At 40.1% G+C, this 60948-nt stretch overlaps 5 protein-coding genes, 1 long non-coding RNA gene and 1 pseudogene across 9 annotated transcripts in view; 6 read left to right on the plus strand and 1 right to left on the minus strand.

Annotated features, from left to right (window-relative positions):
• stox1 (storkhead box 1) overlaps positions 1-10106 on the plus strand; it is a 14716-nt gene extending 4610 nt beyond the window's left edge. Inside the window, exons 2-4 of the mRNA XM_055170843.2 lie at positions 6216-6368; positions 7215-9417; positions 9634-10106. Coding sequence (XP_055026818.2) covers positions 6216-6368; positions 7215-9417; positions 9634-9787 — 2510 coding nt within the window. The 3' untranslated portion in view covers positions 9788-10106. The remainder of the gene's footprint in view (positions 1-6215; positions 6369-7214; positions 9418-9633) is intronic.
• Positions 10107-13765: 3659 nt separating this feature from the next.
• Positions 13766-19071, plus strand: LOC129415785 (uncharacterized). Of its 3 annotated transcripts, none has more exons than XM_055169924.2 (2): positions 13766-13942; positions 15616-19071. In XM_055169924.2, exon 2 carries the CDS (start codon positions 15759-15761, stop codon positions 17325-17327), a length of 1569 nt encoding a protein of 522 aa, XP_055025899.1. In that variant the 5' UTR covers positions 13766-13942; positions 15616-15758; the 3' UTR covers positions 17328-19071. The 3 variants fall into 3 exon arrangements, with proteins under 3 accessions (XP_055025899.1, XP_055025901.1, XP_055025900.1); XM_055169926.2 differs by lacking the exon at positions 13766-13942 and adding an exon at positions 14210-14367; XM_055169925.2 differs by lacking the exon at positions 13766-13942 and adding an exon at positions 14502-14766.
• Positions 19072-19216: 145 nt separating this feature from the next.
• LOC129415784 (toll-like receptor 4) lies at positions 19217-25161 on the plus strand. Of its 2 annotated transcripts, XM_055169923.2 has the most exons (3): positions 19217-20303; positions 20437-20603; positions 20677-25161. In XM_055169923.2, exons 1-3 carry the CDS (start codon positions 20241-20243, stop codon positions 22889-22891), a joined length of 2445 nt encoding a protein of 814 aa, XP_055025898.2. In that variant the 5' UTR covers positions 19217-20240; the 3' UTR covers positions 22892-25161. The 2 variants fall into 2 exon arrangements, with proteins under 2 accessions (XP_055025898.2, XP_055025897.2); XM_055169922.2 differs by lacking the exon at positions 19217-20303 and having other exon boundaries at positions 20341-20603.
• A 6510-nt stretch (positions 25162-31671) lies between these two features.
• LOC129416861 (toll-like receptor 4) lies at positions 31672-35784 on the plus strand. Its single transcript, XM_055171288.2, has 3 exons — positions 31672-31856; positions 31951-32117; positions 32188-35784. Exons 1-3 carry the CDS (start codon positions 31788-31790, stop codon positions 34403-34405), a joined length of 2454 nt encoding a protein of 817 aa, XP_055027263.2. The 5' UTR covers positions 31672-31787; the 3' UTR covers positions 34406-35784.
• Positions 35785-40056: 4272 nt separating this feature from the next.
• On the minus strand, positions 40057-40560 carry LOC141368862 (uncharacterized). Its single transcript, XR_012372290.1, has 3 exons — positions 40427-40560; positions 40276-40334; positions 40057-40193 (listed from the first exon to the last, which is right to left on the minus strand). It is a non-coding gene; the product is annotated as an uncharacterized lncRNA (long non-coding RNA).
• Positions 40561-47808: 7248 nt separating this feature from the next.
• LOC129416700 (toll-like receptor 4) lies at positions 47809-52473 on the plus strand. Its single transcript, XM_055171063.2, has 3 exons — positions 47809-49782; positions 49896-50062; positions 50136-52473. The coding sequence occupies exons 1-3, from the start codon at positions 49684-49686 to the stop codon at positions 51460-51462; spliced, it is 1593 nt and encodes a 530-aa protein (XP_055027038.2). The 5' UTR covers positions 47809-49683; the 3' UTR covers positions 51463-52473.
• A 187-nt stretch (positions 52474-52660) lies between these two features.
• LOC129416701 (toll-like receptor 4) lies at positions 52661-57646 on the plus strand (annotated as a pseudogene).
• Positions 57647-60948: the final 3302 nt, after the last annotated feature.

Genomic DNA, 60948 nt, shown 5'->3' on the forward strand with positions numbered 1-60948 from the left:
TGACAGGATAGCATGATAGATGGGCTCTTGTACTCCCCCAACTCCCTCTCATAGAGCTTCTTTCTTTCTTGCTGTCTGCTGAGGTTAATTTTAGCTGTCTGTGTGACTTCATTTACTTCAAATCCAAATGTTCATGCTGTCCAAGCACTGCACATATACTCATTTTCAGCCTGACCATTCATAGTTTGTTATATATTTATCTATGTGCACGAGTGGTCTGGAGATATGTCTCTCAATGTTTTTCCTTCCAAGATATTGTACACCTTGATGTAAGCATTGTCCATGTATTTTAAGAATCGAATGTCTTTTAAAAGCATACTAGACATACCTTTCCCATTACATAGGAAGTCAACTTTTGATGAAATTTGAGCTGGATGACATATTTATGGAGATCACAGCCAGGTGGAGATGTAAGCCAGTAAAAACAAATCAAAAGGTTATCCCGCACTCCAACTGTTAAGAAATGCACTAGCTGTGTTTGTTGTGGACAATGCTCATCTCATATTTTTATTCAGTCCCATTGCTAAGTAAAATAACATCCTATCCAAAGATGAGGCAATAGGTGTAGTCTCTCTTGTAAACATGCCCTGAGTGGGAAATCACAGTTAGATACTAAATCCATTTCCATGCTCCTGCTTTACTTTATTCAAGATACTGTAACAAAGCATTTAACATAAAATCTTATGAAGTTTCTCCCAGTGTGTGAAGATGACAAACCCAAGTCTGAACTCAGTCGGAGGCAACGGTTCCCATCTGTTGGAAATTACCAGCATGGGTCATAATTAGTGGTGCAAGAACGCTATAGACTGTGGTTTTAATAACTTCTGGTTGTAAGTACCGCATCTGAAATGCCTAACACCTCACAAAGCCAATCAGGAAATCAAATCTTTTTCATTTCTTGAGAGGCCTTGAAAACTTCATAGTAGACATAATGTGGACTGTCACGCTGACTGAAAAGAGGACACTCATTTGGCAAAAACATGTCTCAAAATCCTAAATTCCTTCACTTGTATTTTCGGTGAAATACATAGCCTGTAGATAATTTTCGACATTTCTATTCCAAATATTTATTTTCATAATATAGGCTATTCATTACAGTTGCTGTATATAACAGAGGCCTACATTTACTCTTCGTATGGCCGGGAACATAGCCTATTTGCATCAGTTTCAAAAGAACTTCAGTGTACTTCAGCCTGGAAACCTGAGACGTCCTGCCAATTGATAATGACCTTCTTTTGTGTGATCTGATACAACATGCTATACACAGAAAATGACTCTCTACAGTGCAACAGGACAGTTTTAGTACACATAAAATATTGGTTTAGAATTTTATATAATATAATAAGTACATGAGTCAATAGAGTGTAAAAGTCGCACATTCATTGGCAATATTGTCAACATTGTAAAATGGTCCTTAAAATCAGACTAGCAAAGCAGAAAGTTCCTTCATCATCCCTTTGCGAAAGGATCAGTAGAAGAGATTTATTTTCTTTGTTCACTTTAGGACACAGTTTTAGTGTCAGATTTCAAACCTACACCTACATTGTGCAGCTTGAATGGTTGTTTGTGAGAGGTGTGTTGTTAACTACTGTGCACACATGTGGGTGGTACTGGCTGAAAGGGTTAAATGTTTAGAGCGATTTATGGATCTTTATTATGTGACATGGTTAAAAGCATATGAAGACATCTTAGAAGGTGTGCTGCTCAGGAACCGTGACAGTATTTTAACTGAAGAAAATATTTAAATGAGTTCATCCATAACATGCAAGCAATGAGAAAACAAGTACTTAAGAACACAATAGCCTACTTTAAAAAACATTGAAGCATGTATTTAATCTCTTTTCATGATCTTTTTGAAAACAGTTAACCATGTATGTTCAGTCTTTTATGGGAAAGTGTGTTTTAGGTGATGTTATGTGGGAGCTTTGCAAATAAAAATTTGAAAATTATATAGGTTGTATTTCCAAATACTGCCAGTGTCAAGCCTTTAACATCTGTTAGTGGATGTGTGTTTTTGTGCAAAATTTCTGTTTCAGGTCCTTCCAATTTTCTCAAGTCATGAACTTGAATGCCAGAAAAGCGCTGTTTTATTAGATAGTTGACCTCTTGACCTTGTGATGTCATCCAGACATATTCTTTATTGCTGTGCAAAGACCAATTCACACCACCAAGGTTTCCAAATAATTGCCCATTCAAAACGTGCAGTATAGTGGGTAATGGGGTAACATTAGAACATATGTTAACCATTTCTTGGTTAAAATCTGTTTAACCCCAAGCAACCCTTGTATAATGAAGGCCTTTCTGCAGTGTTGAGAATGAGATATTTATCTTTCAAACTTAAAAATTAGGATTTTCATCTCTTTATTTTGTTAGTCAAATAATATAAGCTCTTGATATTCAACTGATCAATTGTATCAAAATTCCAGCACATGAAAAAATTAGTGCTAAATAGCACTAAAAGCTCGTAATCATAGGGGAACCATTTTTATTGCTATACCACCTACTATAAAGCACCTATAAAGAACCATACAAGGCTGATATAGTCCCACTATAACACCAGATATGGTTCTATATAGCACAATATGGTTGTACACAGGTGCTATACATGTACTACATAGGTGCTGCTATATATAGCACTTAAAATGGTTCCTCTATGATTACAAGCCAGTGAAACAATTTTAGTGCTATTTAGCACCGTTTGTTTTTAGAGTCTATACAATATTAATTAATGTTTTTCAAGACAATTTGTCATATGTTTGAAAGCATAACACCCTGTATTAATCTTAAAATTACACTCAAAATTCCTTGTTGCACTTTAATTTTTACATTTAATCAATTTGAAATCACAACTATTTTTTTACTTTCTTGACTTGCACTATAAATTATAAAAGTAAAGTTAAAAAAGTTAAAATTCAACTTTTTTTATAATTTATAGCAACTCCTCACTAGTTTTTTTTTAAGTGGTGAAACTGAAACATTTAATTGCAACAAGGATTTTTCTACAGTGTATGATTTATTTTCATTTCTCTTTATTTTGTAAGTCAAACTATATAAGCTCTTAGCATTTAACTGTATAAACGTTAATCAAAAGTATACAATATTAATTCATGTATTGCTATGTAAACGCATTTCAATGCATAGACACCCTGCACAGAATTCTTTAGGGTCAGGAAGTTGCCTACATGTGTGGTTTTATCAGGCTATCCTTCACTTTCTCCTTCCCACTCTCTTTAAAAGAATCACAGCCTACTTTGTGTTTATATTTTGGCTACTCACAATGTTTCAGAGATGATAATATAGGTCAGGAGTGCTCAGATCTACGTCCCTGAAGAATCTGGTTTCAACCACCTTCCACAACACCTGCCTTTAATTTTCAAGTGAAAAGACTGTGATTAGCTGGTCTAGAGTCTTTTATTGGGGGTTTTATTGGGATTGTTACTTTGCAAGTAGATCTTTAGAAGATAGACTGAAATATGTATAATGTGATATAATTCACCTTACCACATGAAGGTCTTGTTTTTATAGAACATGGACATGAATCAATGAAAAAGCCTCTTTCACAGTTTCTGTTTGTGTATTTGGGTTGCTTGAATCAACAGTGCACTTAAACGTTAATTACTTCTGTGGTTTCCTTGTGTGTGGTTTGACACCCAGGTTATTTTTTAACAGAGACTAAAACAATAAATAAGCGGTTTTTGGTTAACCTGTCTATCTAGTGCTTTTTCAGTACTTAGTTTAGTGACCACCTGTACATTACCATTTTATAAGCTGTTCCTAAAAACATTTGATAAAATTCAACAGTCAAGTTGAAGTAGCTCATTGTAATGTATAAAACAGCACCAGCCAAGTTATTGTAACAGGTCCCCCCTTTTTAGCTATTTTAAAGAAAAATAATTTCAGTGTGTTGGATACTTAAAAGGCTTAATACTTATAATAAATATACATTGATAATCTGTTGCTGGTATTGTTGCTGCTTGCATGTTAAATGCTGTGATATTTATTATTTTGCTGTTGCGAGGTTTGCAGTCTTTGTTTGTCAGTTCAGTATGAAATCTTATCTGATGTTCATGTCTGTTTGTTTGCTCTGACTTTTCCTTAAAGTTTTGCTTAAATGTCACCCGCCCAGTTGTCTTTGTATTTGTTTTAAGTTGCATGTGACTTAAAATCTCTTACTAAATCTTCCTTACCACTGTTTGCAAAGTGACATGGTTGCCATGGTAACTGCTAAGGCATTCATGTGACAAAAGTTTTAAAGTCGTCCGAACAGCTTCATGATACAATGGGCTCTGAGTGTTTCCCTGGAGAGTAAAAGGACATGTGTCCTTAGTAACAACCACATGAATTAAAGCTGATTGTTGTGCAAAACGTTTCCCGCTCTCTCTGAAAAGACGCTATATCAAGCACAATTACACCAAGAAACCTTTTTGTTCTTAAATACAAGAATTTTGTGGGCATAGATTATGTAATTCAATAATGCAATTACAAACATCTTTTCTGTTGCTTAAAGTCTCAAGAAAAACTTAAGGCTCTGTGTACATAAGTGCATTTTTTCGCACAGCGAAAAGTTTGAGAACCACTGGTTTAACAGAATAAAATAACTTTCACTTTTAAAACAACGGTCTGTCATATTAAAGCTGTCTGTCACATTAAATGTCCTTTTTTGTGGCAAAAAAGTTTATTACTTATCTGCTTGTGTGCTTGTTTTGGGTGTGTGTGTCATAAAACACACGATGTACTTAAAAAAAGATAATTTAACAGCTAAAAATCCATGTTATAATTTACACGGTCATAGCAGCTGGTCATTGTCATCTTTCCTTAGCGTAATGGTCATGTGATTATAGCATGTAGTGTGTATGCCAGGCATAACCATAGCAAAAGTAAATGAAAATGCATCTAAACGCAGTCAGAGTATGTGCTGTTCTCACACTTTGACTACTTTCCTGAAATTAAAGGAGAACAAGAGACTTATCTTGTGTATTCATCAGGTTTTCCCCTCACACCCCTCAGAAACCATGAGGTCAAAAACCTTTGAGAGGATTTCCCGTCTAAAACCTTAGACAGGATGTTTTCTCCCACGGAAAACAGTGTCAAAAGAGAAAATTGAGAGGAAAAGAAAGCATGTATTTAGCATACATTATCTCTGTTGCCAACAGAGTCAGACATTTAATGGGAATGAAGAAAAATGCGAACCCTGGAGCAAAATTGACTTCAATATGATAGATAGACCGTACCTCTTTTTTTACAACCTAGTCATATATAACAGTAATTGTTTTGGTTTTTACTTTTTAAGTTAGTGGGGATGGACACACACTCCCACCAGGGAAAGGTCCTAACATTAGTTACAGATGAACTCAGTATGAAGTTTTACAGAGGCTTCGCCTAATTAATCAATAACAGAATGGAAAGTCAAAAATGGCAGGTGTCCAAGATTTAATGTAGCCATCCCTAGTTAATAATCAAGACTTTGCAAGCGTGACATGCATTACAGGGATTGATATTAATGCTTAACTAGAAAAAAAACTAGATGAGTGAAATTTCAAAGATGGGAATGGGATGGGAATAGATTTAAATGTAAATTCAGAGCAGGAAAGATTAATAGGAAAAGACTTTCTGAATGAGGCACAGATGTGGCACAGATGTATTTACCCAGGAATCACAGGATGCCTCGTCAAATTTTGCATAAAAATTAACTGAAGCTGTATTGTTACATGTTTGAGACAAATTAACAATCAATGATCTGAAGCATTGAGAGGCTTTGTTTTCCATTATCTCCCACAGACCAACCAAAATATCCAAGCATTAAACTTTACTTTTAAAACGTTCCTGTCTTTACAAGGATCAAATAAAATTCCTTAGGCAAATTTACCATTTTTATTACAGTTTCAATTGCATATTTTTTCTCTTGGTGTGTAACTTGACATACTCCACCTGTAATTATTCTCCCATCTACTTCTGACTGAAGTTTCCCTCTCTTGGGATTTTATGGATTGTTGTATCTTTCATCAATCTCATTGCTTTAGGGGACATTCGTATATGTTGGTAGTAAAGAAGCAGACTTCAGACTCTTTAGTGCAGTAGACTAACAATTCGCTTCTTGTTAATGTCATGTTTGAAGTTTTCCATCACACCATTTGTTTCCCATCCAAGTGTATTTTTGTTTACTTGACTGGAAATTAAAGTAAGATCTAATCTTTTTATGTATATTGTTTCCACAGGTGATCTCTCTCCAGTGCAAATGTCACCGATCTCCCAGTCTCAGTTCATCCCGCTGTCTGAAATATTGTGCTCTGTCATATCAGACATGAATGCCACCCATGTGGTTGTAAACCAGGAGGCGTTAATCAACCATATGACGAAAGCACACCCAGGTAACATGGTATATATTTGTATTTTGCATGTTGTGCCTTCCTATTAGGGGTGTCACGATTCTCCAAATCCTCGACTTGATAACATTTTCGATTCGCGATTTGATTCGATTTGCGATTTTTACATTTTTTTTGAAAGCATGAAAAAAAATGCTATGCTTTTAGACTAGACTTTTATGAAATATAATATCTGACCTTGAACCTGGAGATGCCCTGCCATGTTAGTCGTGCTGCCAGTGGAAAAATATGGTACACACACATACCTGATAAAACAAAACTTCCTGTCAGATGAACATCTGTCAGTACTTTGCACCTTAAAAACGCGCTTTTATTACCTTAGGCGCTTGCTGTTTTTTTGTTTCCCATGTAAAGAGCAGCTTGCGTGGTGTCTCCTGCATCTGCCATGCTATCTTTTGACTAGCTGTAGCTAGCTAAGTTAGAGGAGGTTGACTCACAGCACTCAACACCTGTTTTTTCCCGCTTGGCAAGCCGACCGGACGTCACATGGGGGCGTGGCAGCATCAACGATTCCATTTTTAATTCAAGGTTGTGACTTAATTTCGATCGATTTCGATTTAAAATCGAAATCGTGACACCCTTACTTCCTATGTGTTTGAAAACCATACTTGATAACATTTGTAATTGAAATGATTTTGGAAATATGTAAACCAGTCTATGAAAACCCAGCTGAAGTCATTTTTTGTTGTTTACTGTTTTCTAAATAAGATCCTTCATATAATGTAAAGAACATTATGTGAAAATATAACCTTGATATCTTGGCAATGTCAAATATTAAAATCAGTGAGGAACTACACTATATTGACCCCAACATTTCCATATTATTCCCAGGAATGACCATTCCTACTCAAGACATTCTCTACAATGCTCTGGGAAATCTTATTAAAGAGCGGAAGATTTATCACACGGGCGAGGGCTACTTTGTTGTCACTCCTCAAACGTACTTCATCACCAACAACATGGTAAAAGAAAGGAACTGGTGGAGTACTGCTGACAATGACCTGCCCTCACCTCCTCCTATCACGTACCTGGTGAGCAACGAGAGTTGCATGGACACCTCTACTGAGGTGCCTGGCGTGGCCCATTGTAAATCCTGCAGCTGCTTCTCTTCTCCAACCAATGTACCTCCATCTCTCCAAGACCATCAATCCACCAGCATTAGCGAGTGCACGGGCAAAAGCCTCAAGTTGCCAAAAGAGCACAAGCCCGCAGTTCAACACCAGTCCACTTCTACAGCAGCAGATTACCAGGCCAGCGAGATCAGCAAATCCACCGCCGCCGCTTGTCGTAAGGACAAAGAAAAAGCTGGGCGCAAATTCGGCCTCAACCTGTTTCGACGAAACACGGGGAAGAAAGAGAACAAGCTTAAGAAGGAATATGCCACGTTCTCCGGACAATTTCCACCCGAGGAATGGCCTGTCAGAGATGAAGATGATCTGAATAACCTCCCCAGAGACCTGGAACACGCCATCATCAAACGGATCAACCCGGAGCTGACCGTGGACAATTTAGTAAAGCACACGGTTCTTATGAAGAAGCTTGAGGAGAAAGCCGAGTGGAGAGAGAGGGCCGTCGACAAGGGCATTTCCACCGAAGCCCTCGTAACTAAGCAGAGGCATCAAACCTCAAAGACCGCAGGGAGGAAGTCTGTCCATAGACCTACTCGCAGTAAGAGAAGAGGACCTTCGTCTAAAGAGAAACAGAAAGGAAAGAACAAGACTCGGCAATGTGATGAAGATGTAGATACGGACGATCAAATTCTGCCTGAAGTGGTTTTGGAGGAACCTGGCAACCACGAAGAAAGCATGATTCCAAAATGTGTTTACAAAAAACAGATAGACAACCCATTTTTAATGTTGCCAGGGAGAGACATGGAACCGAATACGGGTCATAAAGACCAAAGGAGGAAAATCACTGGGCGGCGAGAAAGATCAGGTCACAGGTCAAAATCTTGGGATCCTCATCGGGCCCAAGCAGTCACTGCCGGTGTGGAGAAATCCCACACGATAATGGATGCAACCTGTGAACAGCTTCACGAAAGAGCGCTGACTGTGAACTCCAGCCTGGATGGTAAACCAATGAAAGAGCTTTGTGGAGATTACAGCTCTGTCTACCCTCAGAGCAGCACTTTGAGGATAGAGGACAAAATCAAGCTGCGAGAAAATAAAGTCAGAAGCAAAGAGTGCAGAAATAGCAGAGTAAGAGAAGTTCAACATAATGCTTTTCAATGTGACCCAAAGAACGCGTGTGACGCGACAGAAGCACCTCTCTCCTGGCCCGATCCCACAATTCATCGTAGACTTTCCCTACATCTACATAACAGCAAGGAAGCGTCACATCACCGTCCTGATCTGCTGTCTTCGCACCAGCAATCTGGCAACATAACAAGCGGCCAACACCTGTCCAACATCCAGAACCTAGACAGAAACACAAGCCAGACTGAGAGTGAGGCGTACAGTGATGAAGAGCATCACATTTATCAGAAGGCAGATGAAGATGGTGTCTGTAGCGCCTTTAACGTGATTGAGGAACGCGTGCACGAGACTGGCACATCCCGCTGCCGGCAGCCTGTGTGTTTGGATGGAGAATGGGATGTCAATTTCATGGAGGGCCACATAGCAAATGCTCATCAAAAACCCGTCAGTACCACACAAAGGCAGCATGAATATAGGTGGCAGTCTCTTCTTCAGAAAGATGCCAGCCCCAGACAAGACCCCCAGGGTCTGGGGAAAAGACTTCACGAAACAGATCTTGTAGAAGGTGAACCATCTGAAGCCCTGGAAAGCAGCATTTTTGACTACTGTCACACAAGCGAAGTGGACTCTGATTCTGAGACCATACATAAGTCTGCGGATGAAGCTGAGGGCCACTGGATCTGTCGCGCAGAATTGAAGGACTGCCATAAGAGCACAATAAAGACATCAGAGGATGCTAGCAACATTCACAATACAACGCTCCACCCAACTGGGGCCTGCGCAGGAGAAACCACAGAGAGTCAAAGTAACCCAGCGGATAGTGGAATTGACTCTCCAAGGTTAGTTGGATGGTTTGATGTCTGATATAAGATTGGTTTACTACATATAAAGTGTATGTGTACGTGACATTTTTCAAAAGCGCAAAGGAAATTTTTTACGTCATATTTGTCATGTAAATGCCTAAGGTTCAATGTTTCCTGCATTTAAACAATCAGCTGTATTTATATAAAAATTCTGATTTCATTATGTAGATTTTGTTTTTCACTGATTTGTAGGACACATATGAGTTTAACCTCCAGTAATTCAGCCATACTCAAAGGACTGAAGCATCGTGGTTTCCTGCAGAACTATGAGAAGCTCCACTCCAAGAGTAACAACATTCATTCTCAGAGCTCTCTGCTTAAACTTACACCCGTCATGAATGTTTAAAAAATAAATCGGGTCAGAACATGGGAGCGGTTATAAAATGTATAAAATGTACAGAATTATTTTCAACAAATGTAAATTTTCCCTAAATACTACTTATATAAATGTAGGTTGATTTTATAGACTGTCTGCATCACCATCTTACATTTAAACTGATTTGACCTATTGGTTTATTGATTTATTTCTGTAAACATGTTTTTTGTAAACGGGTCTTTGGTTGTTAGGAGAACATGACAAGAGATTATTTGATGAAGTTAATCCTCTACATTATTTCTGTGTAAATAGGTTATGGGCACAAATAAAAGTATGTTGAAGAAATGCCTTCATTGTTTTTGGTTTCATTAACATCAACCTGTAAGAAACAAATACTTAGGACTTTAAATAAGCAAATAAGATATATGAGGAGGGGTTAAAAAACTAACAGGCAAACAGAATTTATTCTGCAAACAGAATTTATTTATTCTGAGCTCATTTAAACAATAATATAGACAAATATGAACGAAATATTTCAATTTTTTATATATATGCATTATGTATTCTGCAAATGCTTTTATCCAACTTAAAGTGCATTACAAGCTCCACCTTTTTCAGTATGTGTTCTCTCCCATAAGGCAAAATTATATATTTAAATAATAAAATATATTTGCTGAAATATATTTTGGAATATACTTACAAAAATATCTTTCACCAATATATTTTTGGCATTCTTTGTATATTTTGACATATATTTTAAAAATAAATATATTTTAAAGCATTTATATATATTTAGCCCTTCATATTTTAAATGTATTCATGTCTCATTGAAAGAAAATCTTTAAATATATATTTAAATTACGGCTGAAAAAAAAAGATTAATCTCTTACAAAATAAAAGTTATTTTTTGCATAATATATGTGTGTGTGTGTGTACTGTGTGTAATTATTGTGTATATTTAACCACACACATATACATAAATTCATGTCAGATTTTTTTATTTATATATACATTTTTTAAATGTATATATAATATAGAATATATAAAAATGTAAATATATATACACATGTAAATGTTCCTTAAATACATACATAAATGTGTGTGTATTTATATGTACATAATAATTACACACAGCACACACTCATATATTATGCCAAAAATCACTTTTATTTTGTATGCGATTAATCGCAATTAATCTTTTCCCAGCCCTGATTTAAATATATTAAATATATTTTCAATTTCAAAAATATAGTTTATAAAATTAATTTATATTTAGCATATATTTAAAATATATTTTGGGCAATAATTTTTTTTGTCATATGGATTTTAAAACTAGAAATGTATTTGCTTGCCCTTGAAATACATAAAAGTCTTATGCCACTACCACCAGACTTGTTGTTTTAGAAGTTTTAATGTCCATCCATATTTATTTTTCAATCTATTTTATTAAAATACAAACAGAAATTCAGTAAATATGTACCAAAAAACAAACAAACATTTTCAAGACCTCTCTTGGACACATTTTGAGTGTTTTTGAGCAGAATTAAATTAAAAGATTATATATATATATATATATATATATAATTTAATTTATTTAAATTAGGATTTAATTTAATTTGTGTTTAAGAGATCTTGCAGTTTCCTGCTATTGCTTATATATAGATCAGTGAGTTTACCCTAAAAACTTCACACATCACATTTTTATACAGTTTTTAATACTATATACACATTTCCTGTATTTTCTGGATGTATTCTATTTATGTTTTTCTTTCTGCAAAGTGTATTTAACATATATTTAAAACATATTTTTAACCAGAGAATGACTTTGCCATTGATAGTCATGAAAAATTCATCATGAGTTAAAGGGCCTAAAGCTGATCCTGCATTTAAACTTACAATAGCAAGCAAATGTACAGTAGCCATATAATACCCTTACTATTATAAAGAAAGATATTTCGAAACCAGATTTATAATAAGACAATGAGTACAGATATAGTTACGCGAAAGACCTCTGAGCGGTAGCACACACATTATGATTCCAGCAACTTGAACCAGGGACAGAGGTGAGTAGCTCTGCAGGTTTAAACAGGAGCTCAACAGATGGTCTTGCTGAATGACAGGTATTAAATGATGGCTGACTGTGTCATGTTTCATTCAGAGACTGCACTGATGGAGAACAAAGAGCAAAGCCTTCCATGTGTTCAGAAAAGACAGCACAGGAATACTGTAGGCTACAAACCACAACTGTTCTTTACAAAGTTAATGACTTGGAAAGGTTTCTGTACAATGTATCCTGTTTGGTTTATACTGTAATATTGCAGTCTGATCTTTTGACTCGGACAAAATGTTCTAGTTCAAAACTTTTTATAGAGAACAACTTAAATACAAAAAGATTAATGCGTTTCTTTTCAACAAATCTACTTGATTGAAGTGCTTTCACTTTTTTTTTTTTACACAGAAATGGTCATTAGAAGTTTTTTTCAGTTTTTTGACTTATTTTAAGGGTTCAGCGCACCCTGGTGGTAATAAAGCTTTAGACCTCACTATTACTAAAATAGATCGGCCACCACACGAGTGCAGAGTTTAGCTCTAATCCAAAGCCGTGTTGCTTTGGATTAGCAGTGTTGGAACTAAATACTGCAGAATTTAAAATAATCCTTTTGAAGTCCCCACCTGGGCAAACAACATTAAAAGGCAAGCTTAAATACACTATTATTTTTAGAACAACCATGCCTTTGTATAAAATGCCCTTCAAAACTATAAAATCTGTTAATATGTAAATATATTACAGAATGTGTATGTAAATATTAGCATATATGGCAGCATACATGTCACTTCACATGAAAAGGATACAAAAAAGGCCTGAAACTCTTAGAATATGTTTGCTACCATTCTACCCAAATATTAAATGTGTCAAAATATTAAAAATTTAGTATTTGTGATACAACCAAACCCCTTGTAGTAATAGGGTTGCATGCAGAATGTAGGACACTTGAAAATAAAAATGAATAATTTACAAATTGATCATTTTGGACCAGGATATACTTGAAAAAGCTAGTAAATAATTTTACTCAGAAAATGCACCTTTCAGTTTACTTTTACTTATAAATTTTAAGATAAATAAGCTTTTATAACAGTTCCTTTTATAGCATTTATAGCATTTTGTTATAGAAAATTTCAAGTAAATCCTACTCAAAAATTTTTCACTGCACCAATTGTTTACTACAATGAATGAATGATCAGTTTAACAAATAAAAAATATTAAAAATGTCATTATATTTTGACTTTGTATTATTAGTAAGTTATAATGTTGTGATACAGGCCACATTCTCTATTTAATGTTCCACTTTTCATGCTTGTTTATTGTTACGTTACAATTTACAATCTAACATACCCCAAAACCAGTTACTTTTGCTATGATGCTTTAAAAACCTTTCAGTATTTAAGACATTCATGCATTAAAATATTCACCATATCACAGCTTATATATATATATAACAATCAGTTAAATCCTTTTCAACAGGAGGTCTGTGGTGGTACTACAGAGGGTCCTCCAATTATTGTTTAATGCCAAAAATAAATATTTTGAAACACTTCAGACAAAAATAAACCTATTAATAATCAACTGAAAATATTTTTAACAAAGAGAATAAAGTTCTCATATTAAGATCTTAACAGTATATGAACTTGCACATCAAGAATAATTATTTTAAAATTTTTGCAATATACGTAAAATTTGTAAAATCATGTGTATGGTATGCATGTTTGTACAGGCCAGAATTAAAATGATCAAGTAAGTTACCAAAATACCTGCTCCTCCTTTTCATTGTTCTGAACAAAGCTAAAGAAACCATTTCTCTCATTCCTTCATTCTTTCAGTAAATATTAATACAATTTGAAAGGTAAGATTGTTTGTAGGCCTGAGCTGAAGATGCCTTACGCCGGGTCACCAGGGAGTGCTCGTTTACCCATTTCTTCTACGCTTTTCTTTTTGGCGCATGCGCTCAAACATACTTGGCGCCAGATGATCCGTGGCGCCGTCCTGCAACGTACGTACGCACGCAGAAGAGTGACAGAGTGCAAACCGCAGCCAGGCAGCGCAGACACAAGAGCAGGAAGATCTTTAGGCCGCTGAATGCACCGAGACTCCTAGCAGCGCAAAAGATACAACAAAAAAGGAAAGAGGTCGGGCATTTTTTTTGTTAAAATTGCGTATATATGTACTCACGAACGCCTAATGTTTGTGTCCGGGGGATTATCCTTGCTATTATAGCAAGCTAATTAGCGTGCTATATTTGTGTCAGGGTTGTTATGTAACTAGCATAACACAATCATTTCTAAAGTATACTGTGTTTCGTATAAATCTGGGAAGCTGTTTTAACGAGATGCGCTGTGGACGTCACAAAGTCCGGAGGTTCGTTATAGATAGAAATGGCTTCAGCTAGTGTTTGCGACCGAGTCAGCTAAGCACGACAACAGGCCAGTGTTGTTTCACGCAGCTAAAAATCTGCTAAGACTATAGCATGATACGCGCCGCTTATAGCATCCAAACGCTCGTGACAAGTATAGTAGGATGACTTACAACCACAAATGATGTTGAATACTTTAAGGTTTGTTTTTATTTCGACGCCACAAAACAAAAACGCGTTACATGTTATGTAAGAAGGGGGGCGCCTTTCCCGGGCTTTCGCGAACTGCGCCCGTCTGCGGTTAGCCATTTTAATTAGCCAATAACTAAAGCAGTTGGTCTTGTCGCGTTCCAAACGCTGAACAGTCACGATTTTCACCCAAATAAACGAGTGAACTTAATATATGAGCGAATTATTTGCGTTTCATCGCGTCGAGTGTCGCCTCGGCGCGTGCTTACATGGCTCTGAGGGGCGGAAGCTACTCGCGGCGGCCATTTTAGAGCTAGTTAGCTGTACAACCACTGGTGCACAAGATGCCCACCGTCGTACTTTACCGACGCTGTTGTGTCAGCCTTTATATAACGTGACACCACCCGAAAGGTGATTACTAATAATAAATACGCAGTAAAGTTTTGAATTAAAGGCAAACCGCCAGTGTTGTGTTTATGATCCAGCTCGACTGCCTGTTAGCCAGCTAGTTAGCAGATAATGCATGCTCAAGGAAGCTAACTAGCAGCTATTTAGCCAGCTAACCTAGCCAAATCTGACAGATTGGCTGTCTGGATAAGAAAGTTGTAAATATTGATCTAGTTGGTTTTTATTTAGAGGATTTGTAAAGAGGTTAGTAGTAGTTGTTGCGTAGTTCCTTTGGCAATGGATGTCATTGTTGAAATACTTGAGGAATTGAAAAGTAAGATCTGTTCAGTTATGTATACATAGCCTGGCAAGTTAGCCAAATAAATTCAGTCCATGGGCTAACCTTAGCCATTTTTAGCCACACAGATTTGTGCTAACTTAGCTTTGCATGTAAACAAACGTGTGGCTGAGCAAGAAACTTAATTTTACAAATTAAAACCATATTTTTACAGCTCTGGTATTCCAGTGCTTGATCTATACAGCTCTTTATGTCATGAAGGGATTTGCTGTATCTTGTGAACTTATTCAGTTATTGCACAGCTTATGTTTAAACTTGACCAAACATTAACGTGTGAACTGTCTGGATAGTTGAAACTATGATTATTTGATGCATTAAGTAGAAGTAGCCATATGTAAGTGTTAAATTATTTTATGTAGTGTTTACTGCCTTTTTTCTGTATGCTTAATGCATGGTTTAAAGTTTAAATCTTTCACAAACATGACTAATGAACATTTTGAAGGATAGATGTTTTTATCTGAAATGTTGCCTTTTTATTACGCAGAGACATTTAAACATTTCATGTCTTTCAACAGGCAGGACTCATCCTGACTCGAAACCGGCCGAGCCTGAACCGAGCAACTCTTCAAGATTCTTTGCAAGAAAGCGGTGCTCTTTGAGCAACGCTAAGTTTCACTTAAACGGAAAAACGGAAGTCGTCAGGCTGGAGTGCGTCCTGATGGCCGAGTCAGAGACTGACTGTGACACACCAGGTCTCGATACGTTGGGATCTGAGTGTGTCATAGCCCATACGCAAGTCGGTGACTTGCATTATGGGGCAGAAACTGAGATTATGACTCAAGAGGACAAACGACTTGACTTGGAAGCTATTCATGGCGATTTAGGAGCGGTTACGTGCGTGGACGTGGTAACGGAGACGGACCACGACTACATTAAATCCGAAATACACCACGATCACCATCAGTACTTCAGCACTGCTGAAATTAAAGGCGAGCATTTGCTCGGCGAGGTGCTGTTGAAGACCGAGATCGGTGGAGATCATATCGTAAAGGTGGAGTCGGACCATGGAGGAGAGCTTACGGTGGAGTCGGAGAACGGCATTATTATTCACGAAGCCCAGGGCCTGCAGTGCAGTGAATGCGGTGAGATTTTTGGGAGCATGACTGATCTCCACGAACATTTCGAAATCCATAAAGCCACCCACCCATACATTTGCGTCCACTGCGGGGAGAGCTTTGCTATTGAGGCAAGCCTCAGAAGTCACATGAAGATCCACATGAAACTTGATAAAAGTTATACCACTGGTCTTGAGATGGTCGGTAAGGGTGTCATCGATGCATTCAGCTTGAAACCACACCAGATGATGCACTCTCCCGAAAAGCCACACAGATGCTCGGAGTGCGGTAAAAGCTTCGCGGCTGCCATCACTCTCCGAGAGCACATGAAAATGCATTCTGAGGACAAACCCTACAAATGCACCCAGTGTAGAAAAAGCTTCATGCGCAGACGCCACCTTAAGAAACATCAAGAGATGCATGCCCGCGACAAGCCGTTTACCTGCGTTCAGTGCGGGAAAGGTTTTGCCACAGCTTCGAATCTCAAACAGCACCAGAAGACCCACGTCGGCGACAAGCCAAACAGATGCGCCCAGTGCGGTAAATGTTTCGCGTCTGCGTCCACGTTACGAGAGCATATGAGAATTCACTCAGGAGAGAAGCCCTACAAGTGCAACCAATGTAGGAAGAGCTTCGTAAGAAAACGCCATCTCAAAAAGCACCAGCTGGTTCACCAGGGTGGAAAGCCCTACCGGTGCTCTCAATGCGACAAGGGTTTCAACCATTCCTCTTCCTTGTCAAGACATCACAAGGTCCATCTGGAGGCAAAGATGTATGCTCAGGGTGATAAGGATTTCCCCTTCGATGCTCAAATAAAGAGAGAAATGCATGCAGGTGAAAAGCCATACAGCTGCAACCATTGTGAGAAGAGCTTCAATCACTCCTCATCGTTGTCCAGACACCAGAGAACTCATTCGGATGGCAAGTCGTACACCTGCGCTCAATGCGGGAAGCGGTTCAATCATTCTTCCTCTCTTGCGAGGCACCAACGGGTTCATTTGGAGAAGACTACGTATAGTGCAATGTCACCAGGAAAGGGATTCCCTCACACTACCATCTTGAAACAGAGAATCCTTCAGAGTGAAAAACCATACAGGTGCGCTCAGTGCGGAAAGGGTTTCAATCATTCATCCTCTCTGTCGAGGCATCACCGAATTCATCTTACACAGTAAAATCGTATCCCTTTCCATGTGTGATGTTTTAGTGCTTATAGCACCCTTGATTCAAGAGAGCATGATGATGATGATGATGATAAAGGGTATGGTAAAAGATGCAAGAAAATGCAAACAGACTGGCTCTAAATGAACTCTTTATTCTGAATTTGTCCTTTTAACTTTTCAAGAGCAATGATTGACACTGAAAACATGGAGAAACCCCATTTGTACAGATTGACTCGATACACCAGAATGTTCCAAAATGAAAAATGTATGATTAAAACCTTAGACGAAATTTGAGAATCATTCATTACTGACTTGTGTTAGTCATGTCGTGTGGCTTCTGGACGCTTTCGTGAATTTAGGTCTGGCACAGTCTTGAACGGAGTATTAGGTCAAGTCGGTTTTGAATGGCAGATAATTGAGTGAATAGCAACTAGCCACTCCCCTAGTCCGTATCATTACCTGTCTCTGTATCATTATTGGTTCAAGAATCTGATATCACCTGTAAATACGTGTTGATTTTCTTTTATATAGATATGTATAGGTAAGTAGTGTGCCGTTTTCTGAAAAAGAGCATTTTTGATGTATGATCCAGTTAGTCTTATCCATCTCTTGTAAGTAAAATGGGATGGTGCTTTAAGGGGATGTCACTAGTTTTGAATGAGCGGTCTGTAAGTGTAAGGCACAATAATGATTATAAACCCCTTATGATGCCAACTAACTCTATTTGCAGTGGCATCACTGTTATTAACCTGACTAACCTGCAGCAGTGGGCTTATAGGAGCAAAACAAGGTGGAAAAGTAACTGTTCTTATAATGGAGTCAGGTACGGACTTTGCACCTAATGTTTTTTTCTTCTGGGTGTAGATCTAACAAAATTATCATATGCATTGTTTGTAAGGGAATTTGGTTCACCTTTATTTGGCTATTGTTTAAAAAAAAATGTAATAAAAAAATAAACGTGGGGCAGCCTAAGTATTCCCTCAGACATTTACAGTGCTTCTCCCTCTTGCCCACCTCTATGTTACCAATGGCTGGCTGTATATTACAAAGCTTTGCCCAGCCATTGTTATTGTCAGATCGCAATGTAAAGCATTTAGTTGTATTCTGGATACAATTTATGGAGTATCAACATTTATTAAATAATAGATTGTGTATACTTTAATGCAAATACAAAATATAGCTTGCTTTTCAAAAATGTTTGATTTCCTTTGTTTTCCCCAAATTCCATGCTTTCTATTTACAGTCGCGTATGGATCTTTTACAAACGGATGTATTTTTTTAATAAGGTCTGGGTAATCTGAAAGGGAAATGAAAGGAAAAAATGTTTTTATGGGAGTGTATATTGTATTGAAACTATTCTTTTCCATTGGATAACAGTTGTGCTTAATCATGTAGCATAGGTTTCTTCATTGTGTTAGTTAGGTGCCTTATTGCATGCCGTGTAGAAATGTATGCTGAGCTATAATAGGACAAAAAAAAGAGGTTTCGGCTCCTTCCCCTTAGTTTCTTTACATGCTAATCAATGTTTTAATTTGATTTTTTTGCTTCTCTGTACATGAATGTTTACACTGTTACTGTCTTTTTAATTTTTTTGTCTGTCAACTAGCCTCTTTCTAGGCTTAGAGGTTAAAGTTACAATGCCATTGATCCACATGTTGATTGCCCTCTATAGTGATAAATTCTTGTCCCGTTTGTCTATCTCCCCCATCTTTGAGTGGCTCACATATATGGATAAATAAAGGCTGTTGACTATCAACAGGTTTATATTGTTTCTTTAAAACAAGCGACTAACTGTGTTTACTCAAGGCTTATTGTATTTAATATTTGGGAAAGTAACCTTTAATGGTTTTTATTCGAAAATGAACTGCGCCTTTTTAAAAGTGTTACAGCTGGGATCAAACTTTGAAGCTTAAGTTGGTAACAGGAACATTTTGTTGTTTGGGTAGATACCAAATAAGGTATTTGTGTACAACACATTAAAAAAAAGTATGAGTTACATTTGTATACAACGCCATCTGCTGGCAGCTCTAAAATACTTACGTTTTGTGTATCATCTGTGTTAGAGGGGCTACATTGGTGCAGACGCTACAAATGTAAATAATTTAAATGTGCAATATACATCCTGCTGCTTTAATTGGATTTAGAGAACTTTAAATAGATCACGTTTGTTGAAATAGTCAATGAACCATATCATTAGCAAGTATTGCTTATTTAAAATGATTGAATATAATTTTATTTCATTATATATAGCAACCACATATTATGCAATATATGGTATAATATATAATGTATATCATGCTGTAAAAAATATATATCAGCATATTTTTGTTACTGAAGCTTAAATTAAGTTAAACAAATTTAACCTGTTTTAACGTGTCAACTTCTTACAAGTCAACTTAGAAATAGGTTAAATTGCATGTTTTTTACAGTGCACATATAAATAAAAGGAAATATAATTTATAGAATAGTCACTATAATTGTTTAAAACCAAATTAGGCATGGGCCTTCTGGTGAGTTAAAAGTTTTTAAAAAACGAGACAATTGACTTTTATAAACACGCAATATATAGGCGCATGAAAATATGCCAAATTAAGCCATACGGTCTTACAGTTTTAATTTGTAGTCCCAGGCAGGTTATTATGTTAAATATCACAAATGCATAAAAAAAATCGAATTTTCAATAAACAATTATATCATAATTGACATTATCATAACTAACAAAACACACCACCTAAAGCCGTTAGTTCACATTTGATTATCCAATAGCCACTGTTTAACAGATGTAGAAAAGGAAACAAAAGGGCCAATTGTCATTAAAGTCATCTTACAGTTCCCTTTGTGTAAAACCATGAAATTTGTTCCTCATATTCAACAAATTGGCAAAAAATAACAGTTTATGACAGCATCTAGGTAAGAGCACTTACAATGAATTTCTTTAGTGTAAGTGCTTTTCTGTGCATAATCTGTGCTGTTGAATTGTGCACAAATGTAAGTTTTCTCAATTTAAATTTGTGTTTTTATAAATGTTAACTTAGTTTTTAGTAAATACTTGTAAAATTTGACGATTTAAGTTTCTTAAATTTTAGAATGTTTACCATTTAACTAAATTTTGCAACCTTAGATTACAGAGAATCTGCATTACTCGTGTATGGGAAGAAACCTCAGCTATGTACCAGCCAGTATACCCTCCTCTGTTCAAACACTTGATTTCAGTTTTAATGTCTTGAGATACTTACAGAAGACTGTATTCCCGGTTTTCTCCTTTCTGCAAGTTCTTGATCTTTCAAGGTAAGTCTTACATTTGTCATCTAATTCTCAGTTGTGATAGATGTGAAAGTAAATTAAAATTATTTGCTTTCAGATGCAACATCATACACATTGAAGACGATGCTTTCTACAATGTGAAGAATTTGACAGCTTTGATTCTCACTGGGAACCCTGTTACATATTATGGACTTGAATGCTTTAATATCTTACATAATCTACAGCAACTGGTTCTGGTGGATGTCGGTCTCACTTCCCTACAGTTTCATATGAACAATCTGACCAAACTACAGGAACTTAAAGTTGGGACAAATAACCTTCAGTCCATGACTCTCCCTCCATATATGAGCAGTTTTACAGACTTCACTGGGTATGATCTACATGCTAATAATATATCCTTCATAAAATCTGATCACACCACTGTACTGCCAGAGATTGGCAGAAACATGACATTAATACTCTGTAGGAATCCTTTATTATACATTGAACCAGGAGCTTTCAAAGACATTTATCTGAGAGAGCTGGACATACGATCTGCATTTGTTTCATCTTCTGCTCAAGAACTTGGTCTGAAAGCTCTTTATGGACTTCATGTCAGGAGACTAATATTGGGAAATTACAGGGACACGTATAGCTTTAACTCGTTGGATGATGAGCTTTTAGATGGCATTTGCTCTATTTATTTTCAGGAGATATATTATTACACATCAGAAAGGCCTGATAAGCAAATTCCCATTTTTCGGTGCATGGTTAATGCCACAAATATAACAGTAAAACGGGCTTACATTCCTCAAATGGAGTATGTGCGTTTTAATAAACTAAAGGATCTTTATTTAATTTCCAGTATGTTATGGGCTTTGCCAGGTCAACAACTTTCACATCTCCATACTTTAGAAAGACTTGTGATAACAGACTCTTCACATCTCCGCGGTGGCACCTTTACTGACATGCCTAAACTTCGGTATCTGGATCTGAGCTCTAACAAACTGACGTTAGATTGCTGCATAACACTGCTGTCTGGCACACCTCAAATCAAATACTTGAATTTGAGTCTAAATGCAGAAATCGGATTTCGCTTGGGAGCATTTAATGGTCTTGAATCCCTTGAGATTTTGGATATCCACCATACAAGGGTTTTGGATATTGGACACTTTTCACTTTTGTCTAACTTGAAGGATTTGCGGTATCTGGATTTGTCCTTTTCAAGCATCACGTTTGAGAACACCCTTTGCTTTTTTGGGCTGATCAGTCTGAATGTTCTTAAGATAGCTGGTAATAGTTTTCACAGTGATGTGTCAAGATATTTATTTAATAATCTCACATATTTAGAGTATCTTGATATGTCGTATTGCCACATTGACAAATTACATCCAAGCTCTTTCAAAGATCTTCGAAGGCTTAAGATTTTAGATCTCAGTGGAAACAAGTTAATGACTATAGATTTTCTGACCAACACAAATCTGAAGAAATTAACATCAGTTTATCTAAATCAAAACAGCATTACTAGTATCTCACTTGATGTTCTCCAGAAGTTGCCTACAAATCTTTCATTGTTTGGTTTGTCCTTTAACCCCTTCGATTGCTCCTGCTCTCACACAGATTTTATTTTGTGGATCATCAATCATCAGCAGATGTTGGATCAGCCACATAACATGTTATGTAAAACCTCTTCACAGAGCTCAGATTTTACAGTAACTGATTTTGACATTGACAGCTGTGTGCACAGAACCAAACTCACAATTGTTTTATTGATATGTTTTGTGTTGGTATTGGCTGTTTTATCAGTCCTGGTTTATAGGTTTCAGTTTTATCTGAAATACTCCTGTGTACTACTGAGAGGTTACAGATCAGCCAGACAACAAGAATTTGCCTATGATGCATTTGTGATTTTCTCAAGCTATGATGAAATGTGGGTCATGAATGAACTGATGGAAAATCTGGAGAATGGAGTTCCACCTATTCAGCTTTGCCTTCACATGCGGGACTTTGAAGCCGGAAAATCCATCGCCTCCAACATTATTGATGAAGGAATAATGGGTAGCCGTAAAGTCATCGTGGTTGTGTCTCAACACTTTATTGACAGTGACTGGTGTCGCTTTGAGTTTGAAATAGCTCAGTCCTGGTTTGTGATGGAACGCAATGCCAACATCATCATCATCATTCTGGAAGATGTGGAGGAGAGGAAGACTAAGAAAGTGTTTGGTCTTCACAAACATCTGAAGAAGAACACATACCTGAAGTGGAGTAGAGACCCGCTGAGTAAAATGAGATTCTGGATTCGACTCCGGAAAGCGATTATTGCCACAAAATAATAAATGGCATCGAATAAATGTAGTTTGATCAATCATGTTACTTTATTTTATATAAGAATTAACAGAGGATGTTTATTAGGGGGTCAAGCACAAATGCGGGGGGGGGGGATTGATTGACGTTTGATTATAAATCATGGCACTTGGCAAGTCTAGTCTTTGTACAAGGTACAATCAATGGTTAAAAGGACTTTCACATAGCTCAAAAAACATGGCCGCCATTGACCAATGAACTTATGCAGCTATTAGACAAGGTTAACGGAGGCAGATCAGAACGAAACTCAATGGGACTGTTTAACTCTTGATCCCAAAGGTTTTTGGAAAGGTTGAACAAAAACCAGCCACCAGGGGCGGTATCACGTTTTTTCAGTGTTTAAGTGATTTTGTATTTTGCAGTGTTTCAGATATAAACAAGATACTCATATCATTTGATAGATCTCCTAATTCTGAACAACTTTGCCTCAAAAACCAATGGTCTCAGTTAAATCATTGATTCGATATATGTTGGTTTTTCAGGCGATCAAAACCAATCCAGTGCAGAAATATTCTTTAGACACCGAATATCAATAGTTATCAAAAATGTTGAACATTCGACTCATCGTCACAACACCACACCTAAATATTTGAAGTGGTGTGGCCACTTTTACTTAAATGGCTATAATATATGATAGGAATAAAATATTAACACCAAACTTGGTACACTTATGTATGGACCCAGTCTGAGGGAATGTAAGATTGAAAATATAGGAATTTATTACTCTGTCACAACCCCTATTTCCATTCTGTACCATCTGCATTCCTGTGCTCATTTACTTTAGGTAGAGTTGTTTATCCAGTAGACTGGGGGTTAAAGGTGATCTTCTGATTGGTCAATTTGAATGTATCATGTTAGGTTTAGTCACATGGTGAAGGGATAGAGGATAAATAGAGGATAAAGGACAATATTTTTCAGGTCATTAGGCCTAGACTCCAGTTCGCATTGATTCCTAACTTTCTTTCTCTGTTCTCTATACTATCAGGTAATATCTCACACACATTGGAAACAGTTAATTGTACATGTATTATTTACCATTTCATGCATTTATAGTGTAACCATTTCAATTGTAACTTTAAGTCAGTATTGTTATTAAACCTTTTTATTAATAAATCTGTTGTTTAGTTTTGTTTTAATGGTAATACTTAAATGCTATACAATATATTCATACTCTAGCAATGCTCTCAAACCTGGGAACGATTGCGATTTTGTTCTCCTTCCAAAACCTGAGAACCCTTACAGGAACATGCAAAAAACTGCAGAGCTTTACCACTAGTTGGTGTAATGCAATCCCAAACCGTTATATCATCAAATCTAAATGTCATAAAGAAACTGGGGCTTGTTTATACGTTTTAAGCTCACAAGGAGCCTTTGGAGCATTATTATTGGAAGCTGAAAAAGCCACTCCTTAGCACCCAAAAATAGTCCTCATGCAACAGTTTAGCAAAACCTATATCTATGAATCAGAACATCATAGAGACATGGGTTTGGGCTTGTTTCACTTGTGGCTAGGAGCATAATCATTGACCAATGCCAATTTACTCTCTAACAATCAAACAGAGTACCATGTCAGCAAAACCTATATCTCTGCATTAGAATATTATAAAGACATAGGGGTGGGCTCTTTTAATTCATGTTAACATTATTGTAACATTTTGTGTCTCAAATTTTGCCACGGCAAGCACCACTTTACATTTTCTTCAGAAAATGTACCTATCTAGTTACATGTTAGTGTTCCAAATTTTAAGTAGATTTGCTAACAATGCGGAATATCTACACAGGCATGCTCTTAAGGTCTTACAAACACTTGCAGCTGTATTTTCATGTTGTCTTCAGTCTGTATTCAGGCAAACTCTTCAAAATGATTTGTTTGTTGTAGATACTTCAAACAAAGGGCTTTGTGCACATTTAAGTGATGAATTTCAAAATGAATAACTTGAATATACAAAATAGAGAAGTGAGAGTTGGATGCACTCTTGTAAAAGACAACAGAGTATAAACAGATCTGTGTTAAACGCTGTAGTGAAATAGATGTAATTTTGTTATTATATGTTATTGTTTATTCACTCTTTTGGCCTATAATCAACCCTTAAGTTGCATTTCATCTGTAAAGTAAATACTTAAAGAAACTGATGTTATGGTTACATGCAAGTACACAACTGCTTTAAATAGCAAATGAAAAAGTTTTCTAAAATGATAATCTGATCCTGGTGCTGTGTCCTCGCGATCCATTTGATATACCCAGGTGTTTTTGAGTTGTTCTCTGTTTAAATAAATGTAAACCCAATGGAAAACATTTTATGTACTCATGTTTTGTTTTTGTATCATTGCCACTTAAAGTGACTGTATCAAAGTTGAAATTGTTTGATTAACACAATGAAGCTTTATTTAACCGAGTGTCATAACAAAATTAATATTTGTTCGTAAAAATAATCTCACTACCAATATTGGATTGTTGGCTTTAATCTAAGGTACTAACTGAAAATAAAGTAGCATATGTCTTTCTTTATTCTTTAAAACACACACACATGAGACAGTAAACTACTGAAAAATCCAGCTAAACCATCATAAGCTGGTGGCTGGTTTTCGCTGGTTTAGGGTGGCACTGGCTTGTTTATGCTGGTCCTCCCAGCCTGACAAAGCTGGTCATGCTGGTGGATCAGCTAGCCTTTCAGCTTGAACAGCTAAGTCCAGCTAGACCAGCTTAAAAAGTGACCAAAACACAGCTACACCAGCTTGCTACACCAGCAAAACCAGCTTCCTACATTAGCAAAACCAGCTTAAACCAAGCTGGGAGACCAGCTTAAACCAGCTCACAAGCTTATGCTGGTTTTAGCTGGATTTTTCAGTAGGGTAGTGCTCTATACCCATGAGAGTTCTCACTTCAAGTTCCCTTTCAGTCGGTCACTACGACGTCACGTCGTGACCGACGAATTGGGAATCGCTTCGCGGGTGACCTATCTACTTCGAGAACTATCAAAAACGCCAATGAACTTGGCATGCAGGTATTTGCATAATGCCGGCGCCGCCCCGCCAGGTGCGTATATAAGGCGCAGGTGCATAATACCAAATCAGCTTTTATTGCTTCGAAGCCGGCAGACATCTGCTCTCGAGAAGCTTCCAAACTGATCTTTGTAGATCCTGTTCTGAAGGGGAAAATAAGATCTCAGCTTGCTGAAGTTGGTTGGGCAAAGACACCTCAGCGGAGGCTCGCAGTGTTTTTTCTCCACCCTTTCTCTCTCTCTCTGTCTCTTTAATTTAGGACTTGAGTTCGAGTGAGTGCGTTGCCTCTCCCTGTGTGTTTCACCAGCTTGCACAAAGAGTGATTTCCTAAAAGAGCAGCACGTTTGAGCTTTGTGTCTTTTTAAAGACAGGCACTCATTCGAGTCACGGTCGGGGTCGTCTTTTTAAAGATGGATTTCCGTCCGTGCTCCGTTTCTGGATGCGGTGTGTTCATCGCCCCCCAGGATGGCCACAAGCGTTGTCTTTCGTGTCTGGGGCTCCAGCACGCAGAGGCAGCGTTGCGTGATAGCTCATGCCCCATCTGCGAGGGCATGACTATGGCGGATTTGCGGAGACGGGTGTCGTTCCTCCGGCAACGGCTCCCGCCTTCCCAGTCTGGTGCTGCTAAGGGCGCAGCTACCAAACTTGCGAAGGATGACCTCCGTATAACGGTGCTGGGTCGGTCTGCTGGTTCGTCCAGTAGCTCCCAGCGCCCTGATCCGTTGCCAGCGGAGGTCCCGATGGAGACGAGCGGCCCGTGTTCTACGGTGTCCTCGCGCTCTGTCGAGCCTCCACCTGACGCGATGTCCACCGTAACGTCGGAGGGGGGGTTGTCAGCCTCGGACGTCGATCCGGATCCGCTCCCGCCTTCGGGCCAGGTTGCGGCTTCTGCGTTCGACCCTGAGATGGCAGCCATGCTCGCTCGGGCGGCGGAGGCGGTCGGCTTGGAGTGGACTAAACCTCCCCCACCTGAACCGTCGCCTCGATGATTGGTTCTTCGGGGGTGCCAGGGCTTCTCAGTCCTCGCCCCCGGTGCCTTTCTTCCCCGAGGTGCATGAAGATCTGACGCGGTCGTGGAAAACCCCGTTTTCCGCCCGGAACCGGCCGTATCAGCCTTCACCTCTCACCTCTCTCGAGGGTGGGGATGCCAAGGGGTACACTGGTATCCCGTCAGTGGAGCGCCCGGTCGCGATGCAGTTGTGTCCGGCCGGTGTCGCTTCCTCCTGGCGGGACCAGCCTACTCTCCCCTCACGGGCCTGTAAGCAGTCTTTGGCGCTGTCCGGTGCTGCTTACAAGGCTTGTGGGGAGGCAGCCTCTGCCCTGCATGCCATGGCATTGCTGCAGGTTCACCAGGCTAAGGCTCTGAGGGACCTGCACGCGGGAGGTCACGACTCGGCGGAGTTCTCTGAACTACGTGCGGCTACGGATCTGGCGCTTCGTGCGACCAAGGTCACCGCACGCGCCGTCGGGCTCATAACCCCACCGCGCTCTCCAACTTCTCAGGCGGTAGGAGACAGCTACGGGCTCATAACCCATCATCTCCCTCCTCCTTCGCCAGAGGGTGCATCGAGTGGCGTGAGGTGTCTTCAGCAGAGCCTCCCTTACTCAACCACCCAGCAACGGACTCAGGTGAGTGTTATCACACACAACACTGCTGTCGGTGCGGCCGTTATGCACACACCGGCGATCACCTCCGTTGCGCCCGCCACGGGTACACCGATCGTTTCACTACGGTGAGAGCTGCCGATGCGCACGTCCTCCGTGCGGAGATCGCTGTCTTATTGGCGAAAGACGCGATCCAGCCGGTCCCTCCAGCCGAGATGAGGTCGGGGTTTTACAGCCCTTACTTTATTGTACCCAAGAAAAGCGGCGACTTGCGACCGATCCTGGACCTGCGTTCGCTGAACCGTGCACTTCACAGAATGCCATTTAAAATGTTGACGCCCAAACGCATATTTCCATGCATTCGTCCAAACGATTGGTTCGCATCTATCGACCTGAAGGACGCGTACTTTCATGTATCGATTCTCCCCCGGCACAGGCCGTTTCTCCGCTTTGCGTTCGAGGGGCGAGCATACCAGTACAAAGTCCTCCCATTCGGGCTCTCTCTGTCGCCCCGTGTATTCACCAAAGTAGTGGAGGGGGCTTTAAAACCCCTGAGAGAGAGAGGTGTGCGCATTCTCGCGTATCTGGACGATTGGCTAATAATAGCTCAAACACGTCAGACGCTGTGCGATCACAGAGATTTAACTTTAAAACACCTCGCTCGTTTGGGTCTTCGGGTCAACTGGGAAAAGAGCAAGCTTTGCCCCGTGCAGAGAATCTCTTTTCTCGGTATGGAACTGGACTCGATCGATTTGACAGCTCGTCTAACAGAAGTGCGTGTACAGTCGATTCTGACTTGCCTGAATACATTCAAGAGCAAGAGCGCGGTCTCGCTGAAACAATTTCAGAAGCTTTTGGGGCATATGGCAGCAGCCGCAGCTGTAACTCCGCTCGGACTGCTTCATATGCGACCGCTTCAGCATTGGCTTCACGATCGAGTCCAGAGGAGAGCGTGGCTGCGCGGCATTCACCGTGTTATCATTACACCTGCGTGTCGTCGCACTTTCACTCCGTGGTTAGACCGTGCGTTTCTCCGAGCCGGTGTGCCTCTGAGACAGGTCTCCAGGCATGCGATAGTATGCACAGATGCTTCAGACACGGGGTGGGGGGCCACGTACGATGGGCTTGCGGCTTCGGGGGTCTGGACAACACCCCAGCTGCATTGGCACATAAACTGCCGGGAAATGTGGGCTGTATATCTTGCGCTCGTCCGTTTCAGCAACGAGTTACGGGGCAAAGATGTATTAGTTCGAACAGACAACACTGCGACCGTGGCGTACATCAATCGTCAAGGCGGTTTACGCTCGCGTCACCTGTCGCATCTCGCCCGTCACCTCCCCACTTTGAGTCAGAAGAATTTGAGGTCTCTTCGTGCCATTTACATCCCGGGCATGCTCAATGTAGAGGCGGATGCGCTCTCTCGGGCTGCGCGTCCCGGAGAATGGCAGCTCCACCCCATTGCGGTTCAGCAAATTTGGAGACGTTTCGGCAAAGCGCAGATAGATCTGTTTGCTTCCCCAGAGACGACCCATTGTCGCCTGTTCTATTCACTAGCCGACGACTCGCTCGGCGTGGATGCACTGGCACACAGCTGGCCGCGAAACATGCGCAAATATGCGTTCCCTCCTGTGAGCCTCATTGCGCAAACCCTATGCAAAATCCGGGAGGACGAGGAGAGCGTGCTGTTGGTGGCACCGTATTGGACAACCAGGAGTGGGTTTCCAGAACTCTCTCTCCTCGCGACAGCCCCTCCGTGGAAGATTCCCCTGAGGAAGGACCTTCTTTCTCAACAAGAGGGCACATTATGGCACCCGCGCCCCGACCTGTGGAACCTCCATGTGTGGTCTCTGGACGGGGCACGGAGGATATGAGTGATTTACCGCCAGAGGTATCTAACACTATTGCTGCTGCGCGAGCGCCGTCTACGAGACAGGCTTACGCGCTTAAATGGAACCTGTTTGTCGACTGGTGTTCTTCCCAAAGTGAAAACCCCCGAGAATGCTCGATTAGTGTTGTGCTTTTATATCTCCAGCGTCGTTTGGAGAATAGGCTGTCACCATCCACTATTAAGGTCGATATCGCGGCGATATCAGCCCACCATTCACCCGTAAACGGTAGAACAGTGGGTCAGCACAACCTGGTCATTAGATTTCTCAGAGGCGCTCGAAGACTGAATCCTTCGCGTCCTCCCTCTATTCCTCCTTGGGACCTGTCCTTGGTGCTGAAATCACTCCAGGAAGCCCCATTTGAGTCTCTGCATAGTGTGAGTGTTAAATTTCTTACTATGAAAACATTAACTCTCCTTGCTTTGGCTTCTGTTAAGAGGATAGGGGATATTCATGCATTTTCGGTCGATGAATCGTGCCTTCAGTTCGGGCCAGCTGCATCCAGCGTAACACTGAGACCCCGGCCCGGCTTTGTGCCCAAAGTTCCCACCACTCCTTTCAGAGATCAAGATCAGAGACTCAGCCATGGCTTTGTTATGCCCTGTTCGTGCACTACGTGTGTATATAGACAGGACGCAAAGTTTTAGGACCTCAGATCAGCTCTTTGTTTGTTACGGTGGTCAGCAGAAAGGAAAAGCTGTCACCAAGCAGAGGATGTCCCATTAGATTGTGGATACTATAGCCCTTGCATATCAAAAGCAGAATGTGCCTTGTCCATTTAATTTACGTGCCCACTCTACACGCAGTGTGGCATCATCTTGGGCACTGGCTCGCGGTTCCTCGCTAACAGATATTTGTAGAGCTGCAGGCTGGGCGACACCTAATACGTTCACAAGATTCTATAGTGTTCGTGTCGAACCGGTTTCCACTCGGGTTCTTTCTACTAACTAGTTAAGAATGCCGAGGGTCGGCTTGTGTGTCGGTTTGGAGCCTCTATTTTGGTGCTGTACAGTTGCACCAATATGGAAGGCCATCGGGGCAAAAACGTCACAAAAACTGTTTTTGCCTCTCCTCCACCGCCCTGATAGCTGGTGTTGCGGAGCATCCGCTGTCAACTATCACTGATGTATTCTCTGTAAACCTGTGTAGGCTAGGCATCCACATTTGTCCCCTACGTGGGGTTCATTTGTGTGTATAGTCCGTGGGGTTCTAATCCTCCACGTTTTCCTTAGCAGAGCCTGCTCTGCATCTCTCGACATACCATGTATTGTTCAGAGACTGTTTTTGAGCAACCTGGCGGTTGTTTCATATATTTTATGTCATCCATTTAACCTTCTTAGGGGATGGCTTCCGCAGTGTTCTAGCTCCGCTCAGTTTAGACGCTTCCCCCAGTTCGCTGCTACACTATCGTGGGTTAAGGAACAGGTAGTGACCGGCCTTCTGCATTTTGCCTTAGGTTCCGCCCCTTTATGTGGAGGGTGGAGGGCTTTTGCAGGCACTGGAAGGGTTCAGCTGCAGTGGCATTTTGGTAGGGATTCCCAATTCGTCGGTCACGACGTGACGGCGTAGTGACCGACTGAAAGGGAACGTCTCGGTTACGTATGTAACCCTCGTTCCCTGAAGGAAGGGAACGGAGACGTCACGTCCCGTCGCCACAGTTTGCTGTTCCATTGCTGTTTCAGGCCGGGCACTGTTGCTCGGCTTCTCAGCAATAATATAGCTGATTTGGTATTATGCACCTGCGCCTTATATACGCACCTGGCGGGGCGGCGCCGGCATTATGCAAATACCTGCATGCCAAGTTCATTGGCGTTTCTGATAGTTCTCGAAGTAGATACGTCGGTCACGACGTGACGTCTCCGTTCCCTTCCTTCAGGTAACGAGGGTTACATACGTAACCGAGACGTTATCTGTACTTCAAAGCGAGTGGCCATGCTGATGCTCAATAGAACTTTGGCACTTTTACTTAGAAGACAGAACTTACTTATATCCGCTATATTGAATATTCCCAACAGTCTCTTTCATTTTTTGTATGAAAATGGGGATCTGTCTCCATACTCTACTGTACTGTTTCTGGTGGTTTAGTGTTGGTCTGCAGTGCTGTGTCTCTATCCACTAGTGTCACCGCTGGACAAGTTGTTATTTATATACCACCTGATTTCCAATTTTGTAACAAATCTTTTGATTTTTAATTTTCTCATTAGTTTTTTGAAGAGGTGCTGCCTTCCACACCCACTTGGGTGTAATGCCATTGACTGACCTTCACCTGTAGTTCCTCTTTGTTAAAACAATGACATTTGTTCCTCATATTTGGTAAATTCTACCAAGTCTGGCACATATTTCTATTACAGATAGAGATAAGGGCATCAAGATGAATTACTTTTCTTTAACTGCTTTTATGATGTTTATTTCTGTAGGTGCTGAAGAATCATGCACACAAGTAAGTTTTCTTAAATTATATATTGTTTACCATTGAACTAACTGGTTTTTATTACTTATCCAGTTGTTTTTTGTACATTTTTTGACAACCTTAGATTACTGAGAATCTGCATTACTCATGTATGGGAAGAAACCTCAGCTATATACCAGCCAGTATACCCTCCTCTGTTCAAACACTTGATTTCAGTTTTAATGTCTTGAGATACTTACAGAAGACTGTATTCCCGGTTTTCTCCTTTTTGCAAGTTCTTGATCTTTCAAGGTAAGTCTTACATTTGTCATCTAATTCTCAGTTGTGAAAGATGTGAAAGTAAATTAAAATTTGCTTTCAGATGCAACATCATACACATTGAAGACGATGCTTTCTACAACGTGAAGAATTTGACAGCTTTGATTTTGACTGGGAACCCTGTTACACATTATGGACTTGAATGCTTTAATATCTTACATAATCTACAGCGACTGGTTCTTGTGGATGTCGGTCTCACTTCCCTACAGTTTCATATGAACAATCTGACCAAACTACGGGAACTTAAAGTTGGGACAAATAACCTTCAGTCCATGACTCTTCCTCCATATATGAGCAGTTTTATAGACTTCACTGTGTATGATCTACATGCTAATAATATATCCATCATAAAATCTGATCACACCACTGTACTGCGAGAGATTGGCAGGAACATGACTTTAATACTTTGTAGGAATCCTTTATTATACATTGAACCAGGAGCTTTCAAAGACATTTATCTGAGAGAGCTGGACATACGATCTGCTTTTGTTTCAAAGAATGCACAGAAATTTGGTCTGAAAGCTCTTTATGGACTTCATGTCAAGACACTGATGTTTGGAAGATACAGAGGTACACGGATGTTTTATTCATTGGACACAGACTTTTTAGATGGCCTGTGCTCTATACATTTTCAGGAGATATATTATTACCTAAAAGCAAGGCCCAGTGATCAAATTAATATTTTTCAGTGTATGTTTAATGCTACAAAAGTAGTGGTCAAAGGAGGCTATTTTTATAATTTCCCATATCTGCAATTTCATGACATTAAGGAGTTTTACTTGATATCTAATCTATTAGAAACTTTGCCAGGTAGCAGACTTTCACATCTTCACTCTTTAGAAAAACTAGTAATAACAAAAAGCGCAACTACTCGAACAGAAGTCTTTAAAGATTTGCCTAAACTTCAGTATATGGATCTGAGCTCTAATGATATTGCTGTAAGAGCATGCTGCTCTGGATTTTTGACTGGGATTCCTCAAATCAAATACTTAAATTTGAGTAGAAATTCACAAATAGATTTTACAGCAGGAGCATTTGATGGTCTTGATTCCCTTGAGATTCTGGATTTACACCATACAAAGGTTGGAGGTGTGGAGTACTTTTCGGGTTTATCTAACTTAAAGAATTTAAGTTACCTGGATTTTTCTTACTCAAGCATCACATTTGCTAACATATACTGCTTTTTTGGGCTGATCAGTCTGAAAGTTCTTAAGATAGCTGGTAATAGTTTTCATGCTGATGTGTCAAGATATTTATTTAATAATCTCACATATTTAGAGTATCTTGATATGTCGTATTGCCACATTGACAAATTACATCCAAGCTCTTTCAAAGATCTTCGAAGGCTTAAGATTTTAAATCTCAGTGGAAACAAGTTAATGACTATAGATTTTCTGACCAACACAAATCTGAAGAAATTAACATCAGTTTATCTAACTCAAAACAGCATTACTAGTATCTCACTTGATGTTCTCCAGAAGTTGCCCACAAATCTTTCAGTGTTTGGTTTGTCCTTTAACCCCTTCGATTGCTCCTGCTCTCACACAGATTTTATTTTGTGGATCATCAATCATCAGCAGATGTTGGATCAGCCACATAACATGTTATGTAAAACCTCTTCACAGAGCTCAGATTTTACAGTATATGATTTTGACATTGACAGCTGTATGCACAGAACAAAACTCACAATTGTTTTATTGATATGTTTTGTGTTGGTAGTGGCTGTTTTATCAGTCCTGGTTTATAGGTTTCAGTTTTATCTGAAATACTCCTGTGTACTACTGAGAGGTTACAGATCAGCCAGACAACAAGAATTTGCCTATGATGCATTTGTGATTTTTTCAAGTTATGATGAAATGTGGGTCATGAATGAACTGATGGAAAATCTGGAGAACGGCATCCCACCTATTCAGCTTTGCCTTCACATGCGGGACTTTGAAGCCGGAAAATCCATCGCCTCTAATATTATTGATGAAGGAATAATGGGTAGCCGTAAAGTCATCGTGGTTGTGTCTCAACACTTTATTGACAGTGACTGGTGTCGCTTTGAGTTTGAAATAGCTCAGTCCTGGTTTGTGATGGAACGCAATGCCAACATCATCATCATCATTCTGGAAGATGTGGAGGAGAGGAAGACTAAGAAAGTGTTTGGTCTTCACAAACATCTGAAAAAGAACACATACCTGAAGTGGAGTAGAGACCCGCTGAGTAAAATGAGATTCTGGATTCGACTCCGGAAAGCGATTATTGCCACAAAATAATAAATTGCATCTAATAAATGCAGTTTGATAAATTATGTTAGTTTATTTCATATAAGAATTAACAGAGGATGTTTATTAGGGGGTCAAGCAGAAATGAGGGGGGGAGTGTTGCTCATAACTTCCACAATTTTTGTCCCAATATCAGATGATTTGATTTCCCTTATTAAAAATAATTTATTGCCAGCATTTTGGATTTTGTCCAAAAACTCTTTTTGCGAACAAGGCTCGATTGAACAAACCAGTGCTGAAATATTCTTTGGAGTTTGATTATCAATCATTATCAAAAAGTCGAACTTTTGACTCACCACCAAAACGCCACACCCAACATTCAATGGGACAGAGCCTCTTTGACTTAATTGGCTATAACTAAGGACAGGAATGAGAAATCAACACCAAACTTGGTACATATGTGTATGGGCCCAGTCTGAGATCACATGCAAAAAATTGCGCTGCTTGACCACTAGTTATCACTATAACACAACCTCAAACAAAAATAGATGTAACTACAGAAATCTCGTACCAATCAACTTGAAACTTGGCAAGTCTATTCTTTGTACAAGGTACCATCAATGGTTAAAAGGACTTTCACATAGCTCAAAAAACATAGCTGCCTTCGACCAATTAATTTATGCAGCTATTTGACAAGGTTAACGGAGGCCAATCAGAACGAAACTCGATGGGACTGTTTAACTCTTGATCCCGAAGGTCTTTTGAAAGGTTGAACAAAAAGTGTATTATGCAGTGTTTCAGATATAAACAAGATACTCGTATCATTTGATAGATCTCCTAATTCTGAACAACTTTTCCTCAAGAACCACTGGTCTCAGTCAAATCATTTGTTGGATGTATGTTGGTTTTTTGTGTGATTGGACCCAGTCCAGTGCAGAAACATTCCTTAGGCACAGAATATCAATAGTTATAAAAAATGTTTGAACATTTGACTTGTTGTTACAACACCACACCTAAATGTTTTAAGTAGTGTGGCCACTTTTACTTACGTAAATGGCTATAATATATGATAAGAATAAAATATTAACACCAAACTTGTTACACTTATGTATGGACCCAGTCTGAGGGAATGTAAGATTGAAAATATAGGAATTTATTACTCCATCAAAACCCTTATTTCCATCCTGTAGCATCTGCATTCCTGTGCTCATTGAGTTTTGGTAGAGTTGTTTATCCAGTAGAGTGTTGTTTAAAGGTGATCTTCTGATTGGTAAATTTGAATGTATCATGTTAGGTTTAGTCACATGGTCAAGGGATAGAGTATAAATAGAGGATAAAGGACAATATTTTTCAGGTCATTAGGCCAAGACTCCAGTTCTCATTGATTTCTAACTGTCCTTCTTTCTCTGTTCTCTATACTAACAGGTAATATCTCATACACATTGGAAACAGGCTATTTGTACATATATTATTTACCATTTAATGCAATTATAGTGTAACCATTTTAACCATTTAAGTCAATACTGTTATTAAATATTTTAATTTATAAACCTGTTGTTTAGTTTCGATTTAATGTGAATACTTAAACGCTACCTATTGCAATGCAATATATTCATACTCTAACATCGCTCTCAGACATATTGTATCAGAAACCTGGGAACAATTGCGGTTTTGTTACAGGAACATGAAAAAACTGCAGAGCTTGACCACTAGTTGGTGTTATAATGCAATCCCAAAACAGTTATACCATGTTTATACAATTCAAGCTCACAAGGAGCCTTTGGAGCACTATTATTGGAAGCTTGAAAGCCACTCCTTATTATCCAAAAATAGTTCCCATGTCACTGTTTAGCAAAACCTATATCTCTGCATTAGAATATTATAAAGACATAGGGGTGGGCTCTTTTGACTCATGTTAACATTATTTTAAAAATGTTTGTCCCGAATTTTGTCTCACGGCAAGCACCACTTTACATTTTCTTTAGAAAATGTACCTATCTGGATACATGTGTCAGGGATGGTGGAGGATGAACCCAAGTGCAGACAGCTCTCAACTCAAAAGACTTTTATTATTGAACAAAAACTCCCTCGAGGGGGTAAACAAGGCAAGAAAGAAATAATAACAGGCATGACAAAACTAGATGAACTCCTGACGACGTACAAACACAATGACAAACACAATCCGGCAAAGACAAGAGACACAGTGGCATATAAATAGGAAATCTAATTAGGGGACAATAACAAACAGGTGAGAAAACTAATCATACATAATTAGGAAACAGGAGGGTATGGTTAAGACTAAAGACAGGAGAGCACGTGCCACACATAACACATAGGTCACATGACTCTCCACACAAACACAGAACACGTATACGGGGTTGTCAGCATCCTGGCACCAAACAAGACTAAATACACTTAATAACATTCAGGATCCTGACAACATGTTAGTGTTTCAAATTTCCAAAGTAGATTTGCTAACAATGCAGAATATCTGCACAGGCATGCTCCTAAATGTCTCAAGGTCTTACAAACTGTAACGTGGGCTGCTTACACAAAGCGAGAGAGATGAGAATCCATGTGCAAGAAGGTTTATTCAAATTCACAAAGGGGCAGACAAACAAATCCAAAGGGCAATCCAATAGTGTAATCCAAAATACAGGCAACAGGTCAAAATCTAGAACAAGAAACAGAACAGGAAACAAGGCACTAAACAGAGAACGCTTGGTAATGCAGCTTGACACATACAATAGTTCGCAAGGAAATTATCTCAGTGAACCAGATTTATAGTGAACAGACAGGAAGTACAAAGTGAATTGAGACATGACAGGATTTCCAAATAAAAGACCAGAGACATGACTTCAAAATAAAAGACATAACAACAGAATACAAACAAAACACGACAAAACCCTTACACAAACACTTGCAGCTGTATTTTTATGTTGTATTCAGTCTGTATTTAGGCAAACCTTTCAAAATGATTTGTTTGTTGTAGATACTTCAAACAAAGGGCTTTGTGCATATTTAGGTGATGCATTTCAAAATGAATAACTGGAATATACAAAATAGAGAAGTGAGAGTTGGGTGCACTCTTGTAAAAGACAATAGAGTATAAACAGATCTGTGTTAAACGCTGTAGTGAAATAGATGTTATTTTGTTATTATACTTTGTTGTTTATTCACTCTTTTGGCCTATAATCAACCCTTAAGTTGCATTTCATCTGTAAAGTAAATAATTAAAGAAACTGATGTTATGGTTACATGCAAGTACACAACTTCTTACCTTTAAATAGCAAATGAAAAAGTTTTCTAAAATGATCATCTGATCCTGATGCTGTGTCCTTGCGATTCATATACGCAGGTGTTTTGAGTTGTTCTCCATTTAAAGTGCTATGATTGGGTCCCCAGTGCTTTTATCAACCTAGAAAGTGTGAAAAAGATCAAACCAGTAAGTTAGTATTGGTAAACCGTTCTCTACAAGCACATAAAAAATAGGTCGTTGAAATTTGGCTCTCTTTATGATGTCATAAAGAGCTCTTATTATTCTAATACCACCCCTTAATCTGCACTATCCAACCACAGCACTGCCATTTAGTGCAGAGAAAAGCGCAATTTAATTTTAATTGCAACAAACCACCATCATTGTGATCAGTGTTTGAATTTCATCAGCTCATTTGCATTTAAAAGGACACACCCAAAACGGCACATTTTGGCACACACCTACAAAGAGGCAAATTTAACATGTTATAATAAATTATCTATATGGTATTTTGAGCTAAAACTTCACATATGTACTCTGGGGACACCAAATATTTATTTGACATCTTAAAAAAGTCTTGTGCAATGGCCCCTTTAAATAAATGTAAACCCAATGGAAAATATTTTATGTACTCCTTCTTTTTGTATCATTGTCACTCAAAGTGACTCTATCAAAGTTGAAATCGTTTGGTTAACACAATTAAGCTTTATTTAACAAAGTGTCATAACAAAATTAATATTTGTTCGTAAAAATAATCTCGGTTAAACTTTATTTTAAGGCGTCACTGTTACATTGTAATTATATATTTAAATACCAAGTAATAATCATCAACAAAATGTACTTACTTTAGGGTTAGGAATAGGGTTTGGTTTAGAGTTAGTTGCATGTAATTATGCCTAATTAACTGTTATTACTATAATAATTACATGTAACATGTGTAACAAAGACACAGTAAAATAAAGTGTTACCATAATCTCACTACCAATAAATTGCTGGATTGTTGGGCGTCCTTTAACCTAACTGAAAATAAAGTAGTGTCACAGGCAGTCCCGGCGCCATGGGCGGGCTTTAGGGGGCCGGGCCCGCCCTGTGAGTCACCAGTGCCCGCCCTGGACGAGCCTGCGGTCTCCCTTCACCTGTTCATCAGCTCCATGTTTTAATCAATAGGCTACTGTTATTAATTAAAAGTTATTGTTTTGCGTTATATAACTCCTGAATAAAAAATAAAATCTGTTTGGTCTGATTTAAAAAAATATTTATTTTAAAAGTATTTGATTGGTTTGTCAATAGTGAGCGCGGAAATGTTTGGTTGTTTGCTAAGCGCGCCCCACCGCTTAACGTTAAGACACGATTTGTAGTGAGACTGACACGTTATGGTTCTGCTGTTATCTTTCAACTATTTTCGCTGCTGAAACAACAAAAACACAGTCAACATTGCGTCTAAAATGTAAGTGGCTTGATATTAATTACTTGTTTGTTGTTGTCATGAAATCTGTCACATTTTCAACTGTGATGTGATGCTGCTTAACTGTATCATGTTATTAAAAACTCCACATTTTTACCGCAGTATGTTTAACCCACTTTGTTAACACACTTTGTGTTTGCTGCGCTTATTTGTTTAACTTTGCGTTATTACATTATGCACTTTCTGTCGCCATTGAGACTAAAGGATGCAGAATCATTATCGTGTTTTGGTGATTGTTATTGCCGCTTTTAATCAGACTAGGCTACTTGTTCGGTCGGGCAAGTAAAATTTTCTTTCACTTGGCCTTTTAAAAAAATCTACTTGTCTCTGATATTAAGCGGACAAGCGTTGATGTCGAGCCCTGCGACGTGTTTTATTTGCGTTTAGACTGCTTCAGTAGGCTGGTCCAATCTTTACGACTTCTCCGTTGTATTTCGTTAATGGAGAGGTATGTTAGTTCTTCCTCGCTTTTTGTCCATTTAATTCATAATTAATGATATTATGCATTGCAATGAGGTTGATCTCATTTGTGCCCCCCCTGAAAAATGAAATGCCCGTCCGTGAATTTGTGTCTGGCGCCGGGTCTGGTCACAGGGTGACTTTTATAGGGCGGAACTGAAAATGGCGAAACTTGGTTCCGCCCGAAGATGGTTTCCGCCCGGACCAAATTTTAACACGGGCCAAATTCTTCCTGGTTTCCAAGGGCAACACAATCGGGGCTTTACGAGCCACAGGTGCGAAGCATCAATGAAGCAAATTGTGAGGCTGGGGGTTGATGAGACACATAAATAGTTCTACTGGAACACCAGTAAAGGAGCGATGGACACGAGAGGCGACTGACACGGGGAAAGCTCCTTTTGCCAAGGGCAGAGTGAAGACACGCACCTTTTGAAGAGCCCGAAGGCTCTGTTGATCCGGGGATCGCTGAAAGCGAGCGGAAAGAGGACAGAGCCACAGGAGGTGAAAGAAAGGCAAGCTGTGGATCTTTAAAGGAGCACCCCGGGGCTGGTTGTTGACGTTGTATTGCAGTGTGGTGTATACTCATCGGGTGCGTTGCTGGTAGCGGTCCGGCTCTCTTTCCCAGGCTGAAGCAGTGCAGTTGGAGAGGTGTTGTGAACCTTAAAGGTTGGAAACCGAAGGGATGAAATCGGAAGAGCAGCCATAACGTAAGAAGAAAACGGAGTATTTGTGAGTACAGACCTGCAAGTGGTTTGTGTAAACGCTGGAGAGATGCCCTGCTTGGCAGGATTGATGTTTGCCTGTCGTGTGGATCGGAAGCAAAGGACAGTGACATTTATCGTTTACTGTGCCTGTGAGTATAACATTTGGTAAAGACGCTTTGTACACTAACCTGTATTTTCAGTGGATACCTCCAGGAGAAGGAGGGCGGCCCTACCCCTGAGATAGCGTGGTGGGTGAGCCGAGGAAACATCCAACGGAAGCTAGACACAGCGACAAGACCATCAGTTAGACCGAATATTCCCATCAACCATCGGACCTGGGCAAAGTGTAAAGAGACGGGCGTCCTTTATGTACACTTGAGCGTGGTGGGTGAGTCTTTGTGTCGTGGAAACGTACACTTTTGACGTGGTGCTGTGTACTGCTGTGTACTGCTGTGTATTGCTGTGTGTCTTGTCAGACAAACCCCCGCCTTCGTACACTCTGTCAAAGGAAGACAAAGAGGTTGCCGGTCTTAACAGAGAATATCTGAATTTATGCTGTGAATACGCTTTAAGTCTACGTAGCGAAGCGGTGCTACGGAACCGATTTCCTGTCCAGACGTTGGGGTATTTCTGGAGAAACGGCGGTGAAGGACTGAATGATCGGTGGATGTGTGAGTACAATTAAAGGTCATTATTGTTGATGCGTTGATCTACCCAATACTTACTGTTGCAGAGAGTGGGGTGTAGGCACTCCGCCGTCCCGGGTCTCTGCAAAGGGGCGCCCCTGCTCGGGATACGATCGCCGAGACGGCAGACAGAGAAGGGCAGCGCTCGGCCTGGTGAGACGACGTGACGTGTCCACAGTGGTGTCAAAAGTATTCATATTCATTACTCAAGTAGAAATATAGATACTCGGGTTTAAAAAGACTTTTGTAGAAGTTGAAGTATCAACTCAAGCTTTTTACTCAAGTAAAAGTGAAAAACTACTGGTTTCAAAACTACTTAAAGTATAAAGGAAAAGTAATTTAAGGAAAAAAATGTCATTACGGAAAAAAGCCTAGGCCGCACCACAGGGGCCTTTTGGGCACTACCCTATCTCCTCTAAAAAATGTTTCTAAAGGCCATAATAACTATAGTGTTATTAAAATGTTAATGTTAAAAAATTTGGGATGCACTAGAGCCAGGGGTAGGCAACGTCAGTCCTGGAGTGCCGATGTCCTGCAGATTTTAGCTTCAACCCTTATAAAACCTTGGTTACCTGTAGTTTCAGGTGACTTTAAACTTTATTAGTTTGTTCAGGTCTGCTTGATTAGACTGGAGCTAAACACTGCAGGACATCGGCACTCCATGTTGCCTACCCCTGCACTAGGCTATCTGTTTCAACCACATAAGGTATATGCCCATTAAAAATGAACGCTTTTTAATACAATGCAAACAAATACATTAAAGCAGTGGTTCTCAAACTGGATGTCGCCAGATGGTGCCAGGGGCCCCAGTTTTATAATATTTTATGAAATACATTACTTTATTATAAATTCTGTAATTAAACCTCAGAAAAATAAGGCTACTAAACAAAAGCAATAAATTGTATAATTTAATATGTTTTGTTTAATTCAAATTTTAAGTTTTAGAATGTTTGTCAATCGACTGTACACAAGGGAGGCCGTAAAAAATGTTTGATAACAACTGCATTAAAGAACCATATATGTGTACTGCTGAGCATTAACATGTGTTCTATAGAGAGGAAGATATGATGACTAGTTGCCTATAAATATTGTAATGGTGCAAAAAGTCAATCTTCAGAGCAGTGCCGCTGGTGGCCAAACTTTTACAGTGGTGCCCTCTTTAGTTAAAAAACAACAAAATCACACACTATAGTATGTGTGAGAATAGAAATATGCTATTGTTATCATTTATAATTGTATTTTGACAGCAACACAAACTACAAATATGCAATTGTCACAAGCCAGGGGCTGGCTGCTAGTGGTTAAGCCACGCCCCTTCTCAACTTCCACCTCGAGGAGGTCCCCAAAACCAACCCAATGACCAGACAACAACGAGGACAGGTAAGTATAAAAAAATATTCTTTATTTATTTAAATATTTAAAATGTACTGGGAATTGGGAAAAGGGAAATTAAAACTAATGTCAGGCTCTGCCCTCCAGGGGGCCACGGCCGAATGAGTGACAGAAGGTGGGGGGTTGCGTCGAGGAACAGGCTCCCGCCTCTGGTTCCTTCTGCCCGTGGCGCACTCCTCTTCCTTCCTGGAGGCAGAACAAATTACAATCAGTGTTGGTATTGACTTTTTCCTGTCCGTGTACCTGTATGTAGCTCACGGCGCTTTGCCGCCTATCTCACACAGCTCCTTGTTTGTTGACTCACTCTCCTTTCCTGGTCTCTCTCTCTCCACAGACTACAGCTGGGACACGAGGACACAGTGGATCGATCTCAAAAGGGTTCTCTCACCTCCTCACCGACTGCAGCTTCTTGGTAAGTATGGATTTCCTTCACCACTCGTTTCTTTAGCGCTCACACTTGTTCTCTCTATTCCTCCACAGACGACAGCTGGGGCACAAAGGCACAGTGAATCGATTTCCAATGGTTCTCTCACCTCGGCGCTGACTACAGCTTCTGGTACGTATGATTTTCCTTCACAGCTCGCCTCCTTAGTGCTCACGCTTGTTCTCTCTCTTCCTCCACAGACGACAGCTGGGACACACAGACACAGTGAATCGATTTCAAATGGTTCTCTCACCTCTTCGCTGACTACAGCTCGTTGGTAAGTATGGCTTTCCTCCACAGCTCGTTTCCTCAGCGCTCATGCTTGTATTCTCTCTTCCTCCACAGATGACAGCTGGGACACACAGACACAGTGAATCGATTTCAAATGGTTCTCTCACCTCTTCGCTGACTCCAGCTTGTTGGTAGGTATGGCTTTCCTCCAGAGCTCTTGTCCTCAGCGCTCACGCTTGTATTCTCTCTTCCTCCACAGACGACAGCTGGGACACACAGACACAGTGAATCGGTTTCAATTGGTTCTCTCACCTCTTCGCTGACTACAGCTTCTGGGTAGGTATGGTTCTCTTCACAGCTCGGTATCTTAGCGTTCACGCTGGCTCTCTCTCTCTCCACAGACGACAGCTGGGACACAGGGGCACAGTGAATCGATTTCAATTGGTTCTCTCACCTCTGCGCGGACTACAGCTTCTGGGTAGGTATGGTTCTCTTCACAGCTCTCACAACACACTCCTCGTCCCTGTTGATCGGCAGACTTAACAGGTTATGCTGTACTTTACAGGGTGGCGGACTTACGATAGCTGGCTTACGCAATGCGTCAACTGGACAGTGGTTTCTATATGACGCCGGGGACCAAGACCCTCTCGGCGAGCTCATTGGTCTACAGAGGGGCGAGAATGTCACGCCGGCACACCGGGTCGAGCGCTGCCCTTTCCTCGATACCCGTTGGTCAATCAAAAACTGGACTGGGGCGCCCCGTCCTAGAGACCTCGGGGCGGCGGATCTCCTTCGCCTCTAGCTCTGCGATGATGAAAAGACACAGGTAAGGTAGCAATATTGTATGTAATACTCACACACCGCCAATTGCACAGTTCTTCACCGCCACTCCTAAACACAAGTCCGCCAAGCGTTTGGCTGCGAAAATACTTCAGGATGCCACTCCGTGATTTTAAGACTGAAACACACTCACAGCATAATCATATACAGGTTTACTCTAGAACCGCTTTCCTCTTCGTCGCCCCGGGACGAGTGACTGGAGGCGGGGGTACGTCTGACAAGACACAGCAATCTCACTGCAATACACAGCATTACACAGCACCACTTCAAGTGAACATTTCTACATCCAAAGACTCACCCACCACGCTCAGTGCACACAATAGATGCCCGTCTTCCTTCACTTCGCTCTGGGCGAGAATATGGAGATGGTAACACGGCCTAGTGTTTGTTTTCGTCACTGTAGCTGTTTCAACACAAGGACCCTTTGGCTCACCCACCACGCTGACTCAGGGGTAGGGCCACCCACTCTCTTTTGGAAACACTCAAAAAGATATACAGGTCAAGTACATGCAATTCACTTCCATAAATGGATTCTGTTACTCACAACTACTGCACTTTCTTCGTCCCACGTTCCCCTATGTTGATTTCATACTGCAATGACTCCAGATGCATAGACAGGGCGGTTTCCAGTCGCCAACACCACTTTTCCACAGATGTATACTCACAATGGTACGTCTCTTCTTCCTTTGTTTCTCTCATCCAATGTCAATATCCGTTTAATCTTCAACCTATAAGGTCTTCGGTATCTCCATCAACATAAGTCCACGATACAAAACGAGAGAGAGAGCAAGTACAGCGATCCAAATAGCGTACCAGGCGAGCCTAACTCAGCGCTACGATACACACCAACAACAGGAACAACATCAACACAAACTGTGGTTTAAACTGCTCTTACATAATCTCCTGGATGTTGCCATCGTCCAATCACCCGGCGCTCCTCTTAATAACTCACAGCTGTACGTAGTTTGGCTGATTACAGCCCTTGCGATGCTACCGGATGTCCGGTGTTTTCTCTTCCCGGTCCGGGCGGAAACATCCGGGCGGAACCAAACTTTCCCAACCTTTGGTTCCGCCCAAAAGATTGTCACCCTTTGACACAATTATATATTATAGCCTATACTTCTGCATCTGTACTTGTGTAGCTAATGGACTTTTGTATACTTTACTTTAGTCAGTATAAATCCAAGCAATTTTGGAGAACTACTAACTGTCTTTATTGTAAGTAAATTAAAAGTCAGGTTTAAGGAAACAGCTGGTGTCTATTAACAAAAGAAAAAGTTGGTATGTATGGTTATGTGTTTCATTGATTTAACACTCAAGCATTCAGCTAAGTAGGTTTTGTTAATGCAAATAAAATTTAGGGCAGTTATTAGCATATACAAAACAACAGATGTCTTTAGCATCACGCAGCACAATGTCATTTAAGTTGAACAACTGAAGTTACATGATATAAATTGGTATTGTTACACTATTTAAATCACACAGATGAGGTGGTGTCAGCAGCCAGCTATACATTTACACAGGCTTGAGAATGTGAACTGACCTGAAAGTGACGCGCGAGTTTATTTCGTACTTTTCCATTTGAAGACAGAATGCCGCGTTCTGTTACTGTACAAACGGATGGCGGATGATATCAAAGCATCGCGAGGGGAGACACTCCGCATGCTTTCTAATCGCTCTCGCGGTTCTTTTATGTTTCTCTTGTGCAGCGCTATCGAACAAACTCTTGATCATCTGCAGTCAGCTGTGGGGCGGGGATTGCGTACAAACCAATAGGGAGTTGGAATGGTGTATGTTTATACTTCTCATCCAACCACAATCGCATTCATCTGGATGATGCAATTTATCAAGATAGGTTTTTTTAACGATAACAAGCCGGAATGTAAAAAAAGAAAACAAGTTGAAATTAATAGAAGTAACGAGGCGATTTTTAAAATGTAAGGAGTAGAAAGTACAGATAATTGTGTGAATAATTGAGTAGAAGTAAAAAGTCATCTGAAAAATAATTACTCAAGTAAAGTATAGATACCCAAAATATCTACTTAAGTAAGGTAACGAAGTATTTGTACTTCGTTACTTGACACCTCTGCGTGTCCACCCCCCTGTGACCAACGAGCTCGTCGTGAGGGTTTGCCCCCGACGTCGCCAGAAATCTACCTATGGACCTGACCTATTGAGAGGGAAACCACGATTAGTAAGTCCGCCGTACTTACCTTATTGCAACTTAAACAACCCCCAAGTTTGTGACTTACCGAAACAGGAGGGCACCGCACCCAGCTGCTGTCTGTAGAGAGAGGGAGAAAGAGAGTGAACAACAGAGAAACGTGAAGGCACGTGGGGGAAGACCCCCTGTTGAACAGAGAAAGGTACGCAAACAGCGAAAAGTCCATTCAACAGTCCCACTAATATTTACTCTGCCTCCAGGAAGGAAGAAGGAGGGCGCCACGGATAGCAGGGACCAGGCGTTGGAGCCTGACGTTCCTTTTCCCCCGGTGTATGGTGGTCTGCACCCCCGTTGCCCCTTGTCCCTGCCTGCCCGTGGCAGCAGTCTCCCTGGAGGGAGGAGTCAGAGACTATATAGTTTTAATTACCCTTTCCCCATTTCCCCACCCTTTTAAATATTTAATAAATAAAGATTTGTTTTAATATTTACCTGCTCTCGTTGTTGTCTGGTCATTGGGTTGGCTTTGGGGACCTCCTCGAGGTGGAAGTTAAAAAGGGGCATGGCTTAGCCTATTAACAGCCAGCCCCTTGGGCGTGACGGTAGCATATGTCTTTTTTATTCCTAAAAACAAGCACACCTGAGACAGTAGTGCCCTATACCCATGAGAGTGTCACAAGGTGACGATCTTTTGGGCGGAACCAAAAGTCGGGAAACTTTGGTTCCGCCCGGATGTTTCCGCCCAGACCGGGAAGAGGAAACACCGGACATCCGGTAGCATCGCGAGGGCTGTAATCAGCGAAATCAAGCGCAGCTGTGCGTGTTTAAGAGGAACGCCGGTTGATTGGAGGATCACAGCACACAGAGGAGTATTTAAGAGCAGTGTAAATCACAGTTTGGGTGCGTAGTGTGTGAGTTGAGGTGCGAAGCTGTGCTCGTCTGTTACACATTGGCAGTTGGTTGTACTTTCTTTCTTTCTCTCTCTCTCTCTCTCTCTCTCTCTCTCTCTCTCTCGTAGTCCTCAGTGGATGCTACAGTAAGAGGAAACCCTGTGGGTAGAAGAAAACATCGGTAATTGTGACACGTTTGGAGTAACTAAGGAGGAAGGAAACGAAACAGTTTGTAAACTATTTACCGAGGGGACCGCTGTGAGTATTGGCTCTGGATTTAACCGAAGTGTAACTACTAACCTGTGTATTATTGAACGCCTCCAGGAGGAGGAGGGCGGCCCTGCCCCTGATCTAGCGCGGTGGGTGAGCCGCAGGAATAAGTGGATTCAGTAGCCATAGCAGCAGAACTAAAAACTCCGGCCGTAGTGCCATCGCCCCCATCTGACCCCAGCGAAGTGGAGGACGTCGGGCGTCTCGTGTGTACACTTGTAGTGTGGTGGGTGAGTCCATGTAATTTGAAAACCTTTCACGTTGAAGTGGTGCTGTGTATTTGCCGTGGGTTGCTGTGCAAGTGCTGTGTGTCTTGTCAGACGTACCCCGCATCAACCCTTCTACTGAGGAAGAGACGGAGAGGCTGACGGTCGTGAGTAACATCATTTATTGTACGCTGTGTGCGATGCGAGTGTAAAGTGACAGTGTGGGCTTTGGAAGTCGCCCCCGTCTGTGTGTCGACAGTTTCAGAGTGTGGCGGTGAAGACTTGGAAGCTGGCAGTGCGTGTGTGAGTACAACCACGAGCCTGTATATTGCTACTTTACCTGTGTGTTCTATCTTGTGGCAGAGTGAGAGGCGAAGGAGTTCCGCCGCCCCGTGGTCTCTACAAAGGGGCGACCCTGTCCGGTATTCGGTCGGCCTGCGGGCGTTGAGGATGGGGCGGCGCTCGGCCCGGTGAGACGGTGTGACGGTTCGCCCCCTGCTGATCAGCGCATTCGCCGAGAGGGTTTTTGCCCCCGGCGCCCCCTGGGAGAACCATCGCCGTTCGCCCTTCTGTACAGAAAGGCCAGCTGTCGTAAGCCCGCCCCCGTGCATTGTCGACCAGAACGTCAGTAGAACGAACTGTGGACAGTTATACATACCCTGAGCTGTAAACAGCAGAGAGGTGAGAAGTATCCAAGTTGCACTAACTGTGTTGTTGTGTCCAAGCTCCCTGTAAAGGAAGAGAGAACGAGAGTGAACGTCAGTAGAACGAACTGTGGACAGTTATACAGACCCCGAGCTGTTAACAGCAGAGAGGTGAGAAGTATCAAAGTTGCACTAACTGTGTTGTTGTGTCCGAGCTGCCTGTAAAGGAAGAGAGAACGAGAGTGAACGTCAGTAGAACGAACTGTGGACAGTTATACATGCCCCGAGCTGTAAACAGCAGAGAGGTGAGAAGTATTCAAGTTGCACTAACTGTGCTGTTGTGTCCAAGCTGCCTGTAAAGGAAGAGAGAACGAGAGTGAACGTCAGTAGAACGAACTGTGGACAGTTATACATGCCCGAGCTGTAAACAGCAGAGAGGTGAGCAGTATCCAAGTTGCACTAACTGTGTTGTTGTGTCCAAGCTCCCTGTAAAGGAAGAGAGAACGAGAGTGAACGTCAGTAGAACGAAACTGTGGACAGTTATACATACCCTGAGCTGTAAACAGCAGAGAGGTGAGAAGTATCCAAGTTGCACCAACTGTGTTGTTGTGTCCAAGCTGCCTGTAAAGGAAGAGAGAACGAGAGTGAACGTCAGTAGAACGAACTGTGGACAGTTATACATGCCCCGAGCTGTAAGCAGCAGAGAGGTGAGAAGTATCCAAGTTGCATTAACTGTGTTGTTGTGTCCAAGCTGCCTGGAAAAGAGAGAGAACGAGAGTGAACTTCAGGAGAGTGACCTGTGGAAAAACCATACTTACCAAGAGCTATAAGCAAGCAGACAGGTGAGGACGATCCAAGTCCAAACTAAACGAGTCTTCGTGTCCCAGTCGTAGCCTGTGGAAAGAAACATAAAGTGGAGTGAGCAGTGAAGTATCTGCCCAACGTGACACAGGTACCGCAGTTAAAGAGAGAGATAAACCCCAAGTTCACACTATTTTGTCTTTTGCCTCCAGGAGAGAAGAGGAGGGCGCCAAGGATAGCGGAGTTGGCAGGAGCCTGTGTTCCCCGTCCCCTCCCCCTTATATCTTGGTCACCAGCCCCTGGAACCCCCGTTGCCCTCTTCCCCTTTCTGCCACCTTCCCGTGCTGTGGTCTGCCTGGAAGGCAGAGAGGAAGCTAGTTTTAATTGCCCCTTTCCCATTCCCCAAGTTATTTTAAATATTTAAATAAAGTTTGTTTTAATACTTACCTGCTCTCGTGTTGTCTGGTCATTGGGTTGGCTTTGGGGACCTCCTCGAGGTGGAAGTTGAGAAGGGGCGTGGCTTTAGTATTTAACAGCCAGCCCCTAGCCGTGACAAGAGTTCTCACTTCAAGCGTTCTGTACATCAGAGCGAGTTGCCATGCTGATGCTTACTGGGACTTTGGCATTTTTACTTGGAAGACAGAACTTCCTTTTCTATATCTGCTATATTGAATATTCCCAACAGTCTCTTTCGTTTTTTGTATGAAAAAATCTGTCTCCATACTCTACTGTACTGTTTCGGGTAGTTTAGTGTTGGTCTTTTTTTGAAGAGGTGCTGCCTTCCACACCCACTTGGGTGTAATGCCATTGACTGACCTTCACCAGTAGTTCCTCTTTGTTAAAACAATGACATTTGTTCCTCATATCTGTTGAATTCTACCAAGTCAAGCTCATATTTCTATGACAGATAAAGATAAGAGCATTAAGATGAATTACTTTTCTTTAAGTGCTTTTATCATGATGTTTATTTCTGTAGGTGCTGGAGAATCATGCACACAAGTAAGTTTTCTTAAAATACAGATTGTTTACCATTGAACTAACTGGTTTTATTACTTATCCAGTTGTTTTCTGTAAAATGTCTTAAAATGTGATATGGAATTTTCCAACCTTAGATTACTGAGAATCTGCATTACTCGTGTATGGGAAGAAACCTCAGCTATATACCAGCCAGTATACCCTCCTCTGTTCAAACACTTGATTTCAGTTTTAATGTCTTGAGATACTTACAGAAGACTGTATTCCCGCTTTTCTCCTTTCTGCAAGTACTTGATCTTTCAAGGTAAGTCTTACATTTGTCATCTAATTCTCCATGGTAAGAGAAGTGAAAGTAAATTAAAATTATTTGCTTTCAGATGCAACATCATACACATTGAAAACGATTCTTTTGACAATGTGAAGAATTTGACAGCTTTGATTCTCACTGGGAACCCTGTTACATATTATGGACTTGAATGCTTTAATATCTTACATAATCTACAGCGACTGGTTCTTGTGGATGTCGGTCTCACTTCCCTACAGTTTCATATGAACAATCTGACCAAACTACAGGAACTTAAAGTTGGGACAAATAACCTTCAGTCCATGACTCTCCCTCCATATATGAGCAGTTTTACAGACTTCACTGTGTATGATCTACATGCTAATAATATATCCATCATAAAATCTGATCACACCACTGTACTGCGAGAGATTGGCAGGAACATGACTTTAATACTCGGTAGGAATCCTTTATTATACATTGAACCAGGAGCTTTCAAAGACATTTATCTGAGAGAGCTGGACATACGATCTGCTTTTGTTTCAATGAATGCACAGAAATTTGGTCTAAAAGCTCTTTATGGACTTCATGTCAAGACACTGATGTTTGGAAAATACAAAGGTAAACGCATGTTTTATTCAGTGGATACAGACTTTTTAGATGGCTTGTGCTCTATACATTTTCAGGAGATATATTATTACCTAAAAGCAAGGCCCAGTGATCAAATTAATATGTTTCGGTGTATGTTTAATGCTACAAAGGTAGTGGTCAAAGGAGGCAATTTTTATAATTTCCCATATCTGCAATTTCATGACATTAAGGAGTTTTACTTGATGTCTAATCTATTGGAGACTTTACCAGGTAGCAGACTTTCACATCTTCACTCTTTAGAAAAACTAGTAATAACAAACAGTGCAACTACCCGAACAGAAGACTTTAAAGATTTGCCTAAACTTCAGTATATGGATCTGAGCTCTAATGATATTGCTGTAAGAGAATGCTGCTCTGGATTTTTGTCAGGGATTCCTCAAATCAAATACTTAAATTTGAGTAGAAATTCAGAAATAGATTTTACAGCAGGAGCATTTGATGGTCTTGATTCCCTTGAGATTCTGGATTTACACCATACAAAGGTTGGAGGTGTGGAATTCTTTTCAGGTTTATCTTACTTAAAGAATTTAAGTTACCTGGATTTTTCTTATTCAAGCATCAGATTTGCTAACATATACTGCTTTTTTGGGCTGATGAGTCTGAATGTTCTTAAGATAGCTGGTAATAGTTTTCACAGTGATGTGTCAAGATATTTATTTAATAATCTTACACATTTAGAGTATCTTGATATGTCGTATTGCCACATTGACAAATTACATCCAAGCTCTTTCAAAGACCTTCGAAGGCTTAAGATTTTAAATCTCAGGTGAAACAAGTTAATCACTATAGATTTTCTGACCAACACAAATCTGAAGAAATTAAAATCAGTTTACCTAAATCAAAACAGCATTACTAGTATCTCACTTGATGTTCTCCAGAAGTTGCCCACAAATCTTTCATTGTTTGGTTTGTCCTTTAACCCCTTCGATTGCTCCTGCTCTCACACAGATTTTATTTTGTGGATCATCAATCATCAGCAGATGTTGGATCAGCCACATAACATGTTATGTAAAACCTCTTCACAGAGCTCAGATTTTACAGTATATGATTTTGACATTGACAGCTGTGTGCACAGAACCAAACTCACAATTGTTGTATTGATATGTTTTGTGTTGGTATTGGCTGTTTTATCAGTCCTGGTTTATAGGTTTCAGTTTTATCTGAAATACTCATGTGTACTACTGAGAGGTTACAGATCAGCCAGACAACAAGAATTTGCCTATGATGCATTTGTGATTTTTTCAAGCTATGATGAAATGTGGGTCATGAATGAACTGATGGAAAATCTGGAGAATGGAGTTCCACCTATTCAGCTTTGCCTTCACATGCGGGACTTTGAAGCCGGAAAATCCATCGCCTCCAACATTATTGATGAAGGAATAATGGGTAGCCGTAAAGTCATCGTGGTTGTGTCTCAACACTTCATTAACAGTGATTGGTGTCGCTTTGAGTTTGAAATAGCTCAGTCCTGGTTTGTGATGGAACGCAATGCCAACATCATCATCATCATTCTGGAAGATGTGGAGGAGAGGAAGACTAAGAAAGTGTTTGGTCTTCATAAACATCTAAAAAAGAATACATACCTGAGGTGGAGTAGAGACCCGCTGAGTAAAATGAGATTCTGGATTCGACTTCGGAAAGCGATTATTGCCACAAAATAATTAATTGAATCTAATAAATGTAGTTTGATCAATTATGTTACTTTATTTTATATAAGAATTAACAGAGGATGTTTAACAGGGGTCAAGCACAAATGGGGTGTGTGTTTTGTTGCTCATAACTTCCACAATTTTGTCCAAATATCAGACAATTTGATTTCCATCATTGCTGTCATTTTGGATTTTGTCCAAAAACAACTTTTGCGAACAAGGCTCGATTGACCAAAACCAGTGCTGAAATATTCTTTGGAGTTTGATTATAAATCATTATTTAAAAAGTTGAACTTTCGACTCACCATCAAAACGCAACACCCAAACATTTAATGGGGCAGAGCCTCTTTGACTTAATTGACTATAACTAAGGACAGGAATGAGAAATCAACACCAAACTTGGTACACATCAGGCTTGTGCACAATTCAGAATTGAATTGAGAATGACTCCTTAATTCCAATTCAATTCTTGAATTTGAATGGAATTTGAATTGATGTCAAAAACAGGATCTAGAATTACAATTCGAATTTGAATTAAAGGAAGCAGAATTGCAATTCAATAGAAATTCAAAGAAATTCATATACATATTAAGCAGTAAGTGAAGTGTTAAAAATGAAGCTTTCAGTATATGTCAGATATGTTTGCATTACATATTCTATAAATTATATTCGTTTGAACTACTTGTACAGATTACATTAACAGGAAATGTTTTCCCCAGGAATTAATGTTAAAAACTCTAGTCACATAATAAATAATTAAGTTTGACTTTTTTTATAATTGTAATTTTGTGGAACACAAAATTACATGACTTCATTTTCCAGAATGCTTAACTTTAACCAAATATTTAAAATGGTTTACAAACAATTTTCCAAAGTAACTTTCCTAACACTGAATGTATGTGAGATTCTTTCTGTTGTGTGACTGTGGATTTTGTTTTTAAATTGCCATGACTTTAATTCCACTTCCTGTCATTCCAATTCAACTTCCTGTAGGGCGGAGTCAATTCAAATTCCAATTCATGAATTGAATGGAGGCCAATTCTGAAATTCTGAATTGTGCACAAGCCTGGTACACGTGTATGGGCCCAATGTGAGATCACATGCAAAAAATTTCGTTGCTTGACCAGTAGTTGGCACTATAATACAATATCATACGAAAATATATGTAGAAATGTTGTACCAATTGACTTGAAACTTGGCAACTCTAGTCCTTGTACAAGATACCGTCAATGGTTAAAAGGACTTTAACATAGCTCAAAAACATGGCTGCCATTGACCATGAAATTTATGCAGCTATTAGACAAGGTTTAACGGAGGCCGATCAGAAAGAAACTTGATGGGACTGTTTAACTCTTGATCCCGAAGGTCTTTGGAAAGGTTGAACAAAAATCGTCCACCAGGGGCGCTATCACGTTTTTTTTCAGTGTTTAAGTGATTGTATATTTTGCTGTGTTTCAGATATAAACAAACACTCATAGCATTTGATAGATCTCATAATTCTGAACAACTTTTCCTCAAGAACCACTGGTCTCAGTCAAATCATTTGTTTGAGATATGTTGTTTTTTCGGGCGATCGGAACCAATCTAGTGCAGAAACATTCTTTAGACACTGAATATCGATAGTTTAAAAAAATCTTGAACATTCGACTTGTCATAACAACACCAAGCCCAAATGTTTGAAGTGGTGTGGCCACTTTTACTTAAATGGCTGTAATATATGATAGGAATAAAATATTAACACCAAACTTGGTGTACTTATGTATTGACCCAGTCTGAGGGAATATAAGATTGAAAATATAGGAATGTATTACTCCGACACAACCTCCATTTCCATCCTGTACCATCTGCATTCCTGTGCTCATTGACTTTAGGTAGAGTCGTTTATCCACTACAGTGGGGGTTAAATGTGATCTTCTGATTGGTCAGTTTGAATGTATCATGTTAGTTTTAGTGACATGTTGAAGGGGTAGAGGATAAATAGAGGATAAAGGACAAGATTTTTCAGGTCATTAGGCCTAGACTCCATGTTCAAGGGATAGAGGATAAGGGACAAGATTTTTTATCTTTGCATTAGAATACCTTAAAGACATAGTGGTGGGCTCTTTTGACCCATGTTAACATTATTGTAACATTTTGTGTCCCGAATGTGTCCCACCACTTAACATTTTCTTCTAGTTACATGTTAGTGTTCCAAAGTTTAAGTAGATTTGCTAACAATGCAGAATATCTACACAGGCATGCTCTTAAGGTCTTACAAACACTTGCAGCTGTATTTTCATGTTGTCTTCAGTCTGTATTCAGGCAAACTCTTAAAAATTATTTGTTTGTTGTAGATACTTCAAACAAAGGGCTTTGTGCACATCTAAATGATGTGTTTCAAAATGAATAACTTGAATAAACAAAACAGAGAAGTGAGAGTTGGATGCACTCTTGTAAAAGACAATAGAGTATAAACAGATCTGTGTTAAACGCTGTAGTGAAATAGATGTTATAGAAAATCGATTTAGTTTTTCTGTAATTTGTTTTATTGTTTAATCACTCTTTTGGCATATAATCAACCCTTAAGTTGCATTTCATTTGTAAAGTAAATAATTAAAGAAACTGATGTGATGGTTACATGCAAGTACACAACTGCTTACCCTTAAATAGCAAATGAAAAAGTTCCTAAAATGATCATCTGATCCTGGGTGCCATGTCTTTGCGATTGTTTTATATACTCCGGTATTTTTGAGTTGTTCTCTATTTAAATAAATGTAAACCCAATAGAAAACATTTTAGGTTGTCATGTTTTGTTTTTTGTATCATTGTCACTCAAAGTGACTGTATCAAAGTTGAAATTGTTTGCTTAACACAATGAAGCTTTATTTTACAAAGTGTCATAACAAAATTAATATTTGTTCGTAAAAATAATCTCACGACCAATAAATTGCTGGATTCTTGGCTTTAACCTAAGGTACTAACTGAAAATAAAGTAGCATATGTATTTCTTTATTCCTTAAAACACACACACACATGAGACAGTAGTGCCCTACACCCTTGAGAGTTCTCACTTCAAGCGTTCTGTACATCAGAGCGAATGGCCATACTGATGCTCACTGGGACTTTGGCATTTTTACTTGGAAGACAGAACTTCCTTTTCTGTATTGGCTATATTGAATATTCCCAACAGTCTCTTTCATTTTTTGTATGAAAACGGGGATCTGTCTCCATACTCTTCTGTACTGTTTCTGGTGGTTTAGTGTTGGTCTGCAATGCTGTGTCTGTATCCACTAGTGTTACCGTTGGACAAATTGTTATTTATATACCACCTGATTTCAAATTTTGTAACAAAACGTTTTGTTTTTTATTTTCTAATTTGTTTTTTGAAGAGGTGATGCCACTGACTTCCCTTCACCTGTAGTTCCTCTTTGTTAAAACAATGACATTTGTTCCTCATATTTGGTAAATTCTACCAAGTCTGACTCATATATCTATGACAAATAGAGATAAGGGCATCAAGATGAATTACTTTTCTTTAAGTGCTTTTATCATGATGTTTATTTCTATAGGTGCTGGAGAATCATGCACACAAGTAAGTTATCTTAAATTAAAGATTGTTTACCATTGAACTAACTGGTTTTATTACTTATCCAGTTGTTTTCTTTAAAATGTCTAAAAATGTGATATGAAATTTTCCAACCTTAGATTACTGAGAATCTGCATTACTCGTGTATGGGAAGAAACCTCAGCTATATACCAGCCAGTATACCCTCCTCTGTTCAAACACTGGATTACAGTTTTAATGTCTTGAGATACGCTGGATTACAGTTTTAATGTCTTGAGATACTTACAGAAGACTGTATTCTCAGTTTTCTTCTTTCTGCATGTTCTTGATCTTTCAAGGTAAGTCTTACATTTGTCATCTAATTCTCCATGGTAATAGAAGTGAAATTAAATTAAAATTATTTGCTTTCAGATGCAACATCATACACATTGAAAACGATTCTTGCTACAACGTGAAGAATTTGACAGCTTTGATTCTCACTGGGAACCCTGTTACATTTTTTGGACTTGAATGCTTCTTTAATATCTTACATAATCTACAGCGACTGATTCTTGTGGATGTCGGTCTCACTTCCTTACAGTTTCATTTGAACAATCTGACCAAACTACAGGAACTTAAAGTTGGGACAAATAACCTTCAGTCCATGACTCTTCCTTTATATATGAGCAGTTTTACAGACTTCACTGTGTATGATCTACATGCTAATAATATATCCATCATAAAATCTGATCACACCACTGTACTGCGAGAGATTGGCAGGAACATGACTTTAATACTCTGTAGGAATCCTTTATTATACATTGGAGCTTTCAAAGACATTTATCTGAGAGAGCTGGACATACGATCTACTTTTGCTTCAAAGAATGCACAGAAAGTTGGTCTAAAAGCTCTTTATGGACTTCATGTTAAGAGACTGATGTTTGAAAGATGCAGAGGTACACGCATGTTTTATTCATTGGACACAGACTTTTTAGATGGCTTGTGCTCTATACATTTTCAGGAGATATATTATTGGTTGGATGTTGGATCAGCCACATAGCATGTTATGTTAAACCCCTTCACCGAGCTCAGATTTTACAGTAACTGATTTTGACATTGACAGCTGTGTGCACAGAACAAAACTCACAATTGTTTTATTGATATTTTTTGTGTTGGTAGTGGCTGTTTTATCAGTCCTGGTTTATAGGTTTCAGTTTTATCTGAAATACTCCTGTGTACTACTGAGAGGTTACAGATCAGCCAGACAACAAGAATTTGCCTATGATGCATTTGTGATTTTCTCAAGCTATGATGAAATGTGGGTCATGAATGAACTGATGGAAAATCTGGAGAATGGAGTTCCACCTATTCAGCTTTGCCTTCACATGCGGGACTTTGAAGCCGGAAAATCCATCACCTCCAACATTATTGATGAAGGAATAATGGGTAGCCGTAAAGTCATCGTGGTTGTGTCTCAACACTTTATTGACAGTGACTGGTGTCGCTTTGAGTTTGAAATAGCTCAGTCCTGGTTTGTGATGGAACGCAATGCCAACATCATCATCATCATACTGGAAGATGTGGAGGAGATGGAGACTAAGAAAGTGTTTGGTCTTCATAAACATCTGAAAAAGAACACATTTCTGAAGTGGAGTAGAGACCCACTGAGTAAAATGAGATTCTGGATTCGACTCCGGAAAGCGATTATTGCCGCAAAATAATAAATTGCATCTAATAAATGCAGTTTGATAAATTATGTTACTTTATTTTATATAAGAATTAACAAAGGATGTTTATTAGGGGGTCAAACAGAAATGGGGGGGGGGGGTGTTGCTCATAACTTCCACAATTTTTGTCCAAATATCAGACGATTTGATTTCCCTTATTTTGATTTCCATTATTAAAAAGTATTTATCGCCAGCATTTTGGATTTTGTCCAAAAACTATTTTTGCGAACAAGGCTCAATTGAACAAACCAGTACTGAAATATTCTTTGGAGTTTGATTATCAATCATTATCAAAAAAGTCGAACTTTTGACTCACCACCAAAACGCCACACCCAAACATTCAATGGGGCAGAGCCTCTTTGACTTAATTGGCTATAACTAAGGACAGGAATGAGAAATCAACACCAAACTTGGTACACATGTGTATGGGCCCAGTCTGAGATCACATGCAAAAAATTGCACTGCTTGACCACTAGTTTACCACTATAACACAACCTCATACAAAACCTAATACAAAAATAGATGTAACTACAGAAATCTCGTACCAATCGACTTGAAACTTGGCAAGTCTATTCTTTGTACAAGGTACTATCAATGGTTAAAAGGACTTTCACATAGCTCAAAAAGCATGGCCGCCATTGACCAATTAATTTATGCAGCTATTAGACAAGGTTAACGGAGGCCAATCAGAACGAAACTCGATGGGACTGTTTAACTCTTGATCCCGAAGGTCTTTTGAAAGGTTGAACAAAAAGTGTATCATGCAGTGTTTCAGATATAAACAAGATACTCGTATCATTTGATAGATCTCCTAATTCTGAACAACTTTTCCTCAAGAACCACTGGTCTCAGTCAAATCATTTGGTGAATGTATGTTGTTTTTTTGTGTGATTGGACCCAATCCAGTGCAGAAACATTCCTTAGGCACCGAATATCAATAGTTATTAAAAAATTTTGAACATTCGACTTGTTGTCACAACACCACACCTAAACGTTTTAAGTGTGGCCACTTTTACTTACGTAAATGGCTATAATATATGATAAGAATAAAATATTAACACCAATTCTCATTGATTTCTAACTGTCCTTCTTTCTCTGTTTTCTATACTATCAGGTAATATCTCACATACATTGGAAACAGTTAATTGTACATGTATTATTTACCATTTCATGCATTTATAGTGTAACCATTTCAATTGTAACTTTAAGTCAGTATTGTTATTAAACCTTTTCATTTATAAATCTGTTGTTTAGTTTTGTTTTAATGGTAATACTTAAACGCTACCCATTGCAATGCAATATATTCATACTCTAACATCGCTCTCAGACATATTGTGTCCGAAACCCGGGAACAATTGCGGTTTTGTTACAGGAACATGAAAAAACGGCAGAGCTTGACCACTAGTTGGTGTTATAATGCAATCCCAAAACAGTTATACCATGTTTATGTCGCAGGTCGGGTGGACCCAATAAGGTCACGCCCCTTTTTCCACCTCGAGGAGGTTCCCAAAGCCACCCCAATGACCAGACACACACGGTAAGCATAATATTAAAATACTCTTTATTCAAATTACTTAAAATAAATAAATAGGGGAGGGAAAAAGGGAAACTAAAAATAACGGCCTCTTCAGGCTCTCGTTATCTTCCCGGCAGGGTTTCACACAGTTCCTTTCCATGTCGTTCACTCGCTCTCTTTCTTCTCTTTTTCTTCACGCAGGCTGCTGGCTGGGACACACAGAATGGTTAAGTACACAACTGGGGGTTTCTCTCTCACCTCTCCAGCAGACACGACATACAGTAAGTATGGTAGATATAATCTCTTCTCTCTCTCTTCACACAGGCTGCTGGCTGGGACACACAGAATGGTTTAGTACACAACTGGGGGTTTCTCTCTCACCTCTCCAGCGGACACGACATACAGTAAGTATGGTAGGTATAATCTCTTCTTCTCTCTCTCTTCACACAGGCTGCTGGCTGGGACACACAGAATGGTTTAGTACACAACTGGGGGTTTCTCTCTCACCTCTCCAGCGGACACGACATACAGTAAGTATGGTAGGTATAATCTCTTCTTCTCTCTCTCTTCACACAGGCTGCTGGCTGGGACACACAGAATGGTTAAGTACACAACTGGGGGTTTCTCTCTCACCTCTCCAGCAGACACGACATACAGTAAGTATGGTAGGTATAATCTCTTCTTCTCTCTCTCTTCACACAGGCTGCTGGCTGGGACACACAGAATGGTTTAGTACACAACTGGGGGTTCTCTCTCACCTCTCCAGCGGACACGACATACAGTAAGTATGGTAGGTATAATCTCTCCTTCTCTCTTTCTGCACACAGGCTGCTGGCTGGGACACACAGAATAGTTAAGTACACAACTGGGGGTTTTCTCTCACCTCTCCAGTGGACACGACATACAGTAAGTATGGTAGGTATAATCTCTTCTTCTCTCTCTCTTCACACAGGCTGCTGGCTGGGACACACAGAATGGTTTAGTACACAACTGGGGGTTTCTCTCTCACCTCTCCAGCGGACACGACATACAGTAAGTATGGTAGGTATGATCTCTTCTTCTCTCTCTCTTCACACAGGCTGCTGGCTGGGACACACAGAATGGTTTAGTACACAACTGGGGGTTTCTCTCACCTCTCCAGCGAACACCACATACAGCAAGTATGGTAGGTATGATCTCTTCTTCTCTCTCTCTTCACACAGTTCCTTGTGGTCAAACGCTTCACCACCTCTTCATCACAGAACCCAAATCCACAGAAGGTCCGTCGATCTCCAGCCACAACAAGCGTCTCCACTCGGGCTCACCTACAGCATGAATTAGAAAGATGCAGCGACTGACGCCGGCAGCCTTTCCGTCTTTCCACAGTTCAGAGGATGGGGGCGGGGGTCTGGCAGACAATACACACACACAGCAAAGAAAGGACACTGCACCACTTCAAGTGAAAGGTTCCACACAATATAGACTCACCACACCACACTACAAGTGAGCACTGAGAAACCCCGTCTTCTCCTCCTTCCCGGAATTCGGTATGGCGTTGTTTATATGACTCAGTCTACGTTCATGGGAGCTATAGTCAACCGAGCTGGCTTTCTTCCGGCACTCCCACCACACTGCTCCGCGGTAGGGCCGTCCTTCTTCCACTAAACACCCTGTCACACAACGGGTTAACAACCAGTGTCTAAAAGTATTTGTTTGTACTCACAATCACCGTACAGTATGCTCCGTTGTCAGCCTCTCCTCCACACACGGGCTCATATCCACCACAGCAGACGAGTTGGCGTGTACACACGGAACACAGTGTTTACACCAGCAATGTCAGTGGCTTTTGTTTCCTTCGGATC

Source organism: Misgurnus anguillicaudatus, chromosome 11 (genome assembly GCF_027580225.2).
Source record: "Misgurnus anguillicaudatus chromosome 11, ASM2758022v2, whole genome shotgun sequence".
Lineage (NCBI taxonomy): Eukaryota > Metazoa > Chordata > Actinopteri > Cypriniformes > Cobitidae > Misgurnus > Misgurnus anguillicaudatus.

What these genes read in the sequence shown, in the direction of transcription:
- LOC129416700 (XM_055171063.2), top strand. Translation starts at nt 49,684, where the DNA reads ATGACAGATAAAGATAAGAGCATTAAGATGAATTACTTTTCTTTAAGT. An exon ending in CTGGAGAATCATGCACACAA is followed by an intron (nt 49,783 to 49,895) that starts GTAAGTTTTCTT and finishes TTCCAACCTTAG; the next exon opens with ATTACTGAGAATCTGCATTA. An exon ending in CAAGTACTTGATCTTTCAAG is followed by an intron (nt 50,063 to 50,135) that starts GTAAGTCTTACA and finishes ATTTGCTTTCAG; the next exon opens with ATGCAACATCATACACATTG.
- LOC129416861 (XM_055171288.2), top strand. Translation starts at nt 31,788, where the DNA reads ATGAATTACTTTTCTTTAACTGCTTTTATGATGTTTATTTCTGTAGGT. An exon ending in CTGAAGAATCATGCACACAA is followed by an intron (nt 31,857 to 31,950) that starts GTAAGTTTTCTT and finishes TGACAACCTTAG; the next exon opens with ATTACTGAGAATCTGCATTA. An exon ending in CAAGTTCTTGATCTTTCAAG is followed by an intron (nt 32,118 to 32,187) that starts GTAAGTCTTACA and finishes ATTTGCTTTCAG; the next exon opens with ATGCAACATCATACACATTG.
- LOC129415785 (XM_055169924.2), top strand. Translation starts at nt 15,759, where the DNA reads ATGGCCGAGTCAGAGACTGACTGTGACACACCAGGTCTCGATACGTTG.
- LOC129415784 (XM_055169923.2), top strand. Translation starts at nt 20,241, where the DNA reads ATGAATTTCTTTAGTGTAAGTGCTTTTCTGTGCATAATCTGTGCTGTT. An exon ending in CTGTTGAATTGTGCACAAAT is followed by an intron (nt 20,304 to 20,436) that starts GTAAGTTTTCTC and finishes TTGCAACCTTAG; the next exon opens with ATTACAGAGAATCTGCATTA. An exon ending in CAAGTTCTTGATCTTTCAAG is followed by an intron (nt 20,604 to 20,676) that starts GTAAGTCTTACA and finishes ATTTGCTTTCAG; the next exon opens with ATGCAACATCATACACATTG.